This window comes from Macrosteles quadrilineatus, unplaced genomic scaffold (assembly GCF_028750875.1).
Source record: "Macrosteles quadrilineatus isolate MER2022 unplaced genomic scaffold, UCM_ALF_1.0 Scaffold_9__3_contigs__length_116548681, whole genome shotgun sequence".
NCBI classification, from domain to species: Eukaryota; Metazoa; Arthropoda; class Insecta; order Hemiptera; family Cicadellidae; genus Macrosteles; species Macrosteles quadrilineatus.
In genome coordinates, this window is record NW_026542602.1 from 102,419,788 (window position 1) to 102,491,876 (window position 72,089).

At 35.0% G+C, this 72,089-nt stretch overlaps 3 protein-coding genes and 1 long non-coding RNA gene across 5 annotated transcripts; 2 read left to right on the forward strand and 2 right to left on the reverse strand.

Moving 5' to 3' along the window:
- The first annotated feature begins 1,298 nt into the window (after window positions 1-1,298).
- Window positions 1,299-2,811, forward strand: LOC129003058 (uncharacterized). Its single transcript, XM_054431269.1, has one exon. The coding sequence runs from the start codon at window positions 1,426-1,428 to the stop codon at window positions 2,638-2,640; it is 1,215 nt and encodes a 404-aa protein (XP_054287244.1). The 5' UTR covers window positions 1,299-1,425; the 3' UTR covers window positions 2,641-2,811.
- A 1,948-nt stretch (window positions 2,812-4,759) lies between these two features.
- LOC129002716 (P protein-like) lies at window positions 4,760-29,315 on the reverse strand. Its single transcript, XM_054430726.1, has 19 exons — window positions 29,272-29,315; window positions 27,793-27,942; window positions 26,871-27,029; window positions 20,150-20,276; window positions 19,628-19,706; window positions 17,068-17,243; window positions 16,371-16,477; window positions 15,852-16,011; window positions 15,181-15,252; window positions 14,105-14,266; window positions 13,592-13,716; window positions 13,111-13,249; window positions 11,368-11,503; window positions 9,008-9,152; window positions 8,732-8,780; window positions 7,499-7,729; window positions 6,884-7,142; window positions 6,020-6,113; window positions 4,760-4,870 (listed from the first exon to the last, which is right to left on the reverse strand). Exons 1-19 carry the CDS (start codon window positions 29,289-29,291, stop codon window positions 4,783-4,785), a joined length of 2,478 nt encoding a protein of 825 aa, XP_054286701.1. The 5' UTR covers window positions 29,292-29,315; the 3' UTR covers window positions 4,760-4,782.
- A 3,720-nt stretch (window positions 29,316-33,035) lies between these two features.
- Window positions 33,036-53,082, forward strand: LOC129002664 (acetyl-coenzyme A transporter 1-like). 2 transcript variants are annotated; one of them, XM_054430639.1, is made up of 11 exons: window positions 33,036-33,381; window positions 33,850-34,088; window positions 40,384-40,500; window positions 42,675-42,844; window positions 43,763-43,917; window positions 44,885-45,072; window positions 45,810-45,994; window positions 47,157-47,274; window positions 47,898-48,113; window positions 49,132-49,226; window positions 52,817-53,082. In XM_054430639.1, exons 1-11 carry the CDS (start codon window positions 33,357-33,359, stop codon window positions 52,890-52,892), a joined length of 1,584 nt encoding a protein of 527 aa, XP_054286614.1. In that variant the 5' UTR covers window positions 33,036-33,356; the 3' UTR covers window positions 52,893-53,082. The 2 variants fall into 2 exon arrangements, with proteins under 2 accessions (XP_054286614.1, XP_054286615.1); XM_054430640.1 differs by having other exon boundaries at window positions 33,036-33,265.
- A 6,902-nt stretch (window positions 53,083-59,984) lies between these two features.
- LOC129002177 (uncharacterized) lies at window positions 59,985-66,352 on the reverse strand. Its single transcript, XR_008491550.1, has 3 exons — window positions 66,245-66,352; window positions 62,737-62,839; window positions 59,985-60,139 (listed from the first exon to the last, which is right to left on the reverse strand). It is a non-coding gene; the product is annotated as an uncharacterized LOC129002177 (long non-coding RNA).
- Between the last annotated feature and the right edge of the window lie 5,737 nt (window positions 66,353-72,089).

Below are 72,089 nucleotides of genomic sequence, written 5' to 3' on the forward strand. Positions count from 1 at the left end.
TAATTCAAACAGCTGTTAAGATTCATTAATTCCTTTTAAATATGAAAAATCATAAGATTAACATGGGGAACTACAGAGCCACTGGGGCGGAGCCCGAAAGGGTTTTTGAGATAAGAATATGCTTTAATGTTAATCGGGAATGTGAGCTATCATCATGCCAAATTTCAGCCCAATCCGTCCAGAAGTTTATGCGTGATTGAGCAACACACACACACACACAAACATACACACAAACTCACAAACTTTAAGATTTATAATATTAGTAAGATTATATTAGCCTTATTATTATCTTTCTAACATTATTATAACAACATGATTATTTTAAAGATTTGCTCAAACGGTGGTGCTGGGTACCTAACTTATTTGATCCCTTATTGTGTATTGTAGGGATTTTCATTCAGGACTATGACTGGTAGTGTTTTTAAAGAATAAATAACAATATATAAACGTTAGCAAAGCAGTACTTAATTATTGATTGAAAAAAAGCAAAATATGCCATTCGATATATTCTGGAGTTTACACGCAGTGTTTCAAACACGATTGTGTGCTTTTTTTGTTCTTTATAACATATCAGAGCTTGCAATGGATGGGGATAAATTAATTGTTTAACTATTATTTAGAAGCTAAAACCAAATTTGAAAAGACTAATTTACAGATTTTCAAAATGGTTTTGTAAATACTCAAAGAAACAATTACAAAGTTTCAGTTCATCTGAGAGCATAGTTTGGACATTTGTGTATATATTAATAATGTCACACCAGAAATAAGGTTCTTTTTTGTAGGATCATGTTTACTTGGTAACCAGCCAGCAGGTGGGTACCCTCTTCAGGGAATATTTTAGTAGAAATCCAGCCAGTTTAGTGAAAATTTGCTTAGTCTGCAGGTTTACTGCAGCGGGGGTATTTTTGAAATTAAATTCCTTTAAAATGTATTGAAATATTTACATTTTGGAACATTTACTCAAGATTACAATCATGTTTCCAAACTAATATCTAATTTTTTTTATTATTAGGCAAGTAATTCCCGTAGTTTAATCAATTTCATTCAATTCCATACAATCCTAAAATTATAAGGATATAATACAAAAATACTTAATCTGAATTTATCCTGTTTTATTTTAAAATGCCATCTTAAATAGTGAACAAAAGTCGCAAAGTCATTTATTTAGAACCGCAAGACAATAGGTACTGTACTTCAACCTTTATCTAGGATCCAGATAAGGATTGAAGTGGAAAGCATTTTCTAGTGATAACTGAGATATCTTTCCAAAGCTGCCAGTTGAGCCTGTTAGTGTGTGTTAGTGCTGCCATTGTGCAATACTGGTTGTCTGTGAGTAGATAATTATAGACTATTGTTTCATTCATTCAGTTCAGTTGAGCTAGCTATTTTAGTACATCATTGTACATCGGGTTTTCTTGTGCTATAATGTCAGTCACCTTGTTAAAGGAGGTTATACTGCCAGCAGCTTGTTCAAAAAACGGATTCAAGTTAATTGAATGCTCATTGGATTCTGAATACAAAGGAGGAGACCAGTTTCAATCTAACGTTGTGTTTGTAACAGCCACAGTACTGGAGGGAAGTAACAAAAAGGACCTCCCATTGGTGGTAAAATTTGAACCTTTTGACAAAGAAATACAAAGAGAGCTGAGAACAGCTATTCAATTTCACAACGAGGTATTAGTGTACAACGATCTATTACCATTGTTAAATAAATATAATAAGATTACACAAATATTCCCAAAATTTTACCATGGTATAAGTACATTGACTTTGCCCGAAGACGATGTAATAGTCATTGAAGACTTGAGACCTAAGGGCTTTCAAATGGCAAAGCAACGTGTAATGTTGGACTACGAACATTTGAAGTTGGCAATGGAAAAGTTAGGAATTTACCACGCTTTGTCATACATAACAAAACAAGAGAGACCAGATGAATTTTACAATTTGGTAAAAAATCTGAAGGAACCCACCTGGTTAGATGATGGTTTGGTAATTTCCCCAGTCATCAAGCATGCCTTCCACAGAGCAATGGATCCTTTGATAGCAGCTGATAAACATTCTGCGATATTGCAAAAAGTACTCTCCCGAGTGGACGAAAGCGTGGTGAAATTCCTCCTGGAACTAGTTCATCCTGAAGAACCTCTGGCTGTCTTGTGTCATGGTGATTTCAACAGGAACAATATGCTCTTTAAGTACAACCAGGACGTCCCTGAGAGTGTAAGGTTCTTCGACGTCGCCACTGCTCGATACTCTTCACCATCAATCGACATTGCGTTCCTCCTCTTCATGAATGCCACCAAGGAAGTAAGGTCAGCTCACTGGGATGATTTACTCTCAGTCTACCACCAGTCTTTGATCAATAATCTTGGTGCCATTCATGGACCTTCGATGCAACAATTACAAGAAGAGATGAGGCTGAAAGGAGTCTACGGTTACGTTCACGCGTCGTTCTTCCTCCCCATGATGCTGTTTGAGAGCGACTTTACAATGGATGATCTTTTGAACTTGTCTCCAGAGGAAGTTGCAGTGAAGCAGGCTAAGATTGGAGGAGAAGAAGGAACAAAGATGTTGATGGAACTGGTGGAGGAGCTGGTTAGTAGAGGATGTCTCACTTTGGATCATCCGTTTTTGATGCAGTAAGAAATATAGTCTTGTTTTATGTGAACAATGGCTTCAATTAATTTTATGTTTTTAAAAATTTGCAAAAATATGTTTGACCATCAATGTAATTTAATTTCCTGTAAAGAAAGACCGATTTTCCAATCTTCTTTAAGAAAGTGATATATAATTTTTGAAAATTAAGTATAATTTGTAGACTTGTTTTGATTTTTGTTTTAACCACATAATAGAAAATGAAAATAAAAATAATATTTATTTTTCTTCTTGTGTTTTTGGCACTTTTTAATTTGTAAAAAATGTACCTAATTTACTTACAATACCCATAAAAATATATCAACTCTACTAAAAATTAAGACTTTTATATAGAAAAATGGTAATCATTTAATCTAACCCCACAAAGAGGTTGCAAAAACAATTCTGATATTTTTTCTTCGTTTTACAACCTTTTGAATGTAAAACAGGTTGAATTCATCTTTAGGTAATATTGGAAACTTGTGAAAGTTTTATTTTAATTGGTATTAAGAAGTTTAGGCTTTACAAAAGGTACATTTGTTACAGTAGTCGTTTAACAGTAAAGTTATTCAAAAAGTGCAATGTATTACTTCTTATTTAACCTTGGACAACTATTTCTTAAAAAACAGGATTAAGAGTGGATGCTGAATCTTAAAATCTCCCTTTTTTCGTTATTTTAAAGTCAAATGAGGTCTAATATTATCTTAACTGTATCTAATATTCAATTTTAAATTTTCCTCATTCGTAAATGTAATTCCAAAGCCCCCTGCCCTGTGTTGGCAAAACAATTTGATGTGAAAAAGTTAAACTTACACGTCAAAATGACAGTGTGTCTATGTAAAAATGTTCAAAATGGTTTGAGTTCAAGCATAGACAAAGAGAATTAAATATAGACTGTCAGCCGTGCAGTGGTTACCATGGTTACCATAGGTTTTCCGGGGCACACAGCTGGGAGCTGGGGTTCGTATTTACGTAGAGCGTAGGCCGTAACTAAATGGCCCTCCCAGCGGTGTGCGCCAGAACCTATGGTAACCGCAGCACAGCTGACTGTCTATATTTAATTCTTTTTGTAGTAATTTTATAGTAATTAATTACAGTATGTGGGAGTATCATCTCAGTTCAATAATCAGCTGTTTTGACAATTCTGACTAAAAACTGAACTGACAAGCCAAATTCAATGAGTGTAGCGAGCTTCGTTGGTTGATTAAGTTAAAGATAGAAATTGTGTAACATCAATATAGTATTTATTTCAAAAAAGTATAAAAGTATAAAACTAGATTGCAATATACGTTTAAAACATATAAGATAACGGATAAAATTGTTACTCTATAACAATAAATTGATTCCATTTGCACACTGCAATGTTGTATATGTTTGGAGCACTTATGAGTGAGTAGTTGCCATTTTTTACATATACTTTCATTATTATTTATTTCACCCAGTTTAACACAGTGTATAACTAACTTCAACTATAATTTAATTTAACTATTTTGAATAGTAACAATATTAATTTTTTTGACTACAGATTTATAACAAATGAAACTGTGTAAAATTCACAGGTAACAGAATAGCACCAGGAGGAACTAGAGGCTATAAAAATACTCAAGCAACAAATTAAGTTAAAAACAATCTTAAGTTCTTAATCCAACTTTGGTATTGTACTATGTTATCAATATTCTCACTATAAGGCACTATCACTATATCACTATATTTCTAAAAGGCATCACTTTGTTACTTAACAATAAATTTTAAAGTTTACAACATTCCAAATTTAATGATGACAAAGCACGAGTAATTCTTCTATTAATTATTGATTCTTATCAACTAAAATCGTAGTTGGAACATTATTACTATCCTGTGTTTTTATAAAGCTACTCATTCATAGAATATTGTTAGTACTTTACCACCAATAAATCTCTAGAAAAAGTTTAAAAATCTATAAAACAATAATTTAACATCTAAGTGAGAAAATACAAACAACATTTATAAAATACAATAAATAATCTTAGCATGTAAAAAATAAACAAGTAACAATGTAAGACTACTACTAAGGTTATTTAGGTTATTCTCAAAATCACAGTTACGTGTAGAAATCACAGTTGATCTGAGCTTCTCTGCTCTGTTCACTACGCAAGGCAGATGTGGATGTATCTAACCATTGAATCCCAGCCACACGTGAGCTAACATCAGATAGGCTGTTGCGATCACAAGGCTCCACAACATAACAGGAAACCCTATTCTGTGGAATAAAATTTAATTTTAGTATTTCATGACTAAATTAAGTATAAAATATCTTTATATTCAGCATAACCTTGCATCTGTTATTGTATGCTGATTGGTGTAAGTAAGATAAAAAAATATCTATATATTAATAGGCAAGCATGTTTCTTTAAAACCTTTTTCTCAGCTCTTGAGCATCTCAGGGGAAATCCATGAATACTGATAGAAAGATATTTTCCTTTAGATGTACAGAATTCTTTTTGGTCGAGTTTTCGACCATTGGACGACCTCTAGTTTAATTTAATGATGGACATAGCTATATTACAATTTACTCTGATACAAGGCTGTAAAAATAAATAAAACAAGGTTAACATAAAAATAAATTTTAGAGGTGTGGTCGTAATGTGTATACCCTACATTTGAAGCGTACGTTCATCAATGAACGTAACATAGCCAGAGCAACATTAATGGAACAGAGAGAGTGTCGCTGATTGTTTGCAGCTGTAAGGGACTTTGGCGAGTGGAGGGGATTGCCACACTATTGGTCATTATATATCAACACTTTACAACCAGAATAATGAGGTATCTTGGAATTGCAGAGTTTCATTACTTAATTTTTCCATTGCTAATGCAGATATTAGTTATTAAAAATTATTGTTTTCACAATAAAAAATCATTCACCTTTGAATTCTGCTGTTTTATTTCTCCATTATTTTACAAACTTAGAGAAGATTAAGTAGTGTGTTGTATTTTCATGATTGGTTGTCAGAATTAACAAATGAAGGTTAAATTATTCATATAATCGTTACTTACAGAAGTTCTCACACTTTGTTAAACGCTTATCGTTATCATGTTCCAGAAACAATAATATTGTTCTTCTTAAATGTTGTGGCAAATGCATTCAAAGACTGAAAGACTAAATTTTCAAGAAAATCATTGAACTTTCACACTATCTGTACTATAATTTAAAAAACTAACTTCCGCCTATTAAAATTACATTGTAATGTTAAAAAATATTACGCTAAAAGATAAATCATCAAATGTTTATGTCGATGCATTTTATTAGGTTTTAACTTAATTCGTTTTATAGTTCCCATTTTATTGATTTTAGTTATGACCAATAAATCAAATCAGGTCAATAGAAAAAAAAAAAACATAGGTACGGTACCTTGAAAATTCCATGAAGGTGAACTTGTATCCATGTCTTTCAGCCACACAGGCACAGACTAGATTTGAGGAAGCTCCGATCAACGTCCCGTTTCCTGTAATGTCCTTAAGAGATAAGTAAAATATATTATGTTATTATTGTATGAAACTAGTTGTACTCAATATCAGCTATACATATTGGTTTTAAACGTTCATATGTTTATAAAACTAATATTTATAATATAATATATACATTAGCCTATTTAGAATATTTTCAAGTTCTCTTACAATCTAGAAAACAACAAGCAATATGAGTGATGCTAGAAAATATTTCAGTACTCTTTATTTATTTTGTGTAATATTTTCTGTTAATAGAATATAGAAATACAGTATGCTAAATAAACACTTCCACCACAGAAAACCTGTAGACTAAGCAAATTTCCATTTGCCTGATGGGATTTTCACTCAAATATCTCATTAGGGAAGGTACCTTAAAACGAAAAAAGAAATTTATTCTCGGGTCTAGGTCACTAGGTCTTACCATGAGACCAACGTTATATAATTTATTTTCTATATGGAAAATTCGCTAAAATCATAACTTATATATTTTTTTAAATTGAAGTCACATGGATAACAAATCCCACAATGACTGCATGTAGTTTAAGTTGTTATTGCAGCATAACGAATAATAGATGTTCAACATTATATAAGGCTTCAAATCCATCAAACTATAGCTAATAAAGCTTCTTACCATAACGAAGGAGTTCCTCGTGCGTTTGACCAACACCGCGCATTTCATCTTATTTACATTACAGCACGGCCTTAATAACTTTCACTAGGGATAAATTTGCATTTCCAAAAGATTAAATAACTCTCAAGAGCCTACCTCCAAGACAAGAGCCGATGGCCAAGGACCACACCAGTGGCTGCAGTGGCAGACCCAACTCTTCGTTCTGACTGAGACTGACCACTATCCGGACCATCATTGTGGTCAGAGGGATGTTGTCCAGGAAGGAGGAAGTGAATGCTGAGACCCACAGGATCAGCCAGATACTGGCGGCCAGACGGTATTCCGGGTGAACAGACTTAACTACCTGCTCTGTTTGGTGTCCGATGAAGTCTATTAGCCCCAGGCGGGAGAGACCCTGCAAATAGCAGAAAGACTAGAAAATAATAATAGTGACAAGTTGCCTGCATTTACCATCATGTTATGCCATAGAACCATAACCCCATGTTCCCATTGCTGTAAAAATTACGGTTCAAACGTTATTGAAACATTTGTGATTTTTTATTTTCCATATAAAACTTTATAGCTACTCCCACCAGTTACCCATGATAAAGGTCGTTGACAAGCTAATGGGAGAAAATATGTGTCAGATTTCTGATACCGTTTATTTTTTGTTTCTTACCTTCTACTTACGTTCTTTACCTTTTACTTTTTTGGTTCTTCTGTTGCAAAGCACAGGTAAATAAACTAGTACCCGATAAATATCCTACACACCTCCATTAAAATGAAAAGTGAGGTGAAGAACAATAACGTGCTCCACTCGACGCGAGCTAACACGTCGACAATGTCCTCCCGGTCGAGCAGTAGCAACAGGAGAGCTCCAAGGAAAGCAATGCTGCCCATGGACAGATGTAGCTCCAGCATAGACTGTAGAGCGAACGTGACGATCACGAACATCAGCGCAAGAGTGGACTTTAGCAACAGCGGCTTGTCTCTGATGGGGAACTGAAATGAGAAAATAGTCTTAGGGAATAAAAATGAGGAATATACTTTAGGCTAAAGTAGACACCCCATTTATAAATCTATGGGTAAGCTTTAACTAATTTCATAAACTCAAATAGAACCTAGTTTAATGAGGCTCTCATAGATTGCGCTAGTGTTGTAACTCTGAAGTTTTACCCCCCTATAAAAGATTTGAGTAGCAAATGGCAAATGGCTTAGAGCAAAATAAAAAAGTGATCAAATAGTAACCACTGGTGTTAGTAACCATGGTTGAGAGGATAAACAAGGATATTTTTTGTGTGTTAGACTTCCTATTAGAGAAGGAATGCATTCTCTAATAGGAAGTCTAACACACAAAAAATATCAAATTTTTTTCACATTCATAATTAAATGGATGGTAATTTTACAATGCCAATGATAGTAGCTAACTTAATTGCTTATTTTTTCATCGAAAAATGCTCCCATTTCATATTTAACCAATTGATAACAACTTATGTGTGTAGCACGTAACTGCATTTTGCGGCAAGATAGCCCACTGAGCTAACCAACCTCAAGTAGTTTGTCGAATCTAACCTGCGAGCGCTAGTGTCGCCAGTGGCATGACGAGTGTAGTGTATTTCTACATCACATACACAGGTTTGAATTCCCTACATGTGAAATCCATATCGAGCCTTCTAATGTGTAGCTTAGCTGGTGTGGAGCTTAAATAAGCTTAAAAATAAACAGTGTTCAACTTTGGTGAAAGTTGACAGCATTAGTGGGTTGAATACAGATTGAACGTTGCGTACAATGCCTAAAAATGCCATCAGATGTACATTATGAAAATCTAAGTTGAATATTCCTTGTAATTAAAACATAGCTTTCTTTGACCAACAAAACTGTTTTTCAGAGAACTACTCTGTACGCCTACACAGTATCAAATTTAACTACTTCAAAAGCACAAATTGTTGATTTTAGTATATATAGGATTAGTCTTTTAGAAATGAGTGCAAAAATAAAATTCACCTTTTGAGCAAGTTCTTCTATGTCCTCCCTGTAAGTCTCCATTGCAATGCTGTAAAATGAGATATAATTGATTATCAAAAAGGATCAAAAATGAGCTAATATCTTGACAAGGGTAACAAAACTTGTTTATCTTGATTACAATTTACTGAAATTAAACAATGCAAAGAAATAAAACACAAAAATTGTTCAAGAGAACAAAGAATGTATGTTAACAGAAACAGAACTCAAAATGTTCTAATGCAATAAACTAGTAAGATAAACAGTGTTGAACAGAACCTGCCAGTGAGTAGCTTCTTCTTGAGCTCACTGAGCAGTCGTTGAACTTTCTTCATAAGCGTCTCTCTCACGTAATCCTCCTCCTTGCTGTAGGAAGATAAAGATGCAGCCGCTCTCTGCCATATCACTATCTCATGCCTCAACTCTGCAGAATCAGAATCAGAAACTGCATCAACCAATCACATTAACATCTACAGACTTACCTCCACTTGGAAAAACATTGAAATATTATTTTTTATGGATAAATTAAGGCATTTTCATCACGATTACTGATCAGTAAAAAACAAAGTTTTCTTGACCAAAGACCTCGACAGTTCTGTGGGTTCTATGATTCACAGACCTATACCATTGACTATTGGATACTGAAGTCAAAGCCTATAAAAGTAAAAGGCAGATAAGATTAGAATAGTTTTTGAGAAGAGTAAGTCCGCTCTTTAAGATATAGGGCCTACTAGTTTGAATCATTTTCTGATGACTATAGATCCCTCAGCTCACACATCTGGTCACAGCTGGTTGTAGCTGTTTTTGACTATTGAGCTTTGGACAAATTACCTTGCCTAAATAATCACTGAACTTATAGTCTGTTCACAAAATTTAGGCGGTTTGAGGGGAGGTTTCCCCACTAATTTTTTTTATGCTTAATGTATGTTGCTCAGCTTTTGAGCTATTATTTTAAAGGTAAGAGTCAAGTGGAAGGGATAGAAGGGGTAGTTGTCTGTCAACTACACGGGAGGCCTCTTGTGGGCTGGCGACTCCGAGGTACCCTACCCAAAACCCAGATCATTCTCTTCTTTGTTCTGGGTTCTTCTATGGCCAGCATACTTCTGCTTCTTTTGCTGGCTCTTCTTCTTTGCTTTCCTACAGGAGAACTCTTCTCCCTCCCTTCTCTTCTTTTTCAGCCGAACCTCAGTGTTAAGCAATCCGTGCTAAAGAGGTGAATGCTACCGGGCTCCCCATCGGTGTTTTGTACGGAGCCTCTAGGATACCAGGCACCCTCCTAGAGTAACTGTCTTACCCAGGCATGCGGGACTCTGCCTGGGCTCGACCTTTGGCCTCACAGCAGTTGTGACTGGTGAGAACATTATATTGTTTCTAGAAAACCTTACCAGAACCAAACCTCGATGCAACTCTAGAAGCTGCATCACCAACACTTCAGGGGTTAGCTCATCTAGAGCAAGACACATACATCTCGATGAAGCCCCAAAGACCAGTGGAACACCAGGCCCAACTGTGGGTCCGGATGCCTAGACAAGCCAAGAGGTGCAACGGTCACTCCACTCTAAACAGAGGGACCTTCAAAGAAGGCCAGTGGTTCATCCAATAGGTCTGATGAGGGTCAAGACGCAGGGGTATTTCAGGAAACACCTTCAAACTTTGGGAATCATCAATGACAACCAGGAGTGTCAATTATGCAATCAGTCTTATGAGATTACAAATCACATAATTCTGGATTGCTACAGACTTGGAAATAGGGGAAAGGCACTGTTTAGCGAATAGCAGAAACTTTTTTAAAATAACACCCATTCAATATCGACCAATAAAACTAGAATTGATGTAGATTTTTGTGGGCTTCACTCACCTTTATTTTTGTTTGTGATGTCCGGGACTCGTCAAAACACATAAACACACATATATACAACACAAAATCGTCCACGGCATCAAGGTCCAACGTTTCGCGGAACTCATAACAACGTTCCGCTTCTTCAGGGTATTAAAAAACTATTTTTAGCCCGCACGCGGGTCGAACGCCTAACCACGACTGCCGGATCAGCTGAGCTAGGAGGAGGACGGGCGGGGGCGGGGGTAGGTGCATTGTCCATTGTTGATAAGCCATTCACGCTCCTGGCCTTATCTCGTAGTTGTTCTAGTTCGTTTTTAACAATGTTTAAGTACACCGTACTGACATCCACCGATGGTCGTGAGAGTGGCTCGTCTTCTATTGCCATGAAAAGCGACTCTGCCGTATTTCGTTTCCTCCAATCAGACTCCTTGTATATGATTCGTTTCTACAACGTGTTCACATATCTTAGAGCCATACTTATCCTTGTTTTTGACTTTTTTTATGTGTTCATTTATTCGAACTTTAACTGGTCTAGAAGTTTGGCCCACATAATTTCTGCCACAAGAACACGGGATTTTGTACCGTGATTGGGTGAGGAATTGCCACCCAATTGTGAGGAATTGCGGAATTGAGGAATTGTGAGGAATTGCTCTTGCATATAGGATTGGGTGAGTGAAGCCCACAAAAATCTACATCAATAGGAACACCTCGCCTAAAAGCATGTCGTTCAAAAACAAAACTAGAATTATAGTTATACACGACTTTTAGTTCAACTTCTAAACCAATAATTGAAACTTACCTTGAACATCTTTTGGATCTGTATACTGCAAGTCCTTTATGTTTCTGAACATGTACCTCAGTTGGAAGTGCACCAGGATCATTATGATGGTGAGGGGTATACCCATCCGTGTAGTGAACACTCCAAAAGTAATTCCCTGAAAATTGAAAGCTATGATATTATTTTAACCTATTTTTTAATTTTATAGTAATAAAGATTATTTCCTGACAACAAAAGCCCTTCAGTTATTAAGAGTGTCTTACACTTCAATACTAAACATTTTTAGTAGTGATAACATGAAAGATTGAAAGATGTATAGGACAAGAACACTACAGATTGATAATTCCATTTAGACTATTAAACCAATTACCAAATCGAGTAAAAAATGTCAGTCATACACCCTATTATTTAGTTGATTTACTTCTCTTTACGATCTATATCTCGTATAATTCATCAGTCGCATGTCACACATTGTAAAGATGGAGAGTGTGCCTATAAAATTGTAATAAATCTTCATAGATTTTAAAGTAATATTGATTATTTTTACCCTTATGGTTAATTTTGTTATCGTTTTTATATAGCATTTTAGCAGTAATCAGTTACACACAAATTTATCAATTTGACACAATAAAGGTTGGTTCTTTGCTATATGGGTACTAAGGTAAAACTATTTACACCAAAGTCATTGCCTCTTTACAAAAAGATTTTTAATCCCATGTAAAGAGGCCCAGTTTCAAATCTTGTGTGCGAATGTTTGGGATATTGAAAAGTTTTGTTATTATTTCTCGTTTGATAGTTATGACTTAGTTCAACTTTCTTCGAGCAGAAAATGATGGAGTGGAAAATGTGGCACAAGACCCGATTTAAAAAATCTTCTAGATTTACAACTGCGATACTATGGTCACTGTATGTGTAAATATTTGTTGTAAATACAAAATAGACTACAGTGTTAGTGATAAGGTGATAAGTGATTAGTAAGACCTTTGAATATGCCACACAAGGTGGAGGAAATGCATAGGGTGACAAACATCTTACCTTCAAGAACTCTGGCAACAACAAAGTTGATTCTAACCAATATAATCCAAAGTTCTTGAAACTTGGAAAACAACAAAAAATATTAAAATGAGGGCACCATTTGTTTGTAATTTGTCCATGTCGTGTAACCAAATGTTTCTTATATCAAATATATGTAGATGGATCTTCTTTACTCAAACAATTTAACATGCTTATCAAAATGATCACAAAGTCATTTTAAAACTTGACACACTTTCTGTGCTACAAAAGGATCTACACAGTCTGAATAGTAGTAATAGGTAGGTACTATATCTGGTACGCCCTATATGTTTGGGTACTAGGCTGGAGTTGCAACTTTAGTTTTAATTTAAATATATTTAGATATTATTGATGATTATTATCGATATTATTGATATTATTTGATGTTATTGACTGTATATATTTATGTTGACCATGCCCATCTCATGTAAAAATGATCAACGGCAATAAATATCTTATGTCTTATACTATGCATTTTTGGAAAATCTAGTGGTAGAACTCAGGGCTTTATGTATGAGGTCCCTGGTTGTTCAAATCCAACCACCCACTAATGGTTTGAGCTACGTGATAGTGATCCTCTAGGCCTAGCCTGAAGTAATGTGTAAAAATAAACTCCGAGGCTAGAGCCTAGGGTCCTAAGATTAGAATGCTGGACATAAAAGTAGCCAAATTAAAGTTGATAATCGATCAAAGTATTCTCCTGTATCTTACAGCACTAACGATGTCCTTGTTGTTGGCGATGATAACATTTGGAGGGTCTCCAATCGGAGTGATGGCTCCTCCAATGTTGGAGAAAATAATCATTGCCATCAGAACCGGTGTTGGGTTCAGCTCCATCACTTCACATAACCTTTGAAATAAATAAGAAAAATTATTACTGTCCCAACGTGAATGTTCAATGCTATTGTGTTAGCGTGACGTTAGATTTAAATAAACTATTGTGAAAAGTTTGTCTTATTTGGACAGTAAATGCTGTTGATAAAGATTTTTTTAAATAAATATTAAACATCAATATGCTAAGCTCTGTTATGTTAGACGATCAAGAACCACCCATGACCCACCCCAATTGCTTGCAATTAAAATGCATAAAATGGCTTGAGGAGTATTATAGTTGGGGACACACTAGACTAAGTTTTTTTTTTCTTTTTTTGTACATTGTTTCCTATATTGGATATATAGTTAACCATTTTACCTGATGGTGACTGGAGTCATTAACAAGATGGTGGTGACATTGTCCAAGAAAGAGGAAACCAGAACAGTGTTGATGCAGAGGATATTTATCAGCATCCAAATTCTTCCTCCCATCAGCTTGAAGAACTATAATAATACATTAAAATTATTGAGTTGTTCTTAGAATGACAAAACAATTCCTAGGCATTGCACAGATTTTATCTTTGATCTCCCAGCATTTTACTCTATATAAAAAATCAAAAGTCATATTTTGTTAATTTGGACATTCCTATACTACTTTCCATGTGGAAACTTTAAAAAATATTCAGTAATGGGATTAAGTTCTGTTAAAATAAAAATTTCTGATAAAGTGCAAACAGAATGGAAAATGGCAATACACTCCATACAACTTTACCACTTTTGGAGAGTAAATCCTTAAGTAAATACGCGAGGTCCACAAACCTTGAACATCTTTGAACACAAAACAATCGCAAAATTAATTACATCATTTTACATTTTCTAGATCGCTACATACCTTGTACTTTGTGGTTAAGTAACAGCTGAGCCTGTAAGCCACCACTGCTAAGTAGTCAAAGACACCAGTCTCGGAGAATATCGCAACAAACACCATCATGGAAAAGAGCAGAGTCAAAGTCTCGAGGTCCACCCATGAAACTATATCCTGATGGCTTGGCCGCTGCAAAGTGAAGTCAAAGTCATCTTTATTGTCACAAAACGTTTTTTTTTATGCTCCGGCACAGCCAGACAAAACAGGCCAGGACAAACTATACTAAAATAAACTAGCTTATTGGTAAAAATAAATACATAGTAACCAAACAAACAGTTCACATTGATTTGTCTTCGAGAAACTGGTCTATACTATAATAATTCTTTTCCAACAAAAATTCAAATTTTTTTTCTTTAAAAGATACTAATCCTATTATTGATTTGTAGTACCATAGACAAAAAGAATGAAATATAGACTGTCAGCCGTGCTGCGGTTACCATGGTTACCATAAGTTCCTGCGCACACCGCTGTAGTTTACGTAGCGCGTACGCTGTAACTACTGTGGCGATCCCAGCGGTGTGCGCCAGAACCTATGGTAACCGCAGCACAGCTGACGGTCTATATTTCATTCTTTTTGTCTATGGTAGTACCCAGGCAAATTGTTAAAAAATCTTTTACCCATATAAGAAGGTGTCCTTTCCACAAGATTTAATCTGTGTATAGGATATTGAAAATCTGTATGAAATCTAGTGTTATAATTGTGCCGATTATTTTCACTGTGGAGTTTTTCAAAATTTGATTTCACGTACAATAAACATTTAAGAATATACAAATTAGGGACGGTTAGAATCTTTAGTTCTTTAAAAAGTTGTTTGCAAGAATGTTTTGCGGGTTTAAAAGTCATAATTCTAAGTATTCTTTGAAACGAATAAATTTACAAGATTTATGCAATTAATTGACAAAGACTATTGAAATATTGACAGAAAGATAACAGATCATGTTGTACACACTACTTGTTGTAGAGTATTATTTTGAATATCAATGAACAGGATAAACTTCTTATTTATTTTAGTTATTAATTGCAAGTAAGATTATCAACTCACCTCTCCAAACAAAGCAAGAACAGCCACTGAGACAGTTGCAGCAAGCATGGCCGCCACAGTGCGGTGAACTATCTGTGGCACATAGTTACATATTTTAATAAATATTATAGGATATACAATATAAAAATAATTAATTGCCTATTTGGAATTAATTGAGCGTGGTTATGTATGTTTAGTGAACATGGTATAGCAATAAAACAGAGGTTATATATGCTTCGTAATGTCTGATAATTGTTCCAGTAGCAATTAGTAGATATTTGAGGCATAGCTGTGATTTGAAATTGAGGTCTTACTTTCCACACTGGCTAAATACACTAGCGCATTATCAGCTAGATATGGACAACCGATATTTTCTATAACAGAAGCCTTTCTGTGAATAGTGTAAGTTAGTTGGTTAAAAATATTACTAGTATCATATTACTGCACTACCATATTACTAGTATCAACATGTTCTCTCTTAAGTGAACAGTGAACATTTACTGATTTTTCATTCAGAAAATCTAAAGTTTATGTGGTCACTTCCCGTATCTTTACCTTCCACAAATCAATCTTCTGTCATGTCAAACCCTCAAGTCACTAGAATCTCAATACAATCCACTCATGTTAAGTCAAGGTTGTCTTTTTTGGGCATTGGTCCAAACAACAATGTTACTATCTCATGCACTTCCTACCTCTGTTATGATGAGGAAGTACAGTCCCAGCAGTATGAAGGCTGCATACACGATTCCATCATCTGTGTTGATTGGAGACAAGTCATAACTAATAGAGATGGAGAAGCTGGCTGCGAGATTGGTGGTGAACTGTAGACACATTAGGCTGTTGGGAATCATCCTGTAAAGAAAATTCTAGAGTTAATCTTTAAACAGGCTGCTTATTTCAATGACCACACTACAAAAGAACTGAATACCGTAATGTCGTAGAGGCAGCAGTTGACCTTTATTAGTACTTGGAGGAAACCACCCGGAAGACTTGGGAGTATAGGTATTATGAATACACATTACATTAACTTATAGATATATTCCCCTAAAAGTAGGGGGCTCAAGGCGGGAGGAATTCGCCACCAATGTATAAAGTATACCATTTTTAAATGAATTCATTTTAGTTTGGTTTAGTACATGACACACCTGAAGTCTTTCCATCATTGGCTTTGCATAATTTGCTTAGACTACTATTTTGATTGGTCAACTCACTCAAACTCAATGTCATTAATGTCAAACAGTTTTGATTGGCGAACTTCTGGAGCAAAGTCGATCACATCTTCTGAGACGATTGGAACCATCCAAACATTTGATATTGTCTGAAATATGGAAAAAAGATTTAAATACCTCGAAGATAATTACAAAATACCGCTATCACTTTACAAAAATGAAGAAGTGTGATTCAATTTCTTTCTTTAATTTTAAAAGTTTAGATGAATTATGTGAGAAGAATTATGATTTGAGAAAATTACAAAAATATTTTCTTCTACTTTCCACAAAACAAAGTTTTATGAAAAACATCTTTATTACAACGGAAGAAAATTATTTAACAAACAACCAACTAATATTCAAAACTTAAAATTAAAAGACCTACAAAAAAAAATTAAAACAAATCCTTACTGAAAATCTGATCTACTCTATTGAAGACTTCAATGAAAAATGTATCAAAATTTAAAGAGTTTGATTTAATACTAAAACCTAATTGTAATTGTTGTTGTTGATACAATTTATATTGTCAAGACAATTAAGTATTTTTTTTACTCTTTCTTTCCATACCAGGTATTAATACTTAAAATACCTACCTTTGTATGGTCGCCATTTCAGTTAAAACTATTAAATGATGTTGTATTTCGATAAATTTTCATGAAAGAAACAATTTTTTTAGTTCAAAGGGTTTAGCTGATCTTACCTTACGATAGAAGATATTGTGTTGAGTAATGTTACTCCTCGGTATTCTAGTTTGTATGAGATCCACCCAGACTCTCATAAACTTGGTGGTGAGGTTACCGTAGTATGTAGGAAGGATAGCTCCTTCCAGATCCACTTTTATCTGCCGCATAGTCGGACTCTGCAAGATCCAGTAGCCTAGTCCATTTGTTAAGGGGAAAATGTTTCCAAAACAGTAAAATATAAACGTTTAAGAGTAAAATATCAAATTATTCTTTATAATTTCTGGAACAAATGGAAATTTAGCAGCAATGTATTTAGGTAATAGATGTAAACCAAGCAAAAATCTTCTTTTGAAGCAGATAGTTTAGTTTAAATCAATCATCAAAAGAAAACTACAGTAAGAATATTGTATTAATATATTGATTTAGTAATTTGACTTACAAGTAAAGATGTTGCTTAAGGAATTATATTTGTGTCATTGCCGCTCGAGAATTAATTGTAGATGAACGCACAAAGCTTCAGCTGAGTGCAGCCATACATTCGAGAGCTGCAATGACTGTTGGGCTAGTAATACACACATAATATTTTTTCTACCACCATAATTAAATTATCATAGCACACAGATTATCTTTTAAGTTGCATAGAGCGGCAATGAGCTACCGGTATTTTGCGTAATGTTTGTTTGTTGTGGAAAAGATAGTTAAACGAAGACATTCTAATTACATTTACTGTGTAAATATTGGATTTCCACCCATACACAAAGTTTATTTATGTGGCTTAAAAGTAGCTTATTGATATAAAGTTGATGAAATGATAAAAGTAAATTATAAAAATAAAAAATAAAATACTCATTTCTCTTATTTGTATTCTTTACTAATTACTAATTATAAAATTAAACGAGGGTATTATCCAATCAGCTAATTCAGGAAAATTTGTAACTTTTATGGGAACTTTGGAAGCCAACAAGAAGTTGATTTTGTTACAGCCCAAAACGGTACATCAAAAAATTGTCTTCATAATTTTAAAAACAATGCATATAAATAACTGGTTAAAAAATAACAAAAAGCTATCCATAAAAACATTGAAACCGAGAGCAGGAATGTGCACGAACGTTCACGACGCAATTAGATATATTTAAAATTATCTGGGGGCCAATAGCAGCAATTGCTGCCCTTCACCTCCATTGTTATTTGGCCTTAACCACTCCCTATGCTGTGTACCATTCCTAAATTATACTCTCCTTTGTAGTCGCCGTCTTCCCCTAACAAGATACATTTCACACTGCATTACCGTTCTAACCTAAAAACAAAACACTAAAGTCAATAATAAACAAAACATGCAATATTTACATCAGCTGGTATATTTAAAACAGCTCATAGAAACACTGTAGCAGTACTTCATCCTTTAGAAAATTACTGGATCTTTGACGGCCTGTGGGGCAGAGCAGGGGTAATTTTAACACTTCTTATATTTTTCAAACCGTTCCTGGTCCTTAAGCTTTTAAATGAACAGCCATGCTACCTTTTTCCTAGCTAGAGATATTTCATGGGGACCATTTGCTTACGGAATTAAATATATAGATTCCCATCAAGTTTTCAAACAATTCTAAGAATCTTTAGGCTGTACAATTACTTGAATCCAAGCACCAATTTTGTGTTTCTTTACTAGCTCATTGGAGCCCCACAGGTTTCCCAGTATTTAATAATAGATTGATCAAATAAATTTGAGGAAGAGTCAAGCTTTTTAACACAATAATTAACTTAAACAAAAAATGTGAAATAAATGTCTATTAAGCCATTCAATATGTTTTTCCTACAGTTACCTAACAATGTACATGTTCTCTCACTGATTTGAGAAAGCAAAGTGGCCAATTCGCTCATCAGGTACAACACTCATTACACAATACTCATTACAATACTCATTTCTCTTATTTGTATTCTTTACTAATTACTAATTATAAAATTAAACGAGGGTATTATCCAATCAGCTAATTCAGGAAAATTTGTAACTTTTATGGGAACTTTGGAAGCCAACGAGAAGTTGATTTTGTTACAGCCCAAAACGGTACATCAAAAAATTGTCTTCATAATTTTAAAAACAATGCATATAAATAACACAATGTTGACATTGTCTCACTCTAATTACTTTGTCTCACTCCAGATTTGCAACGTGAAGGCACGAAATAGTGAGCGTGTAACATGCAGACAAGGTCGTATGCACGCAAAATACGTTGGCAGCACTGGCTGTAAATCAGCTGGTCAGATGTTGTACCGTTTTATTTGTTACTTCACATTAAATGTCATATTAAAAGTTCACTTCTGTGTAAAAATATGCTACGTTTCTTTACCAATTTATTTGTTTTATGGTAACTGTAGGAAAAATATAATGTGCAACTTGAGTGCAAAGTGCAATTGCCTCACTCGAGAAACCATTCCTCTCTAAGTAAATATTTCTCTCGAGTGAGTCAATTGCTCCCTTTGCTCACTAGTTGCACAAATAACTATTCTACATTGGTTTACTCATTACATCAATAAATATAATTCATAAGCAATAAATAAATCAACTGATGATAAGGATACTTCTAGTCAAGTTTGGTGGAACTGAGATCTGATGGGAGTTGTTGATATCTGAATACGTCTTCACAAGCATCAAGACGACCTAGAACAGTATAAACAGTGTTGTACCTTTGACTAAAACTACTTACTGCTGGACATCAGCCAGCTTTTCAGGGCAATACGTGATCAAAACAATTACGGTACAGCACCGCAGTGAATAATACATTATAGCTCAGTCCAAGTCTAGATTACAGCACTTGTCCTTTTATTAATCTTTGCGGGTACTTCACACTCTTCAGGATTAAAATATTATAAGTTTGAATCATTCATAAAAATCCAACTTAAGGGCAACATTTTTGTCACCTAAAACTTTTAATGGGTTCAATATCGACAAGTCAACAAAAGCAGGTCATGCCATGAATACAAGCAGTAGTATATACTAGCTAGTAGGGTACGTTGTATGTACATATACTTAATACAACAAATACACTAAATAAGTATATGAGAGAAGATTTGAAAAATGTTTAAGACAACAGTCGCTCTTACACAAGACATAATCCAGATGCTAAGCAGAAAAGAGATCTTCAAGCTTTGAACCCACCAGGACGAGTTCGAGTCAGAAAAACTCATCATTTCCTTGTCAAAGCTCTCTTTTTCTTCTTCCACTTTACTCCTGAAAAAAAAACAAAGTCGATAAATTTTTCATTGGTCCTGTGAAGAAGTTTTTCAATGAATCAAATTTTATCAAGAGAAAAAAACGGCATTAGCGATCTGACCCATACTTTCTCCTACATTAGCGTGTCAACAACCTGCATGGGTAAGCGATGAGAGTAGCCTAACTATGATAGGTTATCTATCTATCTATCTATCTATATATTAATAGGCAAGCATGTTTCTTTAAAACCTTTTTTCTCAGCTCGTGTGCATCGTAGGGAAAATCTACGCATACTGTTAGAAAGCTATTTTCCTGTAGGTGTGCAGAATCCCTTTATAAATTAAAATAGGCTCAAAAATAAGCACAAAAAATGAATTTAAAATTTTGAAAAATTTAACATGGATACTATGAGTTGCCATGCTGGTGACGAAATAACAACGAAATATAAATAGAAAATCAAAACAGATGGAAGAAACTCCAATCACATGTTCTATTCAAAGTGTGGAATGAAAATAAAGAAGTCTGTACATAGTTTACATAGTACATAGTCGAGATAGTTTTTAAGTTCGAGACGAAGTCGAGAACTTAAACGATCGAGAGCTGCAAAACCATTTCGGTCCGTGGTACGAACGCTATTTTTCACCACACTATACCCTATTACCACTATTCACCACTATAATAATGCACACTGATCGTCAACACAACTACAACTTTAGAAATAATTTGAGGAATCAGCAAAAATATAAAGAAATAGTTGCTAGGCAACGGTGACAATAACACAATTCTATATTGCAATGGTATGGATTTTGATTGTGTATTTAAAACGCATTCATGTTCTAAGTAAGTAAGCGGACAGCTGATTTTGCGGCCCCGGCCTGTAAAAACCTGCTCGGTCCCCAAATTGGCGACAGCTGGCATGGCCAGCAAAACGTAACTTTCAGCCACCAATTAACGTATGTAATACAGCCAAAAACATCATAGTGTGGTGAAAAATATTTTTGGTCGAGTTTCGACCACTGGACGAACTCTAGTCTATATATTAATAGGCAAGCATGTTTCTTTAAAACCTTTTTTGTCAGCTCGTGTTCATCGCAGGGAAAATCTACGCATACCGTTAGAAAGATATTTTCCTGTAGAACTGCAGAATCCCTTTAAAAATTAAAATAGGCTCAAAAACAAGAACAAAAAAAGAATTTGAAATTTTAAAAAAATTAACATGGGCTTTATGAGTTGCCATGCTGGTGACGAAATAACAACGAAATATAAACAGAAAATCAAAACAAATGTAAGAAATTCCAATCACATGTTATATTTACAGCGTGGGGTGAAAATAGAGAAGCCTGTAACTTTGACCTTTGAATAACTTCTGTACAACAACTTCTGTATCCAATAGTCAATGTTTTGACTTACAACTAGACATTCCATCCCTATGTTTAAGTTGTCGCCAGTTTTAATTAAATTCATCATAGTTGATGTGGGCCACCAACAGATTGCGCTGATGTAAATGACTAATTTCTCTCGAATACACGATGATTTTTACCAAGTTATGGAATGATTTATTAAGACCTATAGCAACTAACTGTTATGACCCATCAGCTTTGTCACTAACAAAAAATAACATAGAAAATATAATTTTAGACACACATACTGTGACTGGTTCACACAACCACATGTTTTAATTAAAAAAAAAAATGGCAACAACTGGTCCATGGAATGTCTACTTCAGTATCCAATATTCAATGCGGGTACATTACATATTTTTGGTCGAGTTTTCGACCACTGGATGACCACTAGTATTATTTAATAGGTAAAATCACTAAAGCTGCATTAATTTTTGAACCATAGTTTTTACAGGATTGCTCTGTTGTTTAGAATTATAAAGACCTTAAAAGACAAATTTCAATCAGAATCCTTTTTTTCTGTTTTTTATAGGTTTTTATGGGGAAATAATAAAAGTTATAATAAAATTCGAGTCAAAATTTTTACAGCAGTGGAGAGTTGCACTATTTTGTTAAGAATAAGGACCATTACATTCTAATTTCAATCAAAACCGGCTTTTTTTGAAAATACAATTTTCTATTATTTTAAGGGTTTTTTTTACCCTTTCAGTGCTATGCCAATAATTCGTATTTCGCAAGACTTTTTTGTTTGCCTTTCAATTCCATTACCTGTTGTTGAATTTTAACTGTAATGTTGTCACTATTTTATTAATTAGGCTAATTTTGAATTATAAGACATTAAGAAAATATGTAACAAAGATAAATCCCGATATTTGTAGTAAACATTAAATAAAACTTAGTTTTTGTTGTAATTTTCCTGGGGTTCCTACAAATATTCATGTTCTGATAGCATTGTTTGAAACCAAAATCTCATAAAATCAAAAGACATGTAGTTTACAATGTAATATTTAATTTAACTTCGATTTGGTTGGACGAGGTTATCGTAATATAGTCATTTTAGGGAAAATAATGTTTTGCAGCAAAGTCCCAGGAACACATTTATGATCACTGTTGTGTTTCAACTGAAAAATATCATCTAGTAGTCCGTGACTAACTAGTGCTGCTACCTATAGTAACGCATTGAACAACCATCTGTAGCGCTATCTGTTTGCAATCGGTGGCGTCAGCTTAAATACCGGTTTTTGACTCCTCAGTCTTCAAGCACAGATAGCCGAGAAGGCTAGGGCGTGTGTCACTTGGCCAGTGGCATTCGTCTGCTCGGGTTCGATTCCCGTCATGTGTGGCAAATAATTGGTGACCTGTGTGTTTGTAGCGATATACTACAACCACTAGGGCATAGTTCTTGAATTATTCTCCCAAGTGGAGGTGTTTATGGATAATCTAAGCAAATAAACTACGACGAAAAACAAATTTAAACTATAAAATAATCAAATGTATTTCTCATTAATGTTTTCATGACAAGGAACAATATTGGACAACAAAACAGACAGCTGATAGTAAATAAACATTCACATAATCTGTAGTATGACTATTACAAATAACAAAAGGCAGGCATTTTCAACACTTTCCCTTATTTGCATAGTCATGCCGAGAGTACAAGATTTTCTTGCAGGACTTGAAGTCTTGGTTGAGGTATAGGGTTCGTTTCATCGTCAACACAAGAGTAACTTCGGCAAAGTTTGACGAGACATAATCGTTTAGCCACTCGGGTTGCCTTCTTTCCCGAGTCGAGTGCCGGATTGCAGGATCGTTGGATAACTCTGCATCTTCACTATCACTGCTACTTGACGTGTCCTCAGTTGGTATAGGCTCATCATCACCCTTCACTGGAGAACTAGGCTCGTCAATAGTCTCTTCAACTTCTTGCCAATCTTCTTCGACGTCATTGGTTTTCTCAATCTTGATGGGCCACTCAACTTTCTTGTCACAGTCTCCAACGATTTCTTGAAAAACGACGTCGCAAGAAACTACGATATCTCTTCTCTCTGGAACATAGATTCGATATCGTTCTTCGCCATCGTATCCAACCAGGTAACCAACCACAGCTTTCTTGTCCATTTTCCACCTCTTCTGCACAGGAACATGGACGTAGCACTTTGGGCTGACCACTCGCAGATATTTGATCCTCAGCTTTTGACCAAACCAGAGCTCAAAAGGTGATTTGTTGGCAACTGCTGACTTTCCCACTCGATTCAAAACGTAGCCAGCAGTGATGACAAGTTCAGCCCAGATCGCTGCAGGAAACGTCTCATTTGGATTGGTATACTTGGAGGTACGGGCCATTTCGACGATCGTTCTGTTCTCTCTCTCTCTACAGCACCGTTTTGCTCGGGTGTATATGGCGCTGTCAGACGTTGGTTAACACCATATTCTCTGAGAATATGACGAACTTCAGAGTTGTCAAACTCACCACCGTTGTCGCTGAGAAACTCTTTGACGTGATGACCAATTGTGCGTGCTTTAGACAACACTTCACGCAACGCTTCCTTCACAGCAGATTTTTCCCTTGCGACAAAACAGTATCGGTACCTTGAAAAGTGGTCTTTTATGACGATCAAGTATCGGCGATCTCCGAAGGATGGGTCAAACGGGCCGCAAACATCACCGGATAACAACTCACCGGGGGCTGAGGGGCGTTCTCGTGTTCCAAATGGTAGACGGTGTGCCTTTCCGAACTGACACGGTTCGCAGATCTCGTAGTTGGCTGGCACTTTGATACCCATTTCGGATTCGAGCTTCGATCGGACGTAGCGTTTATCCATGTGACCCCAGCGCTCATGATATAACTGCAGAATTCGATTGTCTTCTGCTGCATTAGCGCAAACCTCAGACGGTTGGACTGTGTGAAATGAGGCACAATACAAAGTTCCACCACAGTTTCGAGTACCTTTGAATACAGTTTGTTTGTTAATAGTGAACCGACACTCGGTATTAGTTGATTCAAACCTGCTATTAGGGTTTCGATCATGAGCTGCGAGAATGGACACTAAGTTCCGAGAAACGTCAGGAACATACCAGACATCGTTGAGTGTGAACGTTTCCAGTTTTCCATTTTCATAGTTTGCTACTTCAACGACTCCACTGCCAAGAGCTTTTATAACTTCCTTTCCCGCCGCCTTTACTGTTGCGTTCGAGTTTGCAGGAAAAGGTTTGTACTCCGTGAACCAACTCAGATTTGACGTAATGTGCCGCATAGCGCCATTGTCGATCCACCACTGGTCGTTCGTGGTCACGATATTCATGTCACTGCTGAAGGAAATCAGCGCACTTCGGTTGTCGGTCACGTTAACTTGCGAGCCCTTCGTTCTCTTCTTATCAGTGTCACTCGCTTTTGAGCTAGTGCTAATGCCGTTAGCTCGAGCTGGATACGCAGGCTTGCCGTCAGCTTTCCATTTAGAACACTGGCGAATCCAATGACCTTTCCCCGAACAGTATTTGCACAAAATGTCACCTTTTGGTTTCCTATTCTTCTGACCACCGCTGTTTATGGCACTAAGAATGTCTCCAGCTTTTGAAGTATGAGCAACATTACGCTCATGAAGGATCAATGCAGATGAAACATCTTAAAGTTTCTTGCTCTCGTTTGCCTTCATAAGTAAGTAGCTAGACTTGAACGATTCAAAACGCTTCGGCAAAATGTGTAGGTAACACTTGTGTGTGACACAAACAGGAGTTCAAGAAAATCTTCGACTGTTTGGATGTTACGCGTTTTGAGGCCAGCTGCAAATTCGCGGTTTTGATTCTTCAATCTTGAAAGCACGGTCGGGGCATCCTCGGTATCATCCCATTCCATACTGAAGAAATCCAAACACTGACGAAACAACTGATCTTCTGCCTTGTTATCGAACTGCTCGATCAAAATTCCCCACGCTTCCTTAGCTGATAATCTTCCGGAAATACGTTGATGTAGATCATCACTAACGCACTGAGAAATAACTATTTTTGCCTGAGTCGTGGATTTGTTGAATTTCTGAAGTTCTTCCTTTTCCGCTTTAGTCGGAGGCTCAGAGAGGGTAGGCTTTTCTCTCTTTCCCTCGACGATATCAACCGCGTCGAACAACTCTAGAACGTCCAACACTCGATCTTTCCACGTCGGCCAATCTTCTGCTCCTTTCAATGGTTTTATACCTTTCACGTACTCCATTTGTAGAGCTGGACGAACTCGATCGAAAGATATATCAAAGAAATAATACTCTTGAGACAGAAAATTACGTCAGAATAAATTGTTCTTACCGTGTACGTAGTAGACTAATTTCCCAACACTGTTATGTACTTAAAACGATGCTGGCGACCATAACCTCTTGAATTATTCTCCCAAGTGGAGGTGTGTAGGGATAATAAGCAAAACTACGACGAAAAACAAATTTAAACTATAAAATAATCAAATGTATTTCTCATTAATGTTTTCATGACAAGGAACAATATTGGACAACAAAACAGACAGCTGATAGTAAATAAACATTCACATAATCTGTAGTATGACTATTACAAATAACAAAAGGCAGGCATTTTCAACAATAGTGAGGTGTTCATAATCCTTGCTTTAGACATACACCTCGAAATCATCGGATTTGGCGAATCTTTTAGCTATGTGGTTGTTAGTGTATCCTATGAACATGCAGGTCACCAATGGCCGTTTTGCTACTTTTTGTTAAAATAACCTTCCTCTCTATATCCCTTAGAGATTTTTTAAAACAACAATATACCGTTTCAAAGCACTGAAAGGGTTAATGGGAAAGAAGATAAGTTACAATAGCCTTTGAACCATAATCTTTACAGGAATGGGTGTTCTACCATTTGGTTCAGAATTTATATTTTTTAGAATATTTGATTTTTTTCAATTTTGTGAGTTTTTATGGGGAAATCCCCATTTAAAATCAAAATTTCAACAAAAATAAAAATAAATTCCTGGATATACCATGGATTTCATCCACCTACATACCAAATTTCATAAAAATCGGACTATCAAGCATTATCAAGCACATTCTAAGCACCTAACAACAAAGTCAGTTATCAATTTTTGAGCCTTTACTTTTTCATTTGCAATGTACATAGTTAGATAGCTGTGAGTGTAAGTTTCAGTGTTAGCCTTGTGTCCGGAAAATCGGACGTCAGAGCTGAAACATTGCAATAAGTCGATGCTTATACTTACGACGGCCCAGCAGGACAATTGGCAATCTCATCCTCATCCAAGCTCAGATGGAGACTCTCGTCCGAGGGGTTGATTATCATGACAGTTGGCACTGAGGAACCGCCTGAGGACTGTACCTTAGGAGACAAACCTCCTACATCCACATCAAAAGTCAGGGCTCTGAAACAAATGATTAAATGTTTTGCCCATTAAAGATTATCCATTTTTCATTTTTCAGGAGTATAACATAGTTACCGAACAGTATATCACAAACCATAAAATCAACCTAAATAACCAACATGAAATGCACATAATAACTGGTTTCAGATTTTATCATAGGATGAAAAGTCTACACTACTTGTACCTACTTCAAATTCAATGCTAGTAGATTTCTTATTTTTTAGGATCTGTTGAAGATATATCAGCTGTTTATATGCAGAAATGTTTTTTGTGCATTTATGTCATCAATTTATTGTTATTTTTCTTTTGTAAATAAAAATCAGATGTTAGGGTTGAAAAAAACACTTAGCTAGAGATACACTTGAAGGTAGCCATGAATGAGAGAATTGTGAGACATTGACAATCATATGTACATTTACATGTCTTTAGTACATTTAGAACTAGGGGATTGTGGGATTGGCCAGAGCCAATGAGCTGATTTTCCTAGTTGGTACCAATCCAACAAAATTGCCGCAGTGTCTAGTTTTTATATAGCAGTGTTGAAGTGTCAGTGCTACCTTCAGTATTCCTAGCTCAGTGGTATAAACTATAGGGTGAATTTCTCTGCCCTATGCACTAATGCCTATTTTACTGTACTTTACTTATTAAAAAGAACTATGAAACTGGAAACAATTGTAGATATTTGGTTATCGTATAGCTTTTAACATTTGTATTGTGTGGCCGTAAGAGGAAATAAAACTGATTAACCATAGTTTCAAGTTACTTTTTCCTCTTGGCACCCGTGCTCCCGCTGGGGGAGATGTGAACCTCTTGATCCAGTCGATGTCCGTAGCGCCGAAATGGCTCAAACGACGGATCCTTCTTAACCACCTCTGGAAGAGTGTTCCACACTTCGTAGGCACCCTGCATGTCGCTAGAAAAAAAAATGTAATTTTTTTTCTTATTTGAGTAAAATCTTATAAAATCTATACAATTGTGCGTGCCGGGATAATATGATAGAATGGAAAATTAAATTCACTACAAACGGCATAGATATTAGAAGCTGATATTAGGAGATAAAAGTTTTGATTTCCACTCATAAGCCATGTTTGCACTAGGCTTTTAATATTTTGTAAAGTAAAAAATGGAAGGCGTAAAAAAAAATTGTATTGAAAAATAAAATGTAAGATCAAATAAAACACTTGGAAGCTATGTTTCCATACGCAGGATAATTATCCCCAAAACAGGATTTTTATACCACAAGCGGGATTAAAACGGGATGCGGGATAAAACAGAATTTTCAGCTATGACGTCTTTTTTTTAATTTTTTATGTTTAATTTTAGAGGGAAACTAACTCCAATTGATTAAACTACTGCAGCAAAATATAATAGCAAGGTTTAAACAGCTATTTTAACATGATATGTCAAATACAACACTCGGGATAAACAGGAAAAAATCATGCGGGATTAAACGGGATTTCTCGATCCAGTAAGCGGGATTATTTTTTCGGTTGTGTGGAAACACTGCTTGGAAGCAAAATGGCCACATATTATTTAGAAGTTGTAGGACCCACATGGTCAATCTATACAAATAAAGTATCAATATGGAAATCTTATGAAAACACTATTTTTTATTGATCCAGACCAATAATGTTATTTAATGGATACAACTTTTAAGATGTAATGGAGGATGATGGTTGTAGTCATGCCATAATTTTTACCTGGTTTTTTTATCTGGTTTATTCCCCCAAAAATATCCTTTATAAGGTTTATAAACTATCAACTAAGAAAATAAATAACCTTAAGGTGCAACTTATATTGGTTCAAGAGAGGTTTAAGATAAGTTATTAATCATTTCAGCCTCTGGATTGCTTATATAATCAAATAGATATTGTAAACTCTTACCTTATAGCAATCCTTATTATGGTTGTCCGATATTAATTTCAAACCCGTAGGTCCATCTTCAGTCGGAAGTTTAGGTAGACCAAATGCTTATTATAAGATCCACCCGATGGGCTTCGTCAACATTTCTACGAAGCCCATTGGGTGGACATTAAAACTGTTTTGATACAAGTTTTGAACAGTTTTGATACAAGTTTAAAACAGTTTTAAAACCAGTCACAAAACTTGTATTAACACTGTTTTGATACAATTCTTAAAAAATTTTGATACAAGCTTAAAACAATTTTAAAACCAGTCACAAAACATGTATTAAAACTATAATTATAAAACTGAATAGGTGTTTCAGTAATTTAACACTTACCCAGATTTTGGAGAGCGCATTGGGAGGTCAAAATCATCATCATCTTGTTTGTCCAGATTGATAACACTGGCATTTTTATTTTCTTCTTTGCTCATTGCCTGCTTAAACAATATATTTTTGTAGATTAGCAAATTGTAATAATTAATTGTTAATTATGTTGTTACTTTATATTTGAGTATTGAGAAGGAGTACACGCATGGCTTAGTAATATTAATAATACCGTACTGTCTCTTATAATCATCCCTGCCTGGTAATTTTTTTAAAAAATCCTCTAAATCCCATTGGACTGAGTGGTTGAAAGTCTTTAAACTTGAATTTGGCTGAAGTTCAAGCCACAAATGATTGATTCTAGGCTAGTATTAATAGTCTTTTAAATTATATTTTTACTGATACTGTAAAGGGGATTCCTAAAATCAGGGTTGAATCTAAATAGCAACAAACAGTTTTTTGAAATGTTCCCTAACTTACTTGTTAAATTACTTAGGCACCGGTACCAAAATACATATTAATATAAAAAAATAAGGCAGAACAATTTTTTAAATTTATTTTTTAATATATCATGTTAATTTTCTCTAATCGCCAAAAATAAAACTTAAACACTTCAATTCGCATAATTTGTTCCGTGCGGTATAATTAGCATCTCTATGATTTTGTGTATGTTCTGTTACATTTATAGCTAATGCTGAATGGAGGTAAAAACTTCTCTAAAAATCTCTCACAGTAAGTAAACATATACGTTCTAGGATTACTACTGCATACCTAGAGTCCAAAATTACTGTAAATACTCTAATTATCTATAAGAAAAGTATAAAGGTTTGGAGGGTCAATTCCCACACATGTAGAATTAAATAATCCCATAAACAATTCATATTTAATTAAATAGTTTTGGCTTATTTACAATGTAATGACAATAGTTATGCAGTTCTGTAAAAATTATTAACGATAATGTGAAAAATGAAAATCAAAAGCTTAAGCCTGCTGAAAGTTGTAAGATGTTGCTTACCTTGCTGGATTTTACTCACTGCTGGAAAGAGCAGAAATGTCCAACTTTCATGTCAAATCCTTCCTGTTCAAAGGTAAGATGTATCAAGTCCTTATCTTGGTCTGCTGGTTTCTCTGACTGTTCAACTCATGAAATGAATATCTGATAAGGCACATTATTTACTTAGACCATAAGTAGGCCTATACCATGTAAAATACTACAAAATTTACAAAAAATATTTAAAAAGTCAGAATCATAACATGAATTACAAAAATAAAATATATACCTATTACAATATTTTGTAATACTTATAGTATTTTGTATTAAACTTTTGACTACAAAGATCACTCACAAATACCCTCGCAGCAGCAGCAAACCTGCAAGCAAATTTCCATTTGCCTGTTTTGATTTTCACAAAAATCTATTTAAATAACATTAGCTTACGAGAACCTAGGTTTGCTGCTACAGGGAGGGTAATAAAGTGTACATTATTTAGTAAAATATTAATAGTTTAGTACCTATAAAATAAATAAGATTATGCCAAGTTTGATCCACTATCCATAAGCAAGCAAAACTTATAGCAGTTTACTTAAATCTCCATTCAATAAATGCTGCATAACAAGTGAATTTAAATTTAAATTTGTTTGAATTTTGTCCGAACCGGTAAATAACTGTACAAAAATACTTCAATATATTAAATTATTTTTTCAGCTCTTTAAAAATGGTCACCATTTTAATTAAAATAATTATTAAAGTATGAAAGTAATTTTAAGCTCTTCAAAATAGTTTAAATAGAAATTAAAATACCCCCGCCGCAGCAAACCTGCAGACTAAGCGAATTTCCATTTGCCCGATTTGATTTTCAATTAAATCTATTTAAATACAGTAGAACCTTGATCTCATAGGGATTATAAAATAAGACTTGTTATCAAGGTTGACTTCTTATCGAGGTTTGCAATAACATGTTATTAGGGGTAAAATAAATAATATCAAGTGGATTTGAAAGTGACCCTTGTAATCAAGGGTGACTTGTAATCAAGGGCGACTTGTAATCAAGGGTCTTGTTATCGAGGTTCTACTGTAACATTATGTTTACAAGCACCTAGGTTTGCTGCTGCAGGGAGGATAAAAAAGTGGGATTTTTAGTAGAATATCAACAGCTTAGTATCAAATAAGTTAATTTGCCAAGTTAGATCAAAATATATCAGTAAACAAGCCAACTACAACAATTTACGTATTCTCCATATAAGAATAGCATGGTAATTTAAAATTTACTGTTTTTGAATTTTTTTCCTTAACCAATAAACGTACAAAAAACTTCAATATACTAAATTATTTGTTTTAGTAGGCCTATATACTAATTTATACTAAAATATATATAATTATTTGCTCTAAAAAATGATTCTAAGTGAAATTGAGATTTTTTTGTTTTGAGGGTCAAAAATGAGATAAACCAATTTTTACTCCATAAAACCCCGTTCCCATGGTCTGATCATGCTGGTTCGCGAACTCATTAAATTTTATCCCGCCCTACAACTTCAAGCCAAAGTTCATCAAAAACGTACAAAAATTACTCAGCTATCGCGTTATGGACAAATATGTATATTCCCCCTGTAGCTATAGCACCACAAGTACCCATTACAATTAATGTTATTTAAATAGAAAATAAGTTAGGCTAAATCAGACTATTTTAAGGGGGATATTTGAGCAGAAATCTATCCAGGTAAAAGGCAACTCGCTTAGTCTGCAGGTTTGCTGGGTGGGTATTTTATTTACAACATGACCACAGTGTGTAATGTTTTTATGTTACATTTTCTATTGATTTGACTGAACCTGTAGATAAAAACTATATTCATTGAAGATTCAATCCTTAGGTGATGATGGTCAAGTGTATGATGATCATCAGGGGGATTGGTTAGATACCTAAATAGTCAGAACTAAACTGAAATAAGTTATCATGCTAGTGGTATAGGAGCGAATCTTCAGTAAAGTCTTGCTGGTTGATTTAAGTAAAAATATACTAACAAACAAATAAGTAAATCAGTTTTAGTTAGTAGAAAAAATAATTTAAATAGGTAGGTAGTTGTATAATATTTTGACCCAAGCTGTAAGTCTAATGGGTTGACTTTCATACGTGCCTAGTTATTAAATAATAACATTACTACAGCAATCAGTTTTAACTTAATCTAAAAAAATTGTTTAGTTTTACCAATCTTGGTCAATACACTGATTCTTCTTTCACTCTTCACTCATGTGGGTTAAAATACGCACCTAGGTCATGGTGGAAGGAAAAAACACCTAGTTTGCGTGGTTGCGTCCCTTCCACGGATACCTTTAAACTCCAGGCCGCGGCCTTGAAGTAGCAATATCCTAAGTAGGGTTGTACCAGCTGTTTTTTTGGAGGCAGCTAATGGTATTTGTGTATTTTTTAAGAATATGAAAGCTTGGTTACTGGCGCCTCATCTCAACGATTGATAATTGATGAATTAATCTTACATTTATTTTACATACGAAACAAAAAAAGTATCACAATCAATTATCAGTTTTCTTTCATGTTGGCTACCTTACATTGTAATTAATTGTGTGGTTATGATGGTGTACCTGTTAGCAAGCCACGTAAGTTTCAGCAGCCAACCAAATCAGCTGATTTAGATCATCACAGTTAGTTCCAAGTCCAAGATTGGATTGGATTGGGCGATTGCGCTGTTCGTTGTTGGTCTTCTGCTCTTCTGCTTCTCTTCACTGTTCGTTTCGTGTTCTCCTGTCCTGTGTTCGTCTGCGATATAGCTATGTACACAAATAATAATCATTCGCCGGGTTTCATGATTTCCTATTAATTTATTGGCATTTCGTCCTCTTAGTTTTGAATAAGTATTAGGATCTTCGTAACAGCCAAATGTTTTAGAATTGACTCGGTTTTCCTCCTTTTGTAGTGTTCAACTGAACCTTTGAGGTTAAGTCGTCTGGAGTACAACATTATTGTTCTGTTTGTCTTTAACCTTATTTAAAAGTGTAAGATATAATTTATCTTATTATTTTTTTAAAATATTCATTAATTATTTATCCCAAATTTTACTTTTAATATTCATAAACTTGTCTAGTCATGGAAAACGGGAACAAGAGTACAGGTAACACCTTAGACAGTCTGTAGGTAGGCCTAGCAAGTGTATAGATAAACCAGAGGAATGTTAAGATCCTGTATTATTAGATGTTTTAACCCAACCATAAATCCTCCCTTTCTTTATGTTCTGTGTGTCTTTTGCTATTTTATTAGTGAATATCTTAAGCCTAAGTAGTTTTAAATGTGCACAAATTATGATTTTTAGAACTAGGCCTACAGTAAGTTACTTAGGGTGAATGCGATAACTAAGTAGGCTATGCCTATCTGTAGCTATGCATATCCAGTAGTTTATATAGGCCTATTGCTGTATTTAAATTACCGGTATGCCAAATTAACTTATTATAGTCTACATAACTCAAGTCAGTTTTGTCTCAGCCTACTTTTGTTCCTTCTGTAAGTTAACTTCCCAATTGCTTAGCAGATTTAGTAGGCCACACTCAATAAGGTAAATAATCTCAAAATATGTTAATTTTAGAGCCGTCATTAATGGAGAGCACAAGACGTAGAATGCCAGAGGAGATGTTCCAACCTCTAATAGAAAGGGATAGTGAGGAAGAGCGAGTAACAGTGAGGCCAGGAGCCAACCCACTTCATGGTGATAGAGGCAACATTGCTCTACTCCTTTTCCTCTATACACTACAGGGAGTTCCACTTGGACTGGCGGCCGCCATGCCAATGCTACTGCAAAATAAGGGCGTTGACTACAAAAATCAGGTACGTGTTCAGTACAGTAGGCCTAACATTACCTGAACCTCCATTTGACCCTAGGACTGCCTTCCGCCGTTTTGATGGCGGTTTGATGTGTGCGCTCGGTGCCCAACCACAGTTTATTTTTAACGCTTACTATGCAATGAAAATTATCCAGAAGCGTAATAATTTTCATACTGTTGGAAAGAGGATATTCTGAACTTTTATTTTCATATGTAAACGAACCTCGTAGCACTATCAGATCAATATAACTGCTATTATAATTTGAAAAATATTTAGTGCACGTAACATTTTCGAGCCGCGGTCGACAAAATCTTGTAAAACACGGTATCTTGAAAAAAATCTACAAGTCTTAATTTTTGCCTAAACAGGAAGTGGTTGGTATCATTGGAAAGAGCTGGAGTTGTCCTTTATTTTCGTTTAGAGAACTTTGTCATACAACGTTAGGAAATCTGAAAAATATTTTTTTGAAATCAGCTGTTTTGTCAGTTGTTCATTGACATATGACTATAAAGTCATATGGTTGTTAATTATTATTATATTGTTTTTGTAAACAAACTTACTTGTAAACAAACTAACTTGTAGTTCATTAAATGTATTACAACTTAGGGGAAATTCCTTAAAAATATTAAATATTCCCTTCAGGTTCTAACGAGTAATTAAAATAAAAACCTCTTTTATTCACTTACTAAAAGAAACTGTATTCTTAAGAATTTTTAACATCACCAACTCTCTGTTTACAAATCAGAATAATCAAAATCAAACATATGATCATATGTTGGTTCCATACAGTACATTAGTTAATTAAACCAAAGTCTTTTAAATAGGGGTTAAATATAACCAAAGTCTATTAAATTCAATTCGTAACACACTCCCCACCTTTGTAAATTGAGTAGTTCGACAACAATTTACAAACACTTAATTCATAAAATTAGTAAACGTCACAATTCGTATAAAAGCATTCACATGTCTAGGATTTTCCTTGGTTTTATTTCTCGGCCACTTCGAGTTTTTACGTTGTTCTTTGTTGGACCTTGTGTTAACGAGATAGTTTCTTCCTGGTTCACAGTTAATCCACCAGTGTCAATTGTAGTATTTGATGGTGTCATCTCAGGTTCGAAGTTCCCGTCAAAGTTGTCTTGAGATCCAATTTCTAAGGGATATAACCTCTGTACAGGTCGCAAAATTTCACCTTTGGCCGTTCTTAACTTGACAAGACGAACAATTCCATCACGTCCAGGAATCAACTCAGATACTCGTGCCAGGATCCATTCCAATCTTTTCTTTTCATTTCCTACCAAAACTACATCACCTACTGATAATGTTTTATGTTGTTGATGTTTCTTTGTGGTGCGCAAAAATCACAGATATTCTTTATGGAATCGGATCTGAAGTCCGTTTCGAAGCTTTTGTATAAAACGTAGTCTTTTCTGAATACTCATATTTTCAATCTCATCAAGGTCAGTCATTTCAGAGCTCGGAAGACTTGAAAGGAATAAGGAAGGGCTGAGAGGAGTAAGTTCATTTGGGTTGTCACTGACATAAGTCAAGGGACGGCTGTTCATTAGACACTCACACTCACATACTAACGTCATCAGTTCTTCGTAACACAATGAGGCTCGTCCTAAGTTTTTCTTAAGAAGGTCCTTTAACACACGTATTAACCGCTCCCAATATCCTCCCCACCATGGTGCAGCGGGAGCATTAAATTTCCACTTTATCCGTTGAATACTGCATTCCTCTTCAATTTTGATCCAATCTAAATCATTGAATGCGTTGTCAAGTCCAACAAAATTCGTCCCATTATCTGATTGTATAATCTTCGGTCTTCCTCTTCTTGATATGAAGCGTCTGAGCGCTTGTATTAGGGCAGACATACTCAGAGAAGTCAGGATCTCTAGGTGTACATTAATATTATTTGTCTCATCTTCGGGAACTTTCTCGATCGATTCAAGCTTAAGCCATGAATCAAACACAGAATCGTAATCATCGTACTTACCAATAAGTTTCAGTTTTTTGGTAGTTGAACAAAGTCTCTTTTCTGCAACATATTTATTGTCCTCTAGTACAGGCTGTCCTTCACTCCAAGAAAGTTTGACAACATATCTCCCAGAATCTTCTTGTTGGACAGTATTTTCAAAAAACTCAGCTACTTGACTATCATTTTCACTATATAGTGGTTTAAATTACCTTGTTACTGTCAAAACGATCCTTTGTAGTTAGTAGACTACAGCTGTTTCATGCTACGAATGGAGCACATCATCAGGTCAGAAGAATGTCAAGTAGTCTTCATATTCCTCGCAGTGGAGTTCGTCAAAAGTTTAATAATAAATAGAGGACAAAACACATAACACACGGAAACACGAAACATTTAATATTGGTCGACCAGACGACGGTAACAACACACGTGATACGGCGCCGGTAGAGGGTGAGTCGCGACTGTCACGTGCCGTTGGCGTTGACCCCTACTCCTACTCCACTGTTATCCTTATCTCGTTCCTTTGTTTTCTGTTTATTGTGTATATGAATAGCGGTGTTGTAGATGATGTTTGATTCGAATGATAATTGTTCATTTAATATATTCTGTGGTTGTTCTTTTGACGCCTTGTAGATTTCAAACTCCTCAACTGTATCCATGTATCGTCCTTTATTGCAGAGTTGTACTATTTCTAAATTATTGTCGATATTTGTGTAATTATGGTTGGATGAAATTAAGTGGTTTGCATACGCTGATTTGGAATTTTTCTTTGGCATATGTTCCTTAAACCTGATGGAAAAAGATCTTGATGTTTGGCCTATGTAAAAATTGGGACAATCGTCACATTTTAGTTTGTAAATTCCTGTTTTGTCCATTGTATTAGTTCTAGACGGTTGTCGTTCTTTGACGATGGTAGACAGTTTATTGTTAGTTTTGAAAGATACGACAACATCATTCTTAGCCAATTATTTGGTCAAGGTGTGGTTCAGTACGACACCGTAGTTCGCACTTACGTATATTTTACTCTTATCATGTGGCTTATTATCATTTCTATTGCATTTCTTTACTAACTAACTTTCAGTATCATTTTCACATTGAAGTTTTTTCGTACCAGGGTCCTTAATTCCTAAAAGTTCAGGTTCCCAAAAGTGGGAGAGATTAACTTGATTTGTAAGAGTCAATAACATCGAAGAAGTCATTCTAGTTTCACTGTCTGATTCAGATTCACCAACTAGTGTCCATCCTAGTTTTGTTTTCACAGCAGCCAAATCATTACCTACTTTTACATACTCCGATGTAATCAATTTAGGCCAACTGTCAGCTCCAAGAAGCAACTGTATATCACTTACTTCTTCTGAGGATTCACAAAAGTCCGACAAAATAACACCTTTTGATTTGAGATTTTCATATATTCTGACGTCTGACACTTTAGGTATGAATCCGCAGATACAAGGTGTGTCCAAAACTTTGAAATCCTCATTAAAACCATCAGATGTGGATTGAAGTTTTACGGTACTGAATAAACTCCATGAGACCTTAAATTTGTTTTCTGTCCCCCAAACAACTCTTGACTCGTTACAGTTTTACCTATTCTCTTCAGTTTTAAATCAGTCGCACAAGATTTCAAAATATAACTTTTTTGGCTTCCAGAGTCAATCAACGCACGAACTGTGTGGTCTTGGGTTCCCACGACGATTTTCACAAGAAGCGTGCTTAGGTAAACCACTGTTGATTTACTAGTACTCGACACTAATGCCTGACTTGTACTATCCTCAGAAATAGTTTTCTGTTCATCAGATTTTTCAGTTTCATTTAAGGAAAGGGTAGTTTTCTTTTGTAGATCTTCACACATAATCGGATAGTGTTTTCTTAAACAAGCTGCACACTTTACCATAGCTTTACAGGAATTACTCATGTGTCGCCCTTTTAAACACTTGAAACAAGATCCTTTCTTCTTTAAAATATCTTTTCGCTCAAGAAGAGTCATATCCAAAGCTTTCACACAATCTTGAGATCTGTGGTTTTTATCACAAAACACACAAGTCAATGAATAAGTACCTTCTGTAGTCGATACAAATGCCGCCGCCGAAGGCTGTTTCTCTAAAGGCTTCCGATTGTTTTCTTTCTCAAAACCTTTATTTGTTTTGATAGAAGATCCCCACAAATCTTCAGAGGAACTTGAAGGATGTTTTACATTGTGTTTGGTACTTGCAATTCCAAACCCTTCCAATGCCATAGATACTTTTTGTTCTCCCTCTACCTCGTTTTTAAGGAACGTCAACAGATTCTCCAGAACTTCTTTAGATGAACTTTCATGATTGTTATAGTTATGGTTCATTGTTCGCTGCCAAAGTTTGAGGACGTTTACGGGCAGACTTGATGTTACCATTGGAAATAACAGTGAGGCACAATACTCTGAAGTCACTCCCAGTGCATTAAGATTCCTTAAGTGTGACTGGATCTTGTCGTAAAGAACCGAAAAAGTTGGTTTTTCTTTACTTGTGACGTTCTGTATCGTTAGAGCCAACATTTGCCTCATGTAATACTCTTTCAAGAGATCGTCTCTTCCGAATCGACTCTTCAGAGCTTCAACAACTTCGTTGTACATTTCAGGCGTCGCAGGGTAGCTTTCAACCAAGTCACGGGCAGGCGATCCAACCGCAGTTGCCATTATAAGATACTGGATCTTATCTGCTGGGTCTACATTCTGATCTTCGTCGATCTTCTTAAATTGAGACCAAAAGGGGAGCCACTCGCCTAGTTCTCCATTAAACTCTTTTAGTTTCAAATAAGGTAGCTTGTATGAGCGTCCTGCTTTACCCGATCCTGAGCCTTTTTGCGTTATTTCACTCCTTTCATCTTGATGTGAATTCATTTCATTAATTTTTAGATGTTCCACTTTCTTAGAAATAAGATGATATTGTACAATATATTCATTTTGCCCTTGAAGTTCTTCATCAATGTCTTCATCTCTCGCATCACCTTCTAATAATTGATCATATATTGATGAATTTAGGTCATTGAGAGTGCAAAAGTGAGTATTTATTACTTCAAGCTGTGCTGATACTTGTAAAAAATCAACTATTTCTTCCTTTAAAATATCTTCAAGTTTTTTAACTGTCACAGTAAATGTCCTTCGAATAGCCGATCTTGATTTCTTTAGTTTTGTTAGTTCAGCCATGTTTTCCAATTCACTGTTTCAGTAATCAGTGTTCAATAAAACAGGGTCAAATTTACTCGTTATCACGTCCTGTCACGGTCGCCATATATTACAACTTAGGGGAAATTCCTTAAAAATATTAAATATTCCCTTCAGGTTCTAACGAGTAATTAAAATAAAAACCTCTTTTATTCACTTACTAAAAGAAACTGTATTCTTAAGAATTTTTAACATCACCAACTCTCTGTTTACAAATCAGAATAATCAAAATCAAACATATGATCATATGTTGGTTCCATACAGTACATTAGTTAATTAAACCAAAGTCTTTTAAATAGGGGTTAAATGTAACCAAAGTCTATTAAATTCAATTCGTAACAAAATGGAATTCTTCATCTAAAGATTTAGTTTTATTTTAAAATAAGAAACATTCATTTTTCCCGTCTGAACTGGCGGTTTATAAATCACCAATAAATATGTTGATAATTGACATAAAGTGATGAGAGTCATACCTATTTGAAGCTAAGAAAACATTCTTATCGCTATGTTTTGTTGCCTTTCAGTACTGGTATTGAGATTCAGGTGACTCATTAGTTGTAACTGGAAAAAATACTCAATTGTCTATGGTATTGAGTTCTGGGGAAATGCCACAGATAGTAAAAAAATATTTAAAATACAAAAGAGAATTATATAAGAGTTATTGCACAAGTTAGTCCAAGAACATCTCATAGAAATTTGTTTAAAAGAATAGGCTACTACAAAAGGGTTACCTAACAATAGAATTATTTTTGTGCTTGGAACTTCTAGAGTTTTGAATAGTTTAGTTAGTTTAATAGCCTACCAATAGTTCCACAGTTTATTTTTGGAGCATACAACTCATAATAAATTTTGTACTACAACAACACTTTGTAGTTAAGCTTTGGTTTATGATGTAGTCAAGTAGGCTTACCTAACCTATGTTACGTATTAGGGTAGGTATAACATTTCAGATTCAGTATAAGAATCAATCAGCTGTATGATCAGTAATTATATTCAACCCTCCCAAAGTAGACCCCACCCACCTAGTTTTATATGGATTTTCCATTGTCTGTAGACCGTAGATTTCATTTAGTAGGACTATAGGCTATTATATATTAGGTTAACGTTTTGTGTTATATTTGCAGGCAATGTTCAGCTTGGTTACCTGGCCGTTCAGTATAAAGCTGTTGTGGGCTCCTATTGTAGACGCCTTGTTCTCAGAACGATTTGGACGGCGTAAAACATGGCTAATACCAGTGCAGGTAATTTAAAACTTTCAGAACAAATCTGTCACTCAATAATTATTTGAATCAGGCCCTAAACCGCCAGACACTGAACAGTGTCCTAAAAATATGTACCTAGTAAATATGTAAAATGTGTTTAATCATTGGATGTTGCCTAAATCCTCTGTGGAGCCACTCTGACCCTTATGTAGTTACAACTTTTTTTAAGCTATAAACATATTTAGCGAATTTCCCTATAGGGAAGTTGCTATTACCGTAGCAGTTCTCATGGTAAAACTTGAGCCCGTGACCGATTAACTTTTTTCATTTTGATGTCCCCAGAGGCCAAAAACACTATTCGTTCAAACTTTTATATATGTAGGCTATATATTATGTGTGTGTGTGTCCGTGAACACGATAACTAGTGATTTTTGTTCAATTTTGATGAAATTTGGTTTGAAGGTGTGAGGCGGGTTAAACTTGAATGAGTATGTGAACCAGCATGATCGGACGATGGGAACGGGGTTTTATGGGAGTCTTTATGGGCAGTAGCGTAGCCAGGATTATGTCAAGGGGGGGGGGGGGGGCTCACAGCCATAACCTTAGAAAAGAAATAATAAGGTTTGTTTAGGGCCATTTAAAAAATAACTAATGGCCGTAAAAAACAAGTGTAAGATTTGATCTAACAATGTAAGCACAGTACGGTAGTTGATTTGCTATGTATACCCTCTAGTACATTTGATTTGTTAATATTCCTCATTTGCACAGTTCCACTTGAGAACAAAATAAGCTAAATAATACTTTATACTGTACTTTAAAGCAGTGAGTTCCATTTTTTTTAGTAGGTACGTTATCTATTGTCTATTAAGAACCTTGATTAACCAGAGTGGTCAATATAAATGCTTCTAAAATTATGTTACATAACCTCATTCATTATCCAATACCAAGAACATTTTATATTTTGTGTTTCTTTAGTCTAATGTGTTGAAATACATTGTATATTTAATTTAACTAGTTTTTTACCATTATTATTTATATGCAGTAGGTTCTCACATTATTGTTTTTGAAACATCATAGTTTATTTGACAAAAATAAAATGGAAGTAAAGAATTGGCTGATAGCTTCAAGGTCAATTAAGCTCTGCGCTTGCACTGACACTGACAGTCGTCTGGTCTTTACACATCTGTCTGTCTGCTGTGCGCTATGTCACAGATCACACTTATTCTGTACTAAAACTGCACGTAGCAGTAGCCTATGACTCGCAGTAAGCCTTACTAGACTGTCTATTTTTCTGTTCTTTACGCAATCTCCATTCATACTTGGCTTAAAATACCTACTTTGTATGGTCGCCATTTCATTGAAAAGTATTAAAGTATTAAAAGTATTCATTTCTGTACAGTACAGTGTTTGGAAATTCTTTTGTTTGAGTAAAACTTTGAGTTAGCTATGATTTTAAATGTTACAGTTTTTATTACTGAACCAAGAGTTGATGACAACTTATTATAATTGCGCAATATTAATGTAATTATTGTCTTTTAATTGTGAAAAGCAAATTAATCATCACAATATGTCCATTTATACAATATTAAGAGTTTTTATGGTTTTTTTATGGGCAAATTCCTTTTGTCAATGGGGGGGGGGGGTTGGACCCCCAAAACCCCCCTTGGCTACACTACTGTTTATGGGGTAGAAATTGGTTTTCCTCATTTTTGACCATCAAAGCACAAAATTTCCCAATTTATCTCTAGACCATTATAAAGAGATTAAAAAGTCAAATAATTTAGTATATTGAAGAGTTTTTGTGTGATTATTAGTTAGGTACAGAGAAAATTCTACAAAAAATTTGCTAATACAATATTCGTTATTCTTATGGAGAATATTGTAAAATGTTGCTGTTTGCTTGTTTATAGATATATTTTGCTCAAACTTGGCAAATTTATTTATTTTATACTAAGCTATTAACTTTTTATTAAAAAACACACTTCATTAGCCTCCCTGTAGCAGCAAACCTAGGTAGGTACTCGTTTAACCTTATGTTATCAAATTAGATTTAATTGAAAATAAAATCAGGCAAATGGAAATTCGCTTAGTCTGCAGGTTTGCTGCGGCGGGGGTATTTACATATTTATGAGGACATCACATTCTAGCTGCTATCTAATAAGATCCATGACCTTGTTATAATGATAGTCTATATCCTTTCACAATGTTCTCAGTACCTGCTAGGATTGTTCATGCTGCTGCTCTCTTACCATGTCAACTACTGGATCACAGACCCAAATGGGCCACACATCGTCCTGTTGACTATCATGTTCTTCATTCTCAATTTCCTGGGTGCTACACAGGACATAGCAGTCGATGGTTGGGCCATCACCATGCTTAAGAAGTCAGTACTGAATTTTTTATTTGATCGTTTTGATTTTAGTAATTTGTAAGAGAAGGGTTACAAAAGTATAATTTATATGAGATTTTATACATTTTACATAATTGTCAAAAAAATGTTAATTAAATTTACTTTTAAATAATAGTAACTGCCTACATTTCTAACAATATGTCAGAAAGTTAACCGTTTTCCTGAAAAAATATGTTAGGCCTATTATTGTAGGCTACATAAGTACCTATACACCAATCACGCTAAAAACCATTATTTGGGTTACATAATTTGTAAATACCTTTGAACCTTTAATTTCTTACAAAAATAATTCAAATAGTTAAAGCAAAAGTAAGATAGTAAGTAGTTGCTGTGCTACTTAGAATGATACCTAATGAGCAAGCAAACCATATGGATGTTACACTATATGAATATTAAACTAGGTACAGTAAAAATCTTGAAACCTGCTTGTAAACAACCAGTGGCTGCTTGGGCAATTAGGGAGTTAACTTGCTGGAACCGAAGAGTAGACATCGATATAAGGGCTGCAGTTCTTTCCCTACCTCCCTTAACCAAACTAACACTCACTGTTTGTTTTGTTCCAGTCATATTGCTGAAAGTTAGAATTCAATAGCTGCTCTAGATAAAGTTGCTCATTGAATCCACCCGTTGTTCTTTAGCTACAGTCACACATGGTCAGCTAATTTAAAATAGAATGATTTAGATTTGGTGAAGTTCATTTTCTTAGTTTTCAAAGTCAGTTACAATGAAAATTTTGAAACATTTTTTGACAATTTTAATATAGGCTTCTGAGAAGTTAAACTGTAGGCTTTGAGAAATTCTAAAGTTACCAAAAATGTTAGGCTGTACCCTGTATTTTAAGTTCAAGAATAAATGTGTTCTGCCCAAACTAATAAGAGTATGTTGACACAGGCAGAACGTTGGGTATGCTTCAACAGCTAACTCAGTGGGACAGACAGCTGGCTACTTCATAGGTTATGTCGTCTTTACAGCCCTAGAGTCTGCGACATTCTGTAACAGCTACCTGCGTACAGTACCTCAGTTTGAAGGCATTGTCACTCTGCCCAGTAAGTTCCTCTTCTGTTTTCTCCCAACACTTAAAATTGTAAGCGTAGAATGTATTTGCAGCCACTTTAAACTTGATCATTGAATACTTTCATTTAACTTAGTGATGGGGAACAACTGATTGAAAACAACCGATTCAATCGATTGTTGGAAAACAGTCGGTTGTTCTCCCAGATATGATTGAAACTAATCACTTCATACTCCCGGTCCTACGGCGACTGGAACCAGTCAACCAATCATTGGAATAACTGGAAACAGTCAAACGTCGGTGATGGTGGAGTGATGGTGGTTTTAAAAATAACCGATTGACTAGTCGATTGTTTTTTCTATTTGGTTGTATCTTTACTAATTAACTGCAATACTTCTTTCCACTTACTTTTTTTACTACTTTTTAAAAATTTAATTTAATTTTGTTCCATAATTTCTTGGAGTGATGTGTGTAACGTATGTTGTATATATTATCCTAAGAACTGAAAACTCAACTGTGGGATCTATTTAAAAATATTAATAATATGTATAATTAGGTTAGGTCTGACTCTATTCTTTGTAAACAATTTACATGTTACAGAATAAAGAAGTTTTGAATGGAATAGGCATAAGGTAAAACTGATAAAATGGTGTATTCTTTGCCACCAGGGGCTAAAATGACTCTTTTCGACTAGGCTTAAGTTTAACGACCAAGAAAAAGCTTTAGTTAGGAAGTGAACGAGGGTTGAAAGAAAATACAATTTTAGCCCTCCTGATTAACTATATCTTGTTTTGCTGCACCATTATTTAAGCTACCGGCTATAGTACAAAATCGTGTTGGCCTAAATTGTTTAGCTTTTTATGTTTGCCCTCAAAGCTGCTTCCATCTCATTTTGCTGTATGCAGTAAGAGCTGTTACCAATGTTTTCAACTATTTGGCATTTTCGGGCATTTGAAGAAAAGTAATTTTGCTGCAGTATGACAAAACAGTTTCTTTGGTAGGTTTTCTGTACGGCTGTGGTTGGGTGTTTCTGTTAACTACGACACTCGTAGGAGTGATGAAGACAGAACTACCGCCCAGACCAGAGGATGAGCCGAGCCTGGATATTCTTGGAACTTACAAACAACTACTGAGGATCATAAGGCTACCAGCTGTGAGGAACCTCGCTTTGATATTCCTTACTGTCAAGGTATATCAAACATATTCACTACAAGCTACAAGTTGAATGTAGTGAAGTTGACGGCAACCTTGCCCAGAGGCAGATCCAGGACTTTGTTGAGAGGGGGGGGGGGGGCACACTTAAATTTGTACATATTTTGTGGACAAAATGTTGCCATAGGTCATGTTGAATGATGATATCACTATAGATACATACATTCTATAGTTTTGCAATAATTATAATGATACTTTTAGTGTCAAATTATATTAGCCTTATCAAAGGTTATCAGGAGGATCAATACTACAGGGTGGCAAAAGAGATTCACTTTTCTGGTTTTCAAAAAGTCCTCTTTAAGAGTTATGTTATGTTCCCTGTCAAAGTACAGTATGCCCACAGGCAAGGTATGTCCGGTACCATAGTTATTACCTTATTGAATTAAGTTACTATCAAGCTCAGGGCAAATCCACTGTCATATATCTTGGTTAATGATTGTCAAAATGTCAAAATAGGATTACTGTCAAAGTCCAATGTGACATGACAATAATTGTCACAATATCTAATGCTGTGATACGGTAGTCTATAGTATGTCTATTGATGTACTAGTTAGCTGCCTTGTTTAGTTCATTTCAATTTAATCTTAATCAAGCCATTTATTTCCTTAGCACATCAGATCCAAGTGCTTGCCATTAGTTACACAATAAAGTATACAATTTTATAGCCGTTAAGGTTTACTGATAGTTTTTTGCTGAATATACGTTTTATAACAGGTGGGCTTCAGTGCTTGTGACAGCGTGACCACACTAAAACTGATAGAGGGCGGAGTCCCTAGAGCCAAGTTTGCGATGATCGCTGTATTCCTTGTCCCTCTACAGATTGGACTGCCTCTGTTGCTATCGAAATACATTGTCGGGCAGACTCCATTGGATATGTACAGCCGTGTGTTTCCTTATAGGTTAGTTATGTTAGAAATAGTTGTTGAAGGTGCTTATGTAGAAGATAAGTTTTGATTTGTGAACAATTAGTGATGTTTTTATACCAAAATTGATTGATTCTTGATACAGATACCATTTTTACCTTAAAAAAATTTCTGCATGGATTGGTTATACTATACTAACCCTTGTCTTTATGCCCTTACCTTTCCTTAAAGTAATTTTTGAGTGATGAGGTGTTTTCCGAGTAAAAAAAAAAACTACTGCAGCAATGAAAAATTTTAACTAGCCAATTCAAATTTAAACCCTTCTAAACTCATAATAGCCCAGACAAAGTAGACTTGTAGCTCCTAAAAATTGGGGGAAAGCTGGAAATTTGTTTAATCTGCTCTGCAGATCCTAAATAAGTTAAGAATGATTTTTCGACGGATTCTGAAGTGAGCTAAGAGTATGGGAGGCAAAAACTAGGTTGATTTTGCTCATTTTTTAGTTTTTCGCTTACAACTCAAACACAGTGCATCCCACAAAAAAAGAGTTTACATACTTTTCTAAAGCCAAAGTTCAGTAATTTTAACAGAAAACTATAGCATACACTGCCATCTGGCGGAACACGCTGTAATCATCAAGAATAGGATGACAAGGAGAATGTTGTCCTGGTATTTATTTTGTTTGAAAGTTACCTTTTACTTGAAACAACATGTAGAAACGATAACTAGGTAGGTAGCGTGTCAAGTTTTTTTTCACAATATACAAAAACGTTATCGTCCTCACCAGCAATCGCAGCAATTGTGGTAATTTTCGATTGTGCGACCCTCCTAGACGCATCGGATATTGATATCGACTTTTTATGATCGATTCTCGATAGCGATACCTATGTCTAAGTATCGGTGGTATCGAGAATCGACACATCCCTATTAACGATATAACTATGGGCACAAAGGCCGCCTAGGTGTTGAGAATTTTTTCGGGCATATACTTGAATAGGAAAGAATCTATCTATCTACACTAGTTAATTAATTTAACAAGATTAAACACTTCAAGAAACTATCAGCGTAAAGAATGCTCTTTGGCTAATACAGTAGTAAAAGTTTTTGTTTTAAGATAGAGTATTTGTAAGATGTGTTACGATGTGTATGGGGCTGACACAATAAATTCTATGGGTTCTATCCTCAATATATTTTCCAGGTTAATATTCAACTTAGTGGCAGCTGCTTTTGTATGGGTGACACCTCGTCTTATCACGGAAGGGGACGTCCCAAACAGTTATACTGTTATACTTGTCATCTTATTTGGATTCCATCAGGTGAGATAAAAGTTTATAGGCTTATAAAAAAAACCCTACCTTTATGAGAAATCCTAAACTCTACCAAGCAGTTGATTGCATTTTAATTACTAAATAAATCATTTCTTTTAATTAGATGATCGGAAAAATAAATTATATCCAGTGTTATGAGTTATCTATTTGTATACAGTAGACTCCCTCTTATCTTATCCAGACTCCTCCACCCAAAGCCTGGATAACAGGTTTTCCAGTTAAACTGACGTCCCCAATAACTCGTTAAAAAACGGACCGATTAAATGCATACCGGTACTGTATACAGAATTTGACTTAAATTTAGGGAGCATTGTATTTAGACACAGTATCACTGGTGTCAAATCTTTCCCACGAAAACAGTTGTTTAGTGCCACCCACTTCCTGCCAATCTAGTCTGGTTAAACCGAGGTGGTGAAAAAATTTGTTGGGTTAAAGAGATATCATTTCCGCCGAGTGTAGTCCGGTTAACCCGATGTCCGGTTAAAAGGTGTCCGGATAAGAGGGAGTCTACTGTACAGGGATTTAAGGTAAATAATTTTGAACTATGCTAAGATCCCATTGAACACTTTGAAAAACATGTGGAATTTGTGTCAACCTGGTGTATGTTTCAGGTGACTATGTACACGATGTTTGTGTCACAAATGGCGTTCTTTGCACGCATCAGTGACCCTGCGTACGGAGGAACATACATGACTCTTCTGAACACCCTCTCTAACTTGGGGACCACATGGCCTAACTCTCTTATCCTACTATTTGTTGACACTTTTACGTTCAAATACTGCTCTAACAATCCAACTAATACTTGTCTCAGGACGGATTTAATAGAGGTTAGTTTGCATTTGTTTTTATGTAGTACATTTCTCATAGCTTTTACAGTTGCAAGTCACTATAGCTTTTTCTTTAATAATAATATTCATTATATTCATGTTGGATGTTTTCCTATATTAAAGGCAAAGTAAAGTGAAATATTGCTTTTTAAATCTAACAATCACAGTTATAAGCATCAGAAAACTATATTTCACTACACTACTGTGAAATTACCTGTTTTCTTTAGCCTAAATGTTTATCACCTGAGAAAATGCATCATTACATTGTTTACTACAGCTAAAGAGTGTTTATTATGCAAAAGTAATGTTAACTATCTTTTTGGATTTTGCCGACGTAAACAAAGATTTTTTTTTTCAACTGTTTCAATTTTCAACAACCAAAGTAAATATTTACTTCAAATTGAAGACATAATCTTTAAATGCTATGATTTTGTGATGTTCCTAATTGTAACGAAGAAATATCCAATGTCTGTTTTAATTAAGAAAATAATTATTCTTTGTTGTATAGCAAAAAGTGACGTTCAAAACACAAGTGAAAGTGGGTCTATACATATTCTTGACCATTGAAAGTGCTCGATAGATCTCGCAAACACAGTAAACATAGTCGCAAATATGTAATGACTCACTTTCTCTACTCTGTTAAGAAATATAATATTTAAATCCAATTAAACATTAATTTCACATAATATTCAATAAATATATTATATTAGTTTAGTAGATGACTACCTTGTATTAGGTCCTGATATGTCAATCAATAAATTTTCTTATAAGTAATGCAATTAGTTCACTCAGACAATGGGCCCAATAACCCTTTCTGGAGTAATTAAGACCCTGCATACTTAGACTTCTTGAACTTCAGTGCAAGGGAGATTCCCAGCACAATCACAAAACTTTGAAGGATTTCTACTGTTTTTGCTAGAAAGTATTAAGGTTATTTCAAAAATATTTTAGTTTTTAAAATGAGGTGTTATAACTATTTAGGTACCTTACTCCTAAAGTTTGTCATTGTTTTTTACAGGCTTGTACGAAAGATGAAGGCTTCTGTCTTACGTGGATTGACGGTTACTACATTCTCACTCTGTTGTGCACATTATATGGTCTACTATGGCGAAGGTAATGTAACTGCTTTCCTACAAGTTCTTACTATCTATCATTAGTTAAGTCTCATCATATAAGGAAAGGTTCTAGGCCAGGATTGGGATGTTTATAACAAATGTATAACGTTCAGCTAATCACAAAGCTGTGCAATGTGAAGTTATTAGTAAAGTTTTGTGTTTGGTTGAAATATCCCGCTTCCCCCCTCATAGTTCCGCCACTGTAGAAGACTCAGAAAACACACAATATTTCATCATCAGGGGGAGTAAAGATTAGATATAGTATATAGTTATTTGTGTAACTAGTGGGCGAAGTGGCACTTTGCTGCATACAAGAGAAATGTTTACATCTCAATGTTTACTCGCCTACGGCTTGTGCGGAAAGTTTCTCGAATGCAGCAAAGGCAGTTTGCACTTGTGAATTTAACCACAGGCTTATTGGAGATAGTCATATTTATTTTAATACTCTCCTAGGGCCCAAATACTCTCTGACAGGTTATAAATAAATAAATAAATAAATACTTTATTGTCTTGACAATATAGATTGTATCGACAGTACAATTAGGTATAGTATTAAATATCTTTAAATTTTTATGCATTTTTTGTTGAAGTCTTCAATAGAGTAAATTGGATTTTCAGTAAGGATTTGTTTTAATTTTCTTTTGTATTAAGTCCAAGTTGTTCTTAGTAACCTATGAAAAGCCACTTGAAAATCTTGAAATGCCATCCAACCCGGTATGCCAATCAATAGTTTTATTAATACTTATAAGTGAAACGGGGCAAAGCCCGCGGGTATAGCTAGTCATATATATAATTAGTCTTTCAAACACTGTACAATATGTTTTTAGGTTAGGTTTAATCTAATCCAAACATTGAACAAAATGGGAATCCCTGCACCAGCTGATCATAGTTGTAATAGGCTAGGCATATTAGGAATATAAGTGGCAGTTAGAGGAAAGTTTGGGTACAGTCCTAATCACCACTTTACTTTATATTTTTTGGGTCGCTGAACACTAATATGAGGTTTGCTGACAGATATTATGTCCAGAACATTGTTTATTTTGTGAAAACCTTAAGTTTTTGGCATTTTTTAGGTTTTTTGGATAAATCTTGGTAATTATGGTTTTTTGAGAAGACCTTGCTTTGTAAAATTAAAGAGGACAAAATTTACCACAAATTTCGTATATAATATTTGTTTCTACGATGAACCGTTACGCCACTAGAGCACACCAAAAAAGGCCAGAAGTACCAAAAATTAAAACAAACGCAAAATTCTGCCATTTTACATTAGGTTTCCATGGAAACAACCCATGTTACGATAATTTTAACTTTTTAGTCATGATAATAAACTGTAACACATTTGAAAATAAACAAACTAGTGTGTCCACTGACCACAAGCCTCCACCTGAAAGAAATATCTGTTTTTTAAGATCAAATCTGGGAAAATGGTGACAATCTTTTTTTAAATAATGGTAATGACCTCATGAATAGCATTAGATTGGTTGGCAGGATCATGCAATTCACTCTCTTCGGGTTTCATCCATCCTTTTTTTGGTGGGCCTAAGAGGAGAGAAAAAGAATCTTCATCTTTCCACATTCTCATTTGCTTCTAAAGCCGGGTTTTCCTAGGCGCAGAAGGGGAGAGCGGAGAGAGGAACGCGGAGAGCGGACTCCACTTGTCTTAGGTAATTTAATGTTACCGTCTTCCTAGAAGCGGAGCGGAACACCATGTTAATCTCTTTTCGTTCTTCGCGTTCCTCTCTCTGCTCTCCTCTTCCGCGCCTAGGAAAACCCAGCTTAAGGCTTCCTCAAGGGTAAAAAACTGAGGACCAAGGTTATCTTAGAATATTCTCAGCTACAGTTTATTGTTCTTTACAGCAAGGAGTGGAGAGTATGTTGTTGATTAAGTTTTTCACTTTCATGGCTTCAAGAAGAAAACTTTTTTCCTTACACAAACTGATTAGAATAATCAATAAGTCAACATCCTCTCCAACAACGACAACGTTCTCATTAGTGCTAGCCAACGACAGCGCTTCTGTCACTATCAATGTGTCCCCATCTTCAGATGTTGTTTGCAAGATATATTGTAAGAGATGATCTTAATTGATATAATGGAAATTAGTCTTTCCTTGTTATTAGGGTTGGCTAAGAGATTTTTTCTTTCGTTGTGGTTGGGGTCATAGTTTCATCAAAGAGAATGTCTGCAGAAGTAGTTTTTATTGCTCTTTTCAGTCATTTGGAACTTTTAGTTCCACCTTGCGGGTGTTCAGGGTAGCCGTCAAAACCAACTTGTCTGAGCCATATATTTGGTTATAATGTTGTCCATGTACTGTTAGGCCTAGGCCTATATTTTTTATAGAAAGGTTGATGCTCTGGCCATACACTTTTGTGTAGTAGGAAATCACCATCTATAACATACTACACATACCCATGGAAGTGCTTGTTTTCAATGGGGACAAGTGCTTTAGGCCTATAAAGATTTGATTTGGTTCTTTTGCGCAAACCGTTATTATCAAACAACGAGAAAGAGTATGGACCCAGGTCGTAGGACAAGAAGTGTTCTAGTTCTTCATCAGAATTCTTAGCGACGCTGATACGTTGAAACAATGTGGTGTTGTTTATGGGTAAGAATTCTCTAATTTCATCGCGTTCATTATGGCAAGTGGCTGGACTCGGTCTGCTCGTCTGAATTTGACGTTACCAAAGTAGTTCAAGAACGTAAGTTATTCTACTTACGTTCTTGAAGTTAATCTTTCAATGTCTTTCATCCTTTTTCTCAAGCATTAGCAGTCAACCCTATGGTCAGCAACAACCCCTGTGATGAGGGAAAATAAATGGGGGTTTTGTGAAAACGGGAAATGTTCCTGCAGCCAGTCATACATCTTGGCGCAGATTTATCAAGTGGGTTTCAGTTCATTATCATGAATAAATAGTTAAAATTAACGTAACATGGGTTGTTTCCATGGAAACCTAATGTAAAACGGTTAGCGTTTATTTTCATTTTTGGTACTTCTGGCCTTTTTTAGTGTGCTCTAGTGGCGTAACGGTTGGTCGTAGAAACAAATATTACATACAAAACTTGTAGCAAATTTTGTCCTCTTTAATTTTACAAAGCAGAGTCTTATCAAAAACTCATAATTACCGAGATTTAGCCCAAAACCCTAAAAAGTGCCCAAATTTTAAGGTTTTTCACAAAATAAACAATGTTCCGGGCATAATATCTGTCAGCAAACCTCATATTCGTGTTCAGCGACCCAAAAAACATAGAGAAAAGTGGTGATTAGGACTGTACCTAAACTTTCCGCTAACTTTCCTAATATGCCTAGACTATAATATCTTTAAGTGTTGCCAACTTATTTTTAAGCGCGGATTACGTGCATAATAAAAACACGCTGTTTTGTGTTGTTTGGTTGGGTTGGGATACTGGTGTACGCCAAAGTAAGGCTTTCTGTACTATAATCTTTGCAAGGAAGCTGAATTTGGCGGGTGACTATAGGAAAAATAGATTTGACAAAATTGTTGCTATCAAGTTAAAGCACAAAAGTAAACGTTAAAGATAAAGAAATTTACTAGTAGAAGGTTGTTTGTATGATTTGATTTTTGTTACAGATGGGGCTGTAAAGCTACCAGACAGTTACAAAGAAGAGACCTGAACGACTGGAAAGTATCTCAGAGAGACAGATAGCAGTCAAGCCTAGTCTAGTGATTACCTTATGTTGGCAAACTCACATTACCTCATGGAAATGGTATATATGTTGTATCTACTTACTGCAAACTTTGCTCTTGAAAAGGTTAAAACTGTCAGAAATATAGCCTTCATTTACGTTACCGGTATCGGTATATAGTAAACAAATTGTACTATGGCCTAGTGTGAATTTTTGAAAATTAAAATGGTATAAGATTACCTGTTTCTGTCTGTGATCCTAATTTGTAGTATGAGCTACCGGTTTCGAGGTTATAACCTCATCATCAGGCTTCTTGTCACTCTTGCGAGGTCGTCGAGTTTTACAAATTAGGATCACAGACAGAAACAGGTAATCTTATACCATTTTAATTTTCAAGAAGTGATCCTGGACCAAGTAACATCATTATGAAGTGAATTTTTGACTCGACAATTGAAATATTTACTAAACAGGAGTTAAAATTGGCGAAATGATTACTGTATAACAATGTAACTGTGTAAAATAAACATAGTAGTTTAAAACAGAAAATTACCTGTTAGTGTTGTGGATAAGGCTAAACACTGCTTTAATGTCAGACCGACAGCTCAAAACAATTAATTTGGTTTTGCATTAGGTATTTAAATTTTGTTTTGAGCCCTAAAAAGGTGTGATAACTCACTTTCAGATTTTTTGTTGTATTCAAGACAACAGTTTAAAAATAGTTTTACATGTGGGCCTATACTATTTGAAGTTCGAGGGTGGAAGGTGCTTCTCTCCGGGGTTCTAGGCCTTTAATCTTGTTTCTTCTTATCAATTGGTTTGGTTTTCAAGCCAAGCTCTCTATTCTCCTGTTGTATGATTGAGTGGGGAGTAATTGCTTAAAGTGATGGTAACTTTTTCTTACCCCATTTTGATATTGGAGTAAAACAGAGAACTTTATTATTTGTCTCTTAACTACCAATCTTAATTTGCCCATTTGCTTCAATCTAAAGAAAAATACATCTGGAAGAATTCACATAAAAATAGTTAATGCAACGAAATCTGTATACAAATACAGTGTTTTAAAATACATTTTGGGTTTGCCACCATAATGGTAATATTAACTGACTACCTTTGTAAGTACACAAGTGGTACAATGGTCCAAATGTTTGCTAATGCACTCTGCAAGGATTTTACTTTTTATCAATTTCACTGACAGAATTGATTATCTCAGTTTTTCCATTGATTGTCGGACTCTATGTTCAATGGTGGCTGTGGTGTGATAGCTTATTGTGGAACTATTTATTGTTGTTTTGCACTGTACTAGTTTACAAATTTTAAATAATGTTTTAAAGCAATATAGTTTATTTAGAATAAAATATTTTTCTAAGTTATACTTTTTATTTTTTTTTTGTTATATTACAACCTCAAAGGATGGAAATATTTTAGTTGTTGCTTGCTGTAAAATATCAGATTACAAAAACAATTCTTTAATTTAATGTTAGTTGTTTACTTAGTTATAAAAATCAACTAGTAGTGTACATAATTGTTATGTACTATTTACTTATTTGTTATTTAGTATGCAATTCATTTATTATATTACAAAGAGTTGCTCTACTAATTTAAATATAATTAATTAACATTTGAAATTATTTTGGTGGTATTTAAATTTACCATTTTAAGTATTTAGTCTTTAAAGACGATAAACACAATAGACCTACTGTAGCCTAATATAGATATAATAAAATAAATACTTCTTACAATACCTTTTTGGAATATTCATTTGAAAATATTTTTACTTTTTTTATTAATTATGGATTGAATTCGGTAGCATGCAACCGAGAAAGAAATAATATTTCTTAAATAAGGCCAATCCAATTCAATCTATTCATATATTATATTTGTAATTTTTTAATATTATTTATAGAAATGAGAATGTACGGCAGCAGGAATGATATTTGTAAGTTGTTTATTTTTTAGAAAATATTTTGGTTGTTTTCTTTAATTTTTACATTAATTTTCCTTAAGGGTGTTTATGCTTAGGTAGAAAATCAGTTCTTTACCGTACATTTTAGTTGTGTTTTTTTTTCTTTTTCTGTAATAGAAAGGGATCAAACTTAACTGTGATTTCCTCCAACCTACACATTTTTCTTGTATGAAGTCAATTGTAATGGTAGTTATGGTTTTCCAGCTTGTGACCATACCTTTTTACAAATTAATATCTGGCTTATATAATAATAATTCATTAAATTATTTAACTAAAAAATCATTTATAGAAAGCTTTTTACGGTTGTTTTTTTTTTTTTTGGGAATTTTATTTGTTTATTGTTAAGTAATGTTTACTTTACCCGTCTGACTTGATGCTATTAGTTAACATTGCCCACTTAACTTGTGTATGGAGGCATTTTGCAAAAACAACAATTTGATTCACTGTACTCAAGATTATTTGTAAGGATTTTACTTCCTATATATTTTTAACGGATTTGTAATAGTTACATTTGATTATTGTTATAATTTACAATATGTAGGCTAGCTATACGTTTAAATATTGGTACCTGAATGGTATAAGCTTATACATTACAATTGCATTGTAAAATAGCATTTTGAAAAGTTATCTCTGATTTTTATTCCATTCCATTTACATTCTTAGCTACTCTGTTGCATATTGTAGTTTTCTGAAATGTTTTTTTACTGAAAGAATAAGTTGTTTTTTGGGTTTAGTTTGTTCAATGTTGTTTTGGTGTTATTTATTGTATTATCAGTATTTTAGCACAAATAACTTAATTTACTGAGTGTGCAATGTGATCATTTATGATTTTTCTGATCAAGTTTGTTGTTGAATTAAAATTGTTTAATTTTGTACATGGTTTTTAAATACCGCCTTTGGTCCAACTAATACAACTTTGGTTAACTAATACAATTTCTAGAAGATTCAAAAATCATGTATTTAATAGTGGTCTAGATTTAAAAAAAATTATAAAGCCCTAAAACTCCAATTACTAAAATGGTGAAACTAATGTTTAAATATTATGATTTCAATTGTTTGAAGTAATGTATAAACATTAATGTGTTTAAAAGACAACAAAATTATTCATCATTTTAAATTCAAACTAAATCTCTGAAAGATAACATGTGTATACCTACTGTAACTTTATTGTCTTGTTATATCAATAGACATTCAATCCCCATGATAAAGTTGTCACCAATTATAAAATCTTAATAGATGTGGTTAAAGTGAGCCGCTGATTTAAATTACTGATTTCTGATGAGTATGCAGGCTTTTATCCTAATCACACTGATAGGACAACTTATTGAAACCTAAAGCATCTGTAATGCCCCCATCAACTATCTCGGTTACAAATAATAAGGACGGAAGTAGAATTTTACACACTAGCACAATCTGTTGCTGCTGGCTATAGAACTATGTTTCATTTTAATAAAAAAATGTGACAGCTTGTCCATATAGCTAGAATGTTAACTTGAGTATGCAACAGTCGATGATACAATAGGCCTTCGTTGGCCAACTGCTGCATTAATTGATTTGTAATTTTGGAATTAAAGTATCAATACATGCATGAATCGTTTATTGCAGAAACCCCATAACCAACATTTTTGCAGTTGTCTGATTTCTACACCTAATAATGTATTTCAATTTGTTCATCAATAATATACTAAAAATTCAAAATTTAAAAAAAATTGGCTATAGGGTTTCTGCAATAAACGATTCATATATTCCCATGTTTATTTGTTTTTCATGAAAGCAACTTCAACAATCAACAAATCAGACGATAAAGAGTTAATAATGGTAAAAGTACCTAACTAAGTATTTTATTTGTCACAAAACAGTTTTTTTTTGTGACTCAACCCAAAAATAGTCAATTTACGTCCTAGGGTGAAAATAAAATATAATTTGGGTATATAAGCTGTAATTGTCTTTCAAAAACATTTTCAATTTATTTATCCCTGTTCAGTTTTCTCTCTAGGGTGCCAAAGCTCCCCTGCAGTTGACCATGCCTACCTGTTATTAATATTTGGATCCAAATAGATGGACCACCAGCTAAGATTGGTTCCTAAACAGGTTGTGGCATTATCTCATTGCCGAAATCATTTGATCGTTGTGGGAATTGAGACCAGGCCATCTGGCTGATGGTCTTCTAAAATCGTAATTAAAACCTAATCTGATTAAACCCAATTACATTAAACTTATTAAATGAGCGGTAAATGAAAGATCACACCGCCTGTCACCAAACCTATGGTATCTAAGGTAATTGTGATCACTACCATCCACAGGTAAAAATTAAAAGCTTGTGTCAATTAGGGTGGCATATGAGAGGGATGAGGGAACAATTAGCTAGAAACTGGAGGTAGGACTGGCCCGGTAACTCTTTTAGAAAATCAACATTCTGTACAACTTTGTTATAATGGAAAAAAACTAACAAATTTGGGAATTGGCTCATGGCTTCATGTATGTATCCCTATCCCCCCTGATTGAGTAAAAATGACGGCAAACATCTCCAGCTCAATGTGAGAGAACAACACCCAATAACACTGATTCACACCACTAGAAGCAAATGGTACTAAATTAATCTAACTCCTGCTCGGTGGTGTGACAACAGGACTGAATTTTATCTGGTCCGCAGGAGGGTTCCATGCGGACAATTTCAGGGGTGCAAAAATAGGACTGAGCAAAATCTCCCTAGCCAAGTCGGTTTCTTCCCGTTCCCCTGCGGTCACCTCCCTTTTCCCTACCTATACACATAAAGGCAAGAGAACTGAACAAAATGGAGTCATTCACTAGGTCGTTGCGCTGGGAACGGATCACCTCATGGAATCGTTCGCTGTCTTTTCAAAGAGAATTGTTCAGATCAAGACAGAAATTTCCTAAACTAACTTTAGACCATAAATATATTTATTACAATGTTATTATTATATAAAAAGGCAATTATACCTGTTTTAATTTTTATTTTACAAAGAAAAGTGTTGACAAATGTACACAGGGTAAATATTTCTGTGAACCCTCACTAGTTTACTACCTATGTGTATGAGTCCAGGGTTAGGGCGATGGGAATTTCCATGGTTAGGCAGGGAGAAAGGGGAAATAATTCCACTCAGTCCTACTGTCACACCCTTAGAAAATGCCACATGACTGGTCCAGGTCAGATTCAGTTCTGTGGTCACTTACCCTTGTACAGTACATATCCCCAACATGGACGTACCCACTAAGTTTACTAGGATGAATAAGTACAGCATCTTTTTTCTACAATTTTCTAATACCTCTAGGATGCATGACAGTACTTATGACCAAGCAAATGGCTATTAGACTAAATTAAGGGAAGTATTTGTCTCATCAATATTAGGTAGGCCCTACTGTAAATTAATTCATCCAAACTCCTCTAAGCCGCAGCTTCCTTTTAAAACAGGTAAACATAATAACAAAAAAGTTAAGTTACCAACTCTCATCTTATAGGCTAACTTCTTTGAGTAACAAATGCAATGTAAATATGTTTAACTAAAGTTCCAGTAGAAAGCAATGATGGAAAAATCTTTTTAAAATCTCTTCTAAAAAAAAACCTTGCGCTGGTGTAAACAGCTGATCAAGGCTGTTTCATCGTCCTTGGCGGAAAATTCGTGCGTTGGCGGAAGCTGACCTGGATTTGCCAGGAACAGTGGCTTGTTGCAACATATTGGTTGGGCCTTGAACCAACATCATCAGGTTTTCCTTTTTATTATGACTAACTGGGCGGCTCTGCCTTGAAGACCAGACTGAGTCATATGACCCGGATTAATCTTTTGTTTATCGTGAGCTGAATTTTACTTTTTTAGTTCTACACCAAATCATAGTTGAAATGGAACCTGTCAATTCGTCTGAATATTCTTCCAACTCTGTAGCCAATTAATAGTCATCGTCTACTAAGTACTTACATTCGAACAGGCGGAAATACTGTTACGTCACAACCAACAATGAGATGTCCAAGATGGCGGCGCCGGAAGTGCCATAACCAAACAGCTGATAACAGTGTAAACACAAACACGGGCATCCCAGCGAGTCTATCCTTGGCCTGGATCGTTGCTCTAGAGTTTAGGTTCCTTTAGTGTTCTGCTGATTATATTGATATCTTATCCTCCGAACCTGTCTCAGGTTTTGTGGAAGAGTGAGGAAACATGCGTATGTTTACTTGTTTGTCTAGGAGAAAACCTGTTGGTAAAAAGATCCCAGATAGCAAAAAATACTTGATTAAAGCTTGAAACAAGTTTGATTTGTCAAATCTGCAAACTTGAATAAAGTTTGCTCGTATGGGTCCGTAAACTTGATTCAAGTTAATATCATGCGTCGAAGTTCCCGCTCTTCCAGTTTGAATAAAACTTGAAACATCTAATTTGAATAAAACTTGAAATTTCTAATTTGAATAAAAATTGAAACATCTAATTTGAATAACACTTGAACTATCCAATCTAAATATAAATTGAAAAAATACTTGATTCAAGCTTGAAATAAGTTTGGTTTGTCAAATCTGCAAACTTGAAGGATCGGGTTGGTAAACTTGATTCAAGTTAAAATCATGCGTCGAAGTTCCCGCTCTTCCAGTTTGAATAAAACTTGAAGGATCTAATTTTAATGAAACTTGAAATGTCTAATTTGATTAAAAATTGAAACATCTAATTTGAATATTAATTGAAGAGTACGAGAAATAATCCTTTTTTAGCCACTTACAAGCTCTTTTTTATTTCTGAAAATTTAATTCATATGCTTTTACCAGGATTCACACAGTCTTGACACATGTAATAAAAATTTCATATTTTTTAGGTTGAGATGCATAGCACAATATAATCTTCCAATATTTCAGATAATTTTTCAAAATCACAACATAATCTAATAACTTCAATGCCTCTAGTTGTTAAATGCCAAGACACTTCTCTAAATAAAAATGCGAGATACCATCTAAAAACTTATTTTTATAAAAAACCAGGAAAACATGAGTTATTATAGTTTTCAACCCTACAATTTTACATATTATTACTATTCAGTACTAGAATTCAGAATTCATTGAAATTAAAAATAAAACACAAGAGGTAATTTGTCTAAATAGATTTATATTGAAGATTTACATAACACATTTACATTTGAAAATGCCTTCATATCTTTAACTTTCAACAAACAATTCCCTCAAAAATTCCCCATTTTACGATTACTTTAATAATACAGAGTAAGTTATCTATTCAACAAGATCTTCATCCCCATTGAGTGGAACTGCTTCGATCCCCACTGTCCACAGTGGCAGGTTTTTTCCCTCTGAAAAAAGTCAAAACAAGTAGAATCAATATTAAATTTAAGGATAATTAACCAAAATGATTAATTTCGTAACTGGTATAAAAAAATAGGCAAGTAAGCAACATTTTAAACTAAACACAGTTTAACTCACAACCAGTGTAGGCCTGTTAAATGAAAATTAATTTATTCTTACAATGATATTAAAATACAATATATGATCTTCCCAATAATATTAATATTAATTATTAATATGTATAAAACACAATTACATTTTTATTGTCAAAAAATGCTAGACACAAGCCCAGGATTGTTTTCACATTACTTCAGGCGAGACCTAGGCGTTGCGGCATTATCATTTTGATAAAATAGTTAGGTGAATCTGCGGGATTTTATATTTTATCGTTTAAGTATAAAACTAGTGATAGTTCTTGGTTGGTTATCCTAAATAAAGCCAAGACATTTGTTACAAATCTTGCTCATACTTTACAAATATATATAAGCTTTCATTTACTGTATAAATTAACCCAGGTAAGCCCAGCATTGCTATGAAACATGAAAACCCCTCTACAAGAATAAAAATACTAGCATTTTTCTTTTGGCGAATTTCCCTATAGGGAAGTAGCTATTACCGTAGGTTGCATGGCAAGACCTAGGCCCGCGACCGATTTGCTTTTTCATTTTGATGTCCCCAGAGCCCAAAATCACCATTCGTTCACATTTTTATATATGTATATATAGATTTATATATATATATATATATGTCCGTGAACACGATACCTAACTTGAGTAAGTTAATTTTTGTCCGATTTTGATGAAATTTGGTTTGAAAGTGTAAGGCGGGATAAACTTGAATAAGTTCGCGAACCAGCATGATCGAACCGTGGGAATGGGGTTTTACGGGGGGGTTTTTATGGGGTAAAAATGGGTTTTTATAATTTTTGACCCTCTAAACAAAAAATTTCCCAATTTCTCTCCAGACCTTTTTAAAGAGCTTAAAAAAAATGATTTAGTATATCAAAGTGTTTTTGTACAATTATTGGTTACGGAGAAAATAAAATAAAATTTTTTTTTTAATTCCCATTTTGTTCTTATGGAGAATATTGTAAAATGTTGTAGTTTGCTTATTTATGAATATTTATTTGATATTAAGTAATTAATATTTTACTAAAAAGCACACTTTTGTACCCTCCTTGTAGCAGCAAGCCTTGGTACTCACTAAAGCTAATGTTAATTAGGCTAAATACGGTACATTTAATTGAAAATCAATTCAGGCAAATGGAAATTGACTTAGTCTGCAGGTTTGCTGCGGTGGGGGTATTTTTTTAGCTTATACAGTACTTGAGTAATCATAATGATAAACAACAAAAAAACAATTTTATGAAAAACCATTATGCAGTAGACTCCTTTACCCGAACACCTAGTAACCAGACTGCACTCAGCAGATATATTTCTTAAACCAGACAATTTTTATCAGTACGGTTTAACCACACTGGATCGGCAGAGGAAGTGGGCGGTACTGAAACAACTTGTCTTGTAGGATAGATTTGAAGATGGATAGATTAAAAGATTTAAAAGGTATAAAGCCCCCCATACACTATCCAACATGTTGGTCGGACATGTCGGGATCCAACGTCTTGTCGAACATATTGGACGGTGTGTGGGTTCCGACCCGACATGCTCGACGGATATGTCAGGTCGGATGCTCGGTCCGATAGCACCACCCGACTCGAGCCGTCCGCCTGACATGTTGGACCCATCGATGTATAATACTCTACTACATACAGCGATTATACATCGATTTATTATGCACGGGAGTTATTATACATCGATGGTTGGACCGTGTGTGGGAAACCGTCAAACTGCTCGCCCAACTAGCCACAGTTTCCAGTTGACTTGTATTTAGCGAGTTGTGTGTGATAACCGTCCCATTTTCCCTAATGTAATTTAATGATAATAAACAGTTCTGGCCAGAATTTATTTAACTCTACAGAGACCAGAAGGTGTTGTGTGATGTCAAAAGTAAACTCTATTGCAATGAACATGTGTGTAAAGAGGAGCACGATATTCTGATGGAAAAGTGCAAGGAACTGTATCCAGAGTGTGATTTAAAGTTTGTTAAAAATAAATGTGAAAATTTAAGAGCCTCGTTCCGTAGGCTCTAAAAATCATCGCTAAAAATTCCCCACAAATAGCTACAGTCGTCTCGAAATCCATTTCAGAACTAATATTTCACCTGACTTGTTGGGTAACATGCTCGACAGTGTGTGGGAAACACCCGACATAAGTCAGGTTGGATGATGGGTCCGTCGTCAGGTCAGGTTGTCAGGTCGGGTGGCATGTTCGATAGTGTATGGGGGGCTTAAAGTCTTGGCATCTTGTGTTTTGTTTACAGTAATTATCCCAAAGTGTCTATAGTTTGGCTATTTTTACAGAATTAACATTATTGGCTTATATATTTTGCATTAGACTTTTATCATGTAACAAGTATGAGGGCACGTCAGTTTCAACTGTCTCCTCCCCTGTATAATTGAGTCCACTGTAAAGTATTATTAGGCTACCAATGGAATTCTATTAATGATGAGTTGAATAGTTAGTTGGTGAAAATTTTTTATCCTTACCTTCTTTCACATCTGGTTTTGGCTTGTTGAAGCCACTTAGCAACAACGCTTGTAACTTTGGCTTCCGTGGCGTCACTTATGCCAAACATTTTCTGTGCAGCAGCTAAAAAAAAAAAAAAAAAAATACTTAAAATGAACTTATTACAGAATAGTAGCCTACATTTAAACCCTAAGACCTAAAGTTTGTCTTCCCATTTCAAACCTGGGGTTAGATTTAATTTCTGAAGCAAAGTTCAAGATTTTACTTTCATATTATCCTTCATATTTTAATAAATCAACTGTTTGACAAGCTCGCTACTGATCGGCGCAAAATAGACCGATCCTAATATTCATAATATTCAACGTCACTGATGGACTAAAGGTAGTAAATTAGTTAGTGGCGATTAGTAAACCTTCATTTGATTTTTCCATTATCAGCAAGTTTGGTTAGTTATTAGGTTATGACAGTTTAATTTTTATATTACACAAATTATAATTTTTTTATTTTTTTACTCTCATTTTGTCTGTACTAAAATTCTGCAGGTGGAATAAAAATTGTGCCACCCCTACAGTGCCTATCTCAACCGCTTCTGGTTAAAAATAATCCAGCTGTAGGCCGATGTGTATAACTTTATTTAGAAGGTCTTTATTACATAACCTGTGTCTAAACTTAAGCCTAGACCTAAGTTATTTTAGTTATAAAATATTTAGGCCTATGTTAAACACCCAGGTACAGTTCTGCAATAAACCTACAAAAGGCCTATTTTATATCATCAGATGAGACTTTTATTCGATAATTTAACTTAGGTAACTTAATAAAATATTAAGTTAAGTTAGGATTACGTTATTTTTCCATAAAATACTTAAGTAAAGTTTTTTTTTTTGTGGGGTCCACGAAAAACATTTTATTAAATTTATTTTTATATGTATTGTAAGTTATATTATATTATACTAGCCCATTTTGCTATAGGCTAAAGGATTAAAATTAAGAAAAATGCAAACGAACTTAAACCTAAATAAGTAACTTAGGTACTTATTTATTTAGGTTTAAGTTCGTTTGCATTTTTCTTAATTTTTATTTTAATGAGTAGCTTAAAGGCCTATTTTGCTTGGAGCCATTGTAGCGATAGTCACGTGGCGATTGGAGCTGGGCACTGCTCTGACGGAGTTTGCGTTGTCCTATTTTACTTGGAGCGACTATCGCAAGAGTCGCTAGCTACAGACGCGGACCACTGCCCTGGGTACCAGTCTGAGCGATAATCGCGCCGCGACTGATGCACAGTAAAAACATGCACTGAACCTCAAAACAGTCCAGTTCACTCAGTAGGCACATTAATAATACGGGTTAAAATAGCCATAAGTTAATTTACTTTTTTGTTCACATTACTTTTTCCATTCATGTGCTGTTAAGGTTGTACTGTTTTGGTTATTTTTCCTTACACATTGATTTAATTTTCTATATTTAATTGTAGAAGAAACAGGCGACTCTTTATTACCAGCAAACTGTGCATTGTCTATTGTCTTTGCTCAAATAGTTGTGTTTACATTTTTTTAGGTAATCCTCGTCTATTTGAATTTAAATATAAAATGCTTGACTGTTCCAAGTTGACTATGTGTTATTTAGTTGTGGATTTTAATACTGTATCAGTTTTTTTGTATGAATAAATATTTTTTATTTAGACTCCAAGTTTTATTTTCTGACATTCATCTACTCTTATTGGTATCACTAATTTGTTTTTATTGATATTAATATATTTTTTTCATTGATATCACTACAGTTTTCTATTTATATTCTACCTAGTGACATCTAGTGATACGTATCCGTCCCAAATCCTACGTATCACTCAGAGCATATTTTAAGGAATTTCCACTGGGCGACAGTGGCGCCTGACTTTCCGGGGGGTCTGGAAACCCCCAATAAAAAAGGGGGGTTCCATGGTCCCCCCCCCGGAAATTTTTGCATACATTTAAGTGAAAATCACACATTTCTATGTATCTTTTAATAAATGTTTTCGATTATATTTGCTTGTAAATAGTCCATATAATCTCCCTTAATTACGTATTGTAGAACATTGTAACAGGCCAAGGCTCCCTTCACAACCTCTTAGGAAAAGATTATAGCTCTATAGTCCAAAATATTTACATTATGTATTTTTTTTAATTCCGATACATTTAAAATGTTAATCATAAAAAAAAAATGCCGGCACCACCCATAGCCACTGGGCGACGAAATCTCAGCACTGGGCGACAAAAGTGTCACCCAGTTAACATGTTATTTTATGCCCTGGTATCAATAACTTAAATGTATTTTCTTTTTCTATCGATCGTCTATTGATACTTCCACTAGGGTCAAGTAGAGCCTCGTCTTCTAACTCCTCCCTGAGGAGATGCTTTAAAAAGTTACAACACGCACTCATGACCTCACCATTGTGAGTGCTGGTATTCAAATAACTATGAAAAATCGTGCGACGACCGAAAATCAATCGCTCTAAGCAAAACGGCTGCCGTAACAGTGATAGTAACTGAGCGATAATCGCTGTGCGACTATCACTACAGTCGCTCAAAGCAAAATAGGCCTTAAGTTAAATGGACTAAATCAAAGTACCGTAAGTGAACGTAATGCCAATTGTAGTTTTATGGAGAAGAAATGTTGTAGCCTATATTAGAAACTCATCGCCTGAAAGCTGACCAGACTCTTACTGCAATTAAACGTACTACTGCATTTTATCTGACAGTGTCACTGACAAAGTAGGCTTAAATATCGAGTAGGCTACTGAAGTAACTTAGCTTTAAGTCCCTAGGCCTAAGTTATAAGTTACCTACCTACACATTAAAATATCATGGTATAAAATAGCTTGCATTGAGTTAAGTCTAAAGCTGGGTTTTCCTAGACGCAGAAGAGAAGCGCGGAGAGCGGAAAATCGATTAACATGGCATTCCGCTTCTAGGAAAACAGTAGGCCTAACAATAAACTATTTAAGACAAGAGGAGTTCACTCTCCACGCTACTCTCTCCCCACCTAGAAAAACCCAGCTTTATAGAATAGTCTACAACGAAACTTAGGCCCATTATGGCTAATCTAGGCTATAACTTACCATAGTCTATACTATAAACAGTGAAGACAGAATGCCTAAGTTAGACCAAACCACAATACCGGTTCCTATCTTACATGGAGATCTTGATATCCAGGCTGGTTAAAAAAATGTTTTTAGGCATACAAACAACTCAAACAAACTAAGTTAAGTTAGGACGATAAGTTGACAACAAATTATCGGTCATATTTAAATACACTTCGCCTCTAACCTCTAACCTTTTTATTTTTTAGGCTAGGCTACTCATTGCAAGTAGGCTGACCAACTCAAAAGAGGCTTGCTTTAGGCTTAAGGCTATACTTAGTTCTTTCAAAATTTTCACTGATTTTGAGTTTACTTAATTTCTTCCTAGGCTAGGCTATCCTCGTAATTAAGGTGATTTGATTTTGTTAGTCACAATCCTTGAGTTTACTTAGTTTGTGCTAATAAGAACTTACCTTGATGGATAAGAAGAAATAGGCCTAGATGAAACTTAATAAAAAATCAGCTCCAACAATATATAATAACTTGAACAACTTAGCACCACAATATCGATATTCTCAATGAGAGAGATTGAGAATTGAGAATGAATCACTCACAAATACACAAAGACAAAGCAATAAAGCAATATGGCCGATGCCGTCTTCAAGTGTCGGTCCCACCCCACCGTTAGCGTCGTTCCCGCTCAGAATTGTGGGTAACTTACACTCGACTCCAATTCGAATCCAACGTGATACTTAAAAGCTGTAATTTCAAGCCAACGTAAGCGTAATGGAAGTGCATTGTGGGTAATATTACACTCGACTCGGGTTCGAATCTAATGTGATATTTCAAAGCTGTTAATGCAAGCAAGTGCAAGCGTCATGGTAGTGTGTTGTGTATACTCGAATCCAGTTTGAATCTAATGTGACATTTCAAAGCTGTTAATTCAATCCACTGTAAGCGTAATTCAAGTGTGTTACACGAAGTTGACACTTGACTCGAGTTTGAATCTAAAGTGACAATTCAAAGCTGTCATTTCAAGTAAAAGCAAGCGTAATTCAATGCTTGAATCAAGCTTACGTGCTATCTGGGATAGTCTATCAAAGTAGAAACGCAAGGTCGTTAGATTTGTCATGGATCTGTGACTTTACTTTATTGGTCCTAGTTTATTTAGCATATCCTCATTATGGTTCAGTTTGATAACTCCAGGATTGCGTTTTATCCTTTTTACAGTACTCTCATATCTTCAGCTATATGTCTGTCTAGTGTCTGTAATATATATCTCGAATTCCAGCGGAAGGATTTTGACCACATTTTGGAATTAGTTACTTTTAGTCCTAAAAACGTAATTGGTGACAGCCACTAACACAGGAAAATTCGTTACACAACTCATTTGAAAATTTAAAAATTCAACATAGGCTTATGGGCTGCCAAGTAACTAAAGTGGTTGAACAAAATAACAAGGAATAAAAAAAAGAATTGTCACATGAGTTTATAACTGCCATCCACAGTACACTCTAGCAAATTAAAAAATACAGTCAAAGGAAAAAACGCATCAGTTGTAACTATTTAGCAAAGATTACACTGAAGATTGATCGATATAGGGTTAAATATAGTGTCGATCATATACTGATTATTTTACTTAGCTGTATTCCATCAAAACTTAATCTCCGAAGTGCTGCTGAGGCGTTCCAAGTAAACTAATTACATCTGGGGGGGGGGGGGGTTAATTTGCATAAAACTAACTGCTAAATTCCAATTTAAAAAAAACAGTCATAATCTCGATTTCTTTAGAAGTAGTAGTGAAAAAGTGAAAAGTCGTTGTCAAAAGCCGTTTTGTAACTACAGTAATATAATTTTGTTTATATCATTTTTTTATATCTGCTGTCATAATTGGATTTCAATTAGTACAGAATCTTTTAACTCATTTTCTATGCAACAGCAGTAGTTGTCAACGCAGAGACGTAACCGAATAACCCTGCAACGTCTTTGTTTACAACAACCACACCTTAACAACTACAGACTTCTAACAATAAAATTCAAATCCAGAGCCTTGAGGTCCAGTGGCAGTTTGGGATTCCCCCACGATAACACCGTCTTGACCGTCTGCCAAACCTTGACCATTGGTGGGAGTGAGAGGGGAGATGAGAGATCACACAGTTCAGGAAGTGAAGTAGTTTCCTCAGACCTAAACACAACTTCCTACACTTACAGTCTGCAAGTCGATGTTGGGCACCTTGGAAGTATCCTCTGGCCTTACAAACCGCGAGTAATTTGACGAGACATGACATGATAGGGGTGTTTACGGTGTGTATTGTTGTAGGTCTCACTTCTATGTGTGTTTTGATATGTAACGCGACGAATTCTTGGGATCACAGTAGCTACTGTATATTGGTTCAAATTTTTAGCCTGTTTGCCTCTAGATTTACTTTTGTAGTTCAGCCATTAAATTTCAAACCACGGTAGCAATGCGAGTCCGGACTAAAGTGACGGTTGATGTCACTGTCATTATTGCAATGACCGAGTTTATCTTGTTCACATTTTTTACTTCTTGTGCCTTAAAAACATTTCTTGTACTTGGAATACTATACAGTATTTTTTAAAGCGTCCATTCAAGGACTTGGAATACGCAACTTGTGTTTTGAGTTAACTCGCTATAGTCAACACAAATAGAATAGGTGGTCGATTAATACCAGAAGGCCTATTTAAAAACATTACCTTCACCCGCCAGTTCTATTTGCCTTGAGTATAATAGTTTACGAATACACGGGGTTTAGTTTCAAAAATTAAAAATATATGTCCCATTCAAACAGATTGCAATCTACATCGTCAGTAAAACCTTGATAAGAATATTCTCAAAGGTATTATAAAATATCATTTGTTATCAAAGTTGACTTCTTATCGAGGTTTGCAATAATATGTGTTTAGGGTAAACTAATTTCAAAGGGATTTGAAAATGACCCTTGTTATCGAGGGTCTTGTTATAGAGGTTCTACTGTAATAATATTCTAATGCATATATTTCAACTGATATCCATGTGGGAGCAAAAAATTCTTCTCACTACATTATTTTGATGAACTTCCCACGCAAGGATTTAGTCCAGAAAACAGCTGTTTACCACCAGCTTATTCAAATGGGGTTTCATTGCGTACTACTGTACTGTAATGAGTTTTACCGGACACCAATCAGCTGATTATACTGTATGGCAATGAATGGTTATAAACAAAAACATAACCTCTCTTGGAGGTTATGACTAGTGATTTTTAGTCCTTTAGTTGGTGGAAATATATAAGGATTCGTACAGATTTAGTAGTATGGCGTAAACTATCGTACGTAACTCGTCCAAAATGTGTATACCGGACTCGTATGGTAATCCCGTACTCGACTTCGTCTCGCACGGGAACGACCACACTCGTCCGGTAAACACTTATTTTCAGGACTAGTAACGTAATATATACTATTTTAATCTTCTGAGTAACCGAAACCGTTTCATATTGAGAAATTGATGTGAAAGTGTGTAAATCTTTCATGATTTGTTGTCTTTACTTTGTATTAGTCAATAGTACCACCTTTGCAAGAACCAATCCTGTTTCTGATAAGAACAACCCATCAGCTGTTGCATAACTTTGGCGAGCTCAAACATGACAACATTTACATCCTCTCTTATCAGCTGTTTTGTTTTACTTTCGTTCGATCCTGTTTAGATCCAGGGCGTGCAAACCCAGTTTGCAAACGCGATGGAAGTGATTAAATGCAAAATTGCACATGCCTTCAGTAAAGTTTTTTCATAGCTAAAACATACTCCCTTAGTCTATGGTTATTTCCATCCAACGATGAGAGATTCTTAATCTCATTGATAATTGAACTATCATGGCTTTCTCGTTGAGAATGATAAATAAACGGGATGTTTCTCCTCAATAAATTCAACCTATTAAATGTGGCCTTCAATAGGCAAATATTTCAATCACCATTGCGGAACTCTCCTCAATAGTTTGAATTATTGTTTAATGCAGGCAAATATATTTTTATAGTTGATGCATACAGTCATCTGATTACTTTTGGGTTTTCTAAACGTGACACATAATTTTAAATTTTAAATATGAATTGAACTGTTTACAAACTCTTGATATATATGGTTCACACGCCTTTTCAGTTAACGCTGTTTAATGTAGGTATAGTTTCGTGATCTCTTAGGTCAATCACAGTTTTAATATCTTCACTGATTAATAAGCTAAAAACAAATCAAAATTGGTTCCAAACCAACTCTTTTTAGGATAGAACAAGAAACATTTGGTTTGAAAGGATTTTCCTAGTATTCAATAAGTGATGCAATGCCAACGCAAATCGGGTTTGTCCAGCCCTTAAGAAAGGCTTAAAGAACTTTTTTGGCAGTTCGAGACCTGGACCTGGCTATTCTTGATCATTCATTAGGCTTTTAATAGGCGATCTTGATAAAAGTTTTCAATAGACAGCCGTTAAAAAGCATTCACGTGGTTCATGTTGAACTCACCACCATTCACCATCATTGTACTACGACCATGATGTGTCAAGTTCGTAGTACTCGTACAATGATTCAACCATAAAATGTCACTAAAATACGGGAAACAACTTTTTGAGAAGTTAATGACACTTCGACGATTGGACACAAGAATCATGAGGAAAACTCACTCGTAGAAACACACCAACATACAGACTCCTACACACGCACACTGAGTCAGATCAATGGCCGGAAGGTATAATGACGACCTCAGAGACCAAGGACCGACTCCTCGACCGCGACGAAGACGATGCCCTAGACTCCGCCACGACCCTTGGTCGGCGACCTTCCTTTCTGGTCCTCCCAGTCTCCCACGCGACCATCCCACCCACGGGTCCATTGGAGTATCCGAGAATACGGAACTCCCGGGGTCAAGGTGGCTTCTCACACCTCTGAGAACACCTTGGATTTCTGTGTAATCTAATTGCTATCTGCTGTTGGAGGAAATTCCTCATTCCAGAATTATTTCGGCGGTAAATATGTTAACTATATCTTCTAAACGCTAAGTGCTGTACCTCCCCTTTACTGTCCAAGACTGGGACGGTGGCGTCTTCCTGTAATCCAGCCACTAGTAGGTCACGAGTTGTGGATATTCATAGGCATGCACTGTGGATGCGATACTACCTGTTGTGGATTAACGTCCGCACTAGTGAGTACTACGTCTCTCCGCAGTAGGCCTACTATCCTGATAATTAGACAAATTTGTTAATTACAAGAAAAAAATGGGGTTCGGATTTCACTATAAACTTGTAGCTCCCTTAGTTGACATTGGCTGTATGGGCTATTAACAAGTGTGTCTAAGAGACATATCGGCCTTAGTCACCACAAGACTGCGCCACCCATCCTACATACTGATCCTTTACTCATATTTGTGTTAAAATGCGCACATAGTGGCGTCCCCATCAAATAATTGATTTATTGATAGATTGACTTTTGAATTATTTATATTTATTGATAGTTAATTTTTTGCCAGTTGAATTTACTCCTCGTAATACGTTAGGTAATAAGCCATTGATCAAAAGTTTCCGTTTACAATTTCTCTACCCACAAAAATATCCCCAGATATTATTTGCATTGCACACATCAGTAGCCTTGTGATATCCCAACATCATTATACCGAAGACTACACAACTGCTGACAAATCTATCATTGGTCTGTCCTTGATTAAAATGAATCTCAAAAGGTATACAGGTGTTATGGAACATTGCACAAGTGAAATTCAAAACATAAAACACTGGTTGAAAAAAATCGCATGTTAATATTTAAAAACATCATGATAAGGAAAGGCGTACTGGTACTACAAATTGTAGATTGCTGGATTAATTAATCAACAATTGTAAGTACAAACCTAGGTTTTTCCATTTTAAAAACAGCTTTAAAAGTGTTGCTAAATCAGTAATTAAAAATTGAGATTTGAGATTCCTAATTGGCCATTCAATATTAAAACCAAAATAATACATTATAGAGGGGGTTTTATAATGGAAAAGTCGCAGTTGGCCACCATTTTTCTTCTATAAACTTCAAACCGGACAAATTAGATATATACTTACTATCTCATATTACCGTGAATACACTATAATAATGTCCTTTTTGTTTACAATATCTTGAATCGCACTAAGATCAATCTAAAACACAGCAAATCACACAATTACCACACGCACACAAGGACACACCTGTCGTCACGAGGACAAGGACCTCTCCGGCCACACGCGACAACAGGAAAATCTGCTGAGAATTCGGGAAACGCGAAAAAAATCAATGATAAGACAAGTTCATGGATCAAG

Excerpts from the sequence above, each read along its gene's own strand:
- LOC129003058 (XM_054431269.1), top strand. The coding sequence starts at position 1,426 with ATGTCAGTCACCTTGTTAAAGGAGGTTATACTGCCAGCAGCTTGTTCA.
- LOC129002664 (XM_054430639.1), top strand. The coding sequence starts at position 33,357 with ATGGAAAACGGGAACAAGAGTACAG. Across the intron at positions 33,382-33,849 it reads AAACGGGAACAAGAGTACAG|AGCCGTCATTAATGGAGAGC; the intron begins GTAACACCTTAG and ends TGTTAATTTTAG. Across the intron at positions 34,089-40,383 it reads GCGTTGACTACAAAAATCAG|GCAATGTTCAGCTTGGTTAC; the intron begins GTACGTGTTCAG and ends TTATATTTGCAG.
- LOC129002716 (XM_054430726.1), bottom strand. The coding sequence starts at position 29,291 with ATGCGCTCTCCAAAATCTGG. Across the intron at positions 27,030-27,792 it reads ACGGGTGCCAAGAGGAAAAA|AGCCCTGACTTTTGATGTGG; the intron begins GTAACTTGAAAC and ends CATTTGTTTCAG. Across the intron at positions 16,478-17,067 it reads ACAATATCTTCTATCGTAAG|ACAATATCAAATGTTTGGAT; the intron begins GTAAGATCAGCT and ends TCCATATTTCAG.